General features: G+C 39.5%; 1 protein-coding gene across 1 annotated transcript; it reads right to left on the minus strand.

Moving 5' to 3' along the window:
* Window positions 1-19,979: 19,979 nt before the first annotated feature.
* On the minus strand, window positions 19,980-53,517 carry LOC149244934 (disease resistance protein RML1A-like). The gene is made up of 5 exons (XM_089457624.1): window positions 52,777-53,517; window positions 23,063-24,239; window positions 22,517-22,795; window positions 21,038-22,366; window positions 19,980-20,667 (listed from the first exon to the last, which is right to left on the minus strand). The coding sequence occupies exons 1-5, from the start codon at window positions 53,265-53,267 to the stop codon at window positions 20,170-20,172; spliced, it is 3,774 nt and encodes a 1,257-aa protein (XP_089313750.1). The 5' UTR covers window positions 53,268-53,517; the 3' UTR covers window positions 19,980-20,169.
* Between the last annotated feature and the right edge of the window lie 18,572 nt (window positions 53,518-72,089).

The raw sequence follows: 72,089 nt of genomic DNA on the forward strand, positions 1-72,089 counted from the left end.
GTTGACCTGGTTATTGATGGTCATAAATGGAAGTCCTTTTCTGAGATTTTAGGATGATGATATTTGGAAATCTATGGTTTTGCAGCTAAACCCTAGTAGTATTGAAATTATATAGTATGTGTGATATAACAATCTAAGATCTATTGAGATTGTGAAAATGAAAATTCTAGGGTGTTGAAATTGAACCTTAGTAGAAGTAAAAATCTTTGATGTATGATGACAATATGATAATTTGAGATTTGTGTAAGATTTTTGAAATCTGAGTTTTGGTTGGGATTGATTGTTGATCGTAAATCTAGGGTTTGCAACTAATCATAGTGGAAGTTGGTCATGTTAATAACTAAGTTGTGATTGGTTTTGACTTGTTCCTTTGTATGAAATCTAGGATTTGTATGAAACCCTAATGAGAAGTTTAACATATGAATTTGGAAAAGTTGTTGGATGCTTTATATTTTTCTGAATTGTTTCTAGGTTTTCTATATGTTGTAATAATGTATGTTATACCTTTGGAAGAAACATTGAAACCCTAGATGTAATGAAAGTTGATTATGATGTAGTCTAGGGCTTATGACAAAGTCCCTAGCAATATGTTGAAGAATATATGTCTCTTGTTTGCAATTAAGTCTAGGTACCTGATATGTATAAAGTTGAAATGATTTTGTGATTCTGATATGGCTAACTTCATGCTTCTATAGATTTGGTTGTACTTTCTATCTAAGTTGCGCAGGTACACAATATTAAATATGGTGAAGATGCTCGTTGATGTGATAAGCATGATGAGGATAATGATAACTCTGATGAAATGGTTGGAAGCCACGAAAGATTATCTGATGACAAAAAGAAGAAGTTGATCTCCCTGAGGAAGCCTGAATAGAGGAGATCTCCCTAAAATTAAGAGGGAGTTCAGATAAAGAGATGCTTCTTGGTTGAGAGAAAGGGCATAACTTGGTTTTGATTAATGAATTTTGGAGTATATGTTGTTGCATGGGAAGTATAAAAGGAAAGTATATGATTGAGGAATCTACTATCAAATATTTGGTTGATAGTCCTACTGAGTTGAGAAGCAACATCTAGAACAACCCTAGATATTTGTATTTGATTATGTACATGTGAAAGTATATTATTGATTGGGGTTGTGTTTTTCCACGTAAATATCTCGAAGGTTTTTGATAGTATGTTGGATACAAATCAGTTTGATCGGGAATATTTATGGTCCTTTGTCTGTTGGATCAAGGGGTGTTGAGGCTTCGTGAGTGAAGAATTTCCTAGGAGGACATATGGCCATCACTTTGTGTTGATAACTAGGTCCCAAAGTTGGAAAGGTGGCATTGGTTATTGAGCTTTGACACACACCTAGATTTATGGGTTGATGGTTAGCAAGTAAGCTTGATGGTACCTAGAGAGGTTGAAATCTTGAGTCCATCTTAGCCCCACTCAGATAGGTTTCCCTGGTTAGGAATCTAGTCCATGGCATTGCGGTGTCTAAACTTCTTCATAGATGATGTGGTTTGAGATATTCCATGTACCTCTTTGGTTATATGTAAATATGAATACCTCCCTAGTTAAGACACAGTTTTGGAAAATGTAACTAGGTTTGGTCTTCATAATTGTACTTGAAATCTAAATGTAATATATTTGTCAAAAGAATTCTATTATTATTCAAATTGACTTATTAAAGCATGGGTTTCATGCTCGGGTCATTTGTATTAGTTCAAGCCTCCATTGTAGGCTTTAGGTTATTTTTCAAAGTCATTTATTGTTTGACTCCTCCATCAAGTCATCCCCTTCAGCAAAGTAATCTACTCGGCCTCTTCAAAGTTCTCAAGAAAGTCTTCATCAAAGTCTTCAAGTCGGCCTCAAAAGAATTATTAGCAAAATAACTCATGTCGGCTCAATTAAAGGACTCATCTCTTCATAATACATGTCATATCATTTTAGGATGGACAAACCACTATATATACCCGCCTAGGATCTTCACATTTCACCAATTTCAGAGCTCTCAATCACAGAGAAATTCTGGTGATCATAGAGAGAAAGTTTCAATATATCTCAAAGGGAGTTTCACTAAAATCTCAGAGACAATTTCGGTGTTGATTACAGTGAGAAGTTCAAGTCTCAGCGAGACATACCCTCATTGTTGTCACAACTAACGGAATGTGGATTGTCCAATCTACCATAGTTCGGTGCCTTGGCGTAACTACAATATGGTGGGATCGGTGCCACCACAAAATTAAAGTCTATCATTGTAGAAAATCCTATAGATTCACAAGCTCATGCAATGTACTAAAGAAAAAGACAAGAATATACTTCTACTTTCAACCAGCGGAAGCCAATAGATCGATGAAAACAATATGAACCAGAAGAAGGTAAATCAATGGCACATAACACAAGATGTATCTCGGGAAATCCACTGCTCAAAACCCCGCTATTTTTATTTCATATATCAAAAATATGAGTGAAGATACAAAGCTTGTTCTTTCTAGAACAATTCCGCACAAGTAAGCTCAACGCTTTCAGCTCACTAGCTATCTCTTGGCCAAAACTTAGCCAATTCTGTAGCTCTCCAAACCCCTAATCTCTTGCGTAATTCCTAGGATGAATATCTCGTATTTAAAGGGAAATCATGCTTCCAAAACTGCGCAATCCAAAAATATGATCAATCTCTGATGCATGCATGATATTTACACTCCAATAAATAATACCATTGATAGTACATTGTCCCTACACTCTAGTCTCAACTGGGTCTTTCTCTAAACTGACATGCATGAGTTTCTCATGAGGGAATCTTTTGTTAACTAGAGTAGCACTAGTGGATGAATTAGTGCACCAATTGACTATTAGTCCTTTATTAGTTCCAAAAACAATTTAGAACTAATTTAACTGAACTTAACTCACTAACCTGGGTGATCTAATTTCCAACTCAATTTAAACACATACTGGGCCCCTAAAATTTAGGGAGAAAATATACATGACTACAGAAAGACTTCCAACTCGAAATTCATAAGCTAATTAAGTTAATTAAACTTAATTAACTATTTACAAGTTGCTATGAGAATAGAATTCGATTTTAATTCACATTTTAATTTAAGGACAAATTAAACTGGAATTTCTTGTTGTCATTTCTCAACACTCCCTCTCAATAAGAAATGGATTATTAGCTACCGCGATCCTATCTCTGTGAAACTCGAATTTACATCTTGAAAATGCCTTTGTCAAAATGTCAACATCTTGCTCCTTCGTGGAAATGTACTCTAACAACATAATCCACATCAATACACAATCTCTAAGATGATGATATCGGATATCAATATGCTTGGACCGATCATGAAAAATTGTATTTTCAAAGAGTTTGATACAACTCTGATTATCGCATTAAATCATAGTTGGATCCATCTACTAACCAAACAAACCAACCAGGATCTTCCTCATCCAGATGGCCTCGCATGCTGCTTGACTTGCAGCGATGTACTCTGCCTCTGCCAAATTGAGTGCAACCAATCTCTATTTCCTATTGTACCAAGAAATTGTCGTTGACCTAATACTAAAGATCCCTCCTAATGTGCTCTTCCTGTCGGATGGACTCCCTGCCCAATCTGCATTGGTGAAGCCTTGAAGCTTCACTTCCTCTGTCTGTTTGTACCATAATCCATATTGAGGAGTGCCCCCGAGGTATCTTAACACATGCTTTGCCACCTTCAAATACAACTTGGTAGGCCTAACCATCGCTTGACTAAGTTGGTTAACTGCATAGCACATATCCGGTTGTGTGTTCACCAAGTACATGAGTGAATCCACAAGCTATCGGTAAACAATATCTTCCACTACTTATCTCGAAGTAGCATCCTCCTTCCTCCAATTACTTGTTAGAGGAGTCTCCATGGGTTTGCTGCTCTCCATGCGGAATCTCCTGAGTATCTCGTTGGCATACTTTCCCTGAGACACAAACAACTCCCCATCTCCCTGCCATACCTCCTGTTTGGTCAATTTAGTGTGTTCTAAATTGCTATTTAAAATGTCAAACCGGGGTTCGTAAACTGACGAAGTGAAGTGTGCTATATGTACTAGATAACCATTTCCTTAGTCTTTTGTCGCTTTTTAGTTTTTTAGTTTGTTTTTGGATTTATCTTTCCCTAATGTGTGATGGTGAAAATGAAAGTTAAGTATGGATGGTGATGGTGATTTCTACAGTGATTTTCCCAAACTTAAAAGTGCTCAAAAAGAAAGCTTTAAAACAATTGTAATGAAATCAATTCTTAAGAGGAAGTAAATGTATTAAACAGTGAACTAATGACAATGGCCCAGTATCCTTGCTGCTGAATGAAAAAGAAAGTAAAAACTGAACTTAAAGCAACTCAAACTAAAAACAAAGCAACTAATTCACACTACTTCAACTCTTCAGATCCTTTACCCTTCAGCTCAATCTACCTTGTGGGAAGCAATCATAAACAAGTCAAGCAATATGATATCTAGATGGCAAGAAATTAAATTGCAGAAAGGAAACTAATCATACTACTTCAACTCTTCTGATCCTTTACCCTTCAGCTCAATCTACCTTATGGGAAGCAATCATGAATGAGTTTAAGCAATATGATAACTAAATCACACTACAATAAGTAATATTCTGATTTCTTACTAATAGAGTCACTTGACTATAGAAAGAAACCATAAACTGATGAGTAGTCTGATGTCCAAGTAACAGAAAAATAAATAAGCAAATCACAACTTGAAAAAGAACATTGCTGGAATTAAACTTCAGAAAATGAAAGTTAGCAGGAAGGACAAGATGATCTCATATGTCAATAGTTATCAAAAAGATGAAAATTTGTCCGGACTGCCTAAGAAAACCTGCAGAAAAGCGTTGATCAGCTGACAGCTATAAAAAACGGAAGTGAGCATGTAAACAGTGAATTTAAAAACATCTAAACAGCATGTTATATACAAGTTAATGATTATGAAGACAGAAACATAATGAAATCAAATGACAACTATACATGGCTTTAGTGCGCAGGGGCCCTCTGCCACCTCAGCCAGTCAACAAACAGTCACAAGAACGAGCTCAGCAAAGTAGTCTTCTCATGTATTAAAGCAACAACAACATATATAAAACAAAGTACAGTGGGGTGCTAATAAAAATAGTTCCAAAAATTACATCGCAAAAGCTTCTACACAGCGTTCATCAACGCATTATTTATAATGAAAAAGTGCTGAAACTAACTAACTGAATCCTATGCTATTAACTGCGTTGCCAAGGACACGTAGATCTCCTCAGCCGAGATCTAGCGTAACTGTCATCATGTCTATTAAATCTTCGGAGTGGTAGCTGTTGGATTCAGGTTACGGGGATGATCTCCAGGTGTGCCGGTGTCTTCGTGGGCTGAGGACTGTGCCACGTAAATGTTCACGTGCTCAAAACAGAGACGTGCCACTGCTAAATTCCTTGGTTGGCTTTGCCTTTGACCCTTGTTGACCGTGACCTTCTATGGATGATTTGGCTGATTTGAAGGGACACGTTCCATGTACCCGTCACCTATAGCTTGCCCATGTGGCTCATTTCTTCATAGGACACCTGTAGCATAGCTTTTAACAAAATAGCTGCGGAATCCTGTGTTGGCTGCGGAAACCTGTGTTGGCTACGGAAACTGACAAGTTTCCGCAGCTGCCTGAACAAAATTCTAAACCAAACAACAGTCATAAGCATAGTCAGAAAACCATGTAAAAAGCTCTTTTTAGACTATAATGCAATGATTTAACAACTTGGTGGATGAAGTAAGTGGAAAAATAAGGCTGAGAGGGTGTATAGGAAGGTGCAGGTTTGAGGCTCAACACCTCCATGCCAAGAAAGTAATGCATGAGCCCCATGTCCTTCATCTCAAACTCTCTTGTAATATCCTCCTTGCAAGACTTGATCCACTGATCATCACCTATCAATATGATATCGTCAACATAAAGTACAATGATCAACAGTTTACCTTCCACCACTATGTGGTATAGGTTCGCATCCGCTTCACTCTTTGTGAAGCCCAGCCCAGTAAAGTAGCTATCTATCATGGTGTACCAAGCACCGGGTGCTTGCTTCAGCCCATACAATGCTCTCTTGAGTCGGCATACATGCAACTCATGGTCAAAGGTCTCAAAACCTTCAGGTTGCTCTATGTACACATCTTCCTTAATCATGCCATTAAGGAAGGTTGTCTTTACATCTATCTGATGTATCTTCCAACCCATCTTTGCTGATAGTGCCGATATAGATCTTATCGACGAGTACCTTGCAACAAGAGCAAAGGTCTCATCATAGTCAATCCTCTCTACTGTGAAAATCCACGGGCCACAAATCTAGCCTTATGCTTCTCCACACTACCATCTGCAACTTTCTTTACCTTGTAAATCCAACAGGATCTCACCACTGACTTGTCCTCTGGTCTCGGGACCACATCCCAAACATTGTTACGAACTATGGAGTCATACTCCTCCACCATGGCATCAACCCAAACCGGTTGTTGCACTACTTCCTTAAAGGAAGATGGCTCTGTCACAACACATTTTCCCATAAGAGCCATGTATCCAATGTACCTCTCAGGTGACCTCCTCTGCCTGCGCTGAGAAGTGGGTGCTCCCACATTCTCCTGTGCATCATCCAACAATATGTCAGCCTCTCTGGTGTGCTTTCTTCCCTCTCTGGAAGACTCTACCTGAGTGGATGTCTCCACTCCCAGATCCTTTACATGTGGCTGCTCCACATCAATCTGAGGCTCCTCAACCTTAGGATCTAAAATCTCCTCATCTACATGTAGCTCAAGCTCCCTCTCAAGGGAAACTCACATGGCCTTCTCCTCATCAAATCTAACATCCCTATGAACCACTGTCATCCTGTTGGTCAACAAGTACACCCGATAGTTGTGAGGTGTATCAGTGTACCCCACAAATATCCCCATCTTTGTTGTAGGCTCAAGCTTCTTCCATGCATCTTTTGTCACATGGCAATATATCGATGACCCAAAAATCCTAAAGTGACCAACATTTGGCCTCTTACCGGAATAAGCCTCCTCTGGTGTCTTCATCTCAATTATATGATGTGGGCTACAGTTCTGAAAATAAATCGTTGTGTTGCATGCCTCAGCCCACAAGTGTAGTGGTAGGCCCTGATCATGCAACATCGCCCTCGTTGCCCCTACTATGCTTATGTTCTTCCTCTCGGCCACCCCATTTTGTTGAGGGTTATGGGTGTCGTCAACTCCCGTTTAATCCCTTTCGCTGCATAGAAGTTCTTAAACTCGTTTGAGACATACTCACCACCGTTATCACTCTATAGAGCTTTAACCTTCTTGCCTGACTCTTTCTCCACCAATGCTTTAAACTCACAAAAATTTGTGAAAGTTTGATCCTTTTTCTGCATGAAAAATATCCAACATTTACGAGAATAGTCATCAACAAATATAACATAATACTTGTGTTTGGTCATGGATGTTGTCAAGAATGATCCACACACATTTGAATGGACTCGCTCTAGAATAACCTTTGCTAGACTGTCTCTGCCGTGAAAGGAAGACTTGGTGTATTTTCCCAAAGTACACCCCATGCATGTATCAACTTGCTCAAGCATACCTTTGGGAAGACTGGTAGGGATCTGCTACAATATCTTCAAAGCCCCATGATGCAAGTGGCCCAATCACCTTGTTAACACTCAGGTTGTTCCCTTTGACTCCTAAGGGAATACGGCCGAGGTAACCACAAACCAATCTTTGGATCACAGGTTCTAGCCTACCTGTAATCAGAGAGGGCTCTCTCTTTAGAATTTAGCTTTGTTTTGTAATGTTTTAGGCTAACTATGATGCACTGGATTTTGTTTAAAGTTTGGTTGAATGATATCTTCTAACAACTGAGATGCGATTTTAGTTGGTTTTAGTCCATTGGGCATTGGAGTCTGTGATTATGTGTTGCTTGAGGTATTTAGTGAGAATGATGATATTTCAGGGCCAGATGGGCACTCATGAAACAATCTTCAAATTTGGGAATATGGACTGTTACCAGCCAGTGAGAGGCAACTAAGAATCTTTCACTATGTTGGTGATATGGAGAAATGAAAATATTACTCAGGAGCAACTCAGAATTCCTGAACTGTATTTACTATGAAAGATTCAGTGTAAATGTGAGCAATTAAGAATTCCACATTCATAACTAATTCTGAAGAAGACATAATTAACAGCAGAGATTGAGTTTAGGGTGTTCAATGAACAAATCCTGAACTATTCTTTTTCTCTAATGCTAAGACTAAGAAATATACAGCATAGGCGGATTATGTAAGAGAAGAGAACATAATGACACGGTTCAGAAAACTTATTGTAACATGAAATAACGCAGGAATCCTGCAGCAGCAAGCAAACTCATCACAACACTTCAAACAACGCAGAACTTCAGAAATTCCATCAGCTTCTTGTATTGAAAGTCTGAAATTACAGTATAGCTCTTCAGAAGAGAAATCAACAACCCCAACAAGTTATGTGTGGGGATATATATACAACTGTTTTACAAAAATATCTTAACGATGAGTCATTTGCTTAATAACTTTCTTTACCAACTCTCAAAAATAGTAGATGCAATAGTTATTGCTACATTAAATGAACAATCAATGGTTGTTCACTTCTGTCAGAAATCCTTTGACTTTTGGAGGCAACCGGGGTCGGTCGAGTGCTTTGCATTGATTTTGAGAAATCTGCCTTTTACTGCCTTGTCATGGTGTGGCTGCCTTAGCCCCGTCATCTACATTTACAGGTCCTGCTTTGGTCGCCAAATTCGATTGCTGAGTTGGCCTTTTCCGCTCCTTTCCCAGTCAGAGCAACTTGTATCAATATTTTGAAAATGTTGACTTGTGATCGATACACAAAAACCTGGTAAATAAACCTGTTTCTTCACAGCAAAGTCTGTATCATGCCCATCCACCACTCCTGCGTAGGCAATTGGTGTCTCAAGATCTTACCTAAGGTCTCATCTGCCTCAGTGTATTTGTAATAGTTTGGAGGCACTTCAAAAAGATGTTTAATCTCATTCATAATAAAGAATAAATTTTCTAGCTTGTCATAGAGACTCTGCCCAGATGGAGGCCCTGTTTCCTCTGGGGCACTTGCTGATGCAGTGATCTGGTTTGTGGCATAGCTATTGACCCTTTTGGCATAGTGCTCATGTGATAGTAACCTTCCTGCACTAGTTACCAAGCTGGGAAGACCTCTGTTATGCAATGCTGTGATTTTTTCAATAAATTTATTCACATCTGCCTGCATTTCTTGACACCTTCTGTCCAATGTCTGCACATAATTTCTTAAGGTAAGCACCCTCTTTATTAGTAAAATAGTATCAGTTCTACTGGTGATACCCATTCCTGCCAGCTGGGGGCCAGTGCGATTGTTAAGGACATTAATCATTCTGTTGGCTATTTCAGGCATATTCCCTAGAGATGCCCTGGCTCTCTGATTTTCTGATTGGGCCCTGCCTATGAGATCCATATGCTCATGGATAGTTTCAATATACTGCCATTGGTCTGTAATGGATTGACCAATGTTGGCCCATAGGATTTTCTTAACTTCAATTATAACCTTATCAAGAGAAAGCTCCTTTTCTAGTTCCTTTATTCTTTTTTCAAGAGCCCTTACCTCTCTTGTTCTTTCAGCTATGCTCCGCTTTGATTTATCATATTTCTCTTCAATAGCAGCCAATTTTTCTTTAGTCTCATTCAGTTCAGCCATCTGTGCTTCTAGTGCTTCAAGCTCCTTCATCATATTCTGCATGCTGAGGCTGGGCACCTGTTCTGATGTTGTTGTTGGTGTTGTCACTTCTGTAGGTGGTGCTGAGCCTGAAGGGCCTGCCTCTTATGTTTGTCCTGTGGGAGGACCTGTTGCAGTAGTTGCAAGTGGCACACCTTCAGTGGATGCAGATGTCCGTGCTGGCTGAGTTGGTACTTCACCTTGTTTTGTTCTTGGTGCTACTTCTAATGCACCCTCTGTCTCCATCAATCTCTTATATAAACTCAGGAGTAAAGCAACCACATCCTGATCCTTCTTTTGTTCTGCAACCTCTCCAGTCTGAGGGTGAAGGGTAGCTGGTAGCTTGATATGCTTTCTCAGAGCTGCTATGTCTTCATCTCTTTTCTTCAATCGTGCCTGCACACCCCTAGGGTCCTTTGGATCATGTCCCAGCTCTATAATAATTTCTTCCAAGGACTTGATTCTGTTGTCCTTGGCTTGAGATGATGCATTTTCTAATTCTAGCTGAGCAGTAGTATTGTGTAGAGAATTTTGAAATTGGTGTGCTAATAGGGTTTTATCAGCCAGTGTGGAATAGAGCATCTCCCTTGTTTGCCTGTGTAGCTCGATCTGGTCCATGGGGTGGATGTCTTTGGCAAAAATTTCCAAATTGGTTCTGATATAATCAGCAGCTAATTGAGGTTGTTGCATAGTAGGCCTAAAATGACTGAGAGTCATTTTTTGTTCTTGAATATCATAAGCAGACATTAGCCTCTGCTGATTAGTTGGTGCCATCTTTAAGAGTTGATTGTAGATCTGGTATTTGAGAGGCTCATTTCTTTTCTTGATGTCTATGAACTGCTTCTTGATGCTAGAGTCCGCCTTGGATCGCTGCCTTGAAGAACTTACCTCTGCCCCATGTGGCATCTCTTGTTCTCGCTGCAAGGAGGTGGCCGATGTTTCAATGCTCGAAGGGAGCATAGTATCGCTTGGTCTCTCAGGCATTTCTTCTTCAGAGAAGGGATTTAGCCTTTGCCTCTTCTCACCTTGCTGATCCGTTGAAGTGGTAAGAGGAGTATCCTCTTGCATATCTCTCTTCCTCATTCTTTCCTCATTAGCTGGTGTTTGTAAAACTGTAGACTCAACTGTTACCTCCTGCCTTGGAGGATTTTCTCTTGTGTTTGCTGCTCTTTGGAGGCAGGTGCCTTAGCCATGCCTTCTTGTTGTTCTAAATTAGGAGATGACTCCTCTTGTTGTACTGCTTTGCCTTTAGCCATGTTTGTTGCTTGATCAGTTGCTTTGGCAGACTGCTGGGGAATAGTGGACGATGAGGCAGTTTCTCCAAGATGCTGAGGGGCTGAAGACCAAACCTGTCCAAAATATTCCAAGTCAACTGCTTTTTCTAGATTCTTAATGGCTCTTTCTGCTAATTCTTCTTCAGAATAATCCCCCACTAATGTGCCTTCTCTCCACTCTAGTTGGTTAGCATGTTTTTCAATTTCTGGAATGCTAAAGTGATCATAGGTAGCAAGCCTATACTTGATTCTTCTGAGGCTTATGAAATGGTTAGGATCATAAGGTGCCCAATAGAAGCTTGTCTTGAGAAGGAGGCCTTTTAGGATTTTGTCTGCCTCTTCCCAAGCTTCTTCCCTCTTGTTAAAGATAAATGGACCCAACTGGTGCTTAATTTTCAGTTGTGCTTTCTTATTTTTGCTATGGAAGTGGATCATGTCTGCATTGCCAAACTACCGGAAGTATTCTAATGCAAAAAGTCTCATGGGAACGTACTTTGGCAGTCTGTATGGGGCTAGCTCACAGCCATATATTCTGATCACTGTGTGGTCTTGGTAGAAGTACCAATCTCCAATGCTATAGTTCTTTGAAAGCTGGAGGATTCTCTGCATATCATCGGTGAGTCTAGGAGGAGGGGAACTCTGTAGCAGGGACAAGGCTGGATGAATGAACAGGTCAATGAACTCACAGTAGTTGTATGGTGAGTAATGAATATGGTGACAGACTGATGTCCAGAACATTACAGATCTTCTGTTTCCCTTTGCATCTAACTTCTTAAGGAAAACAGGAAAGCTATCAGGTTGATTGTACAATAGCAGATGATATATATAGGAGGTGTATTTGAATACCCTCTCTCTCTCCATGTTTATGAACTGTTCATGAATCTTGTCGGCTATAAATGTAGCATAGTCATACTGGACAGCAGGGGGCTGTCCTGGAGTGAACATGGATAGCATTACCAAGGTTGTCTCATCCACAAACTCATTGGTTTTGAATCCTAAGATGGAGGATATCATATCTACTAGCAATCTCCCTATGTCATTGAACCAGACATGTAGATAAGGGGGAGGCTGTCGGGGCTGGTAATCTGGGAGCATGAACAATTGGCCAATTCTTGTAATTTGTGAGTTGGACAGCTTGGCACCTTGCTCCAGCAAAAGTTGCATAGAAAGAGGAGTCAGTGGCCTTGTGGATTGAAACTGTAGCATTTGGTTGATGGCTTCAGGAGTAATATGGAATAATACAGAGCTTGAAGGACTCAGAACAGCCCTTTGGTTGGGGTCATAACTTGTGCAGCATTGGTGAATCAAATCAGGGAAATCATTCACCTGAGGGAGATAATAGATTGGTAAGTGGGACTTCCAGATTCCCAAGAGGTCAGTACCATCTCTGTGTTTTTTCTTTAGCTCACAAACGGTTTCTATGTGGTATTTGTTACATAGTTCAACTGTTTCTTTCATTTGATAATCTCTGTCAGCAAGGGCCAACCATTCTAGGTCTTTATGTGGGGCATTCAGAGGTGCAATATTCAATGCTACAGGGGTCTCCATTGTTAACTGTTATTTGGAGTTGTATTGAACTTGACTTTCTGAAAAAGGTAACACAGAGCAGTGAATTTCAATGGATAAGGCAATTTGCAGAGAGAAAACAGGTAAATTGGGGTGAAACAGAGTTAAAAGGCTGCTGAGAGAGGTCAAAAGAGCCAATGTTGGGACTGAGTGTTGTTTTTACAGTGGAATTTGTCTGGTAATGGCTTTAAGTCGCAAATGCGCAAGAAACTGTGGAAGCTTGGTAAATTTGAACAATGGGAGCCCCTATAGGTGAATTTGAGGCTTAAAGTGGGATATGGAGGTTCTTCCTGCTTAGGAATTTTTAGCAGTTCTTATACTTTTCCCTTTTCTCTCGTTTAATACAGTGAACTTGGAAGGACCCGGGTATGCAGAGGGAATTGATAAATACCTGGGGACTGTGTGGCCGATGGTGTTGAAGGTCGATTGAACACACGGCGCCGGCAGCTAGGGAGCAAGCTTTGGAGTTGGCGGACAAGCGACGTAAACGGCATGCAGGAAATACAGTGCGTGTTTGGTGAAAAAAATGGGAAAAAATGATTTTTGCGCGATAATATAGGAAAATTGGTATTTGGCGCCTTTTTTATGGATGACGTCAGCATGACATCATTGGTCCGGTCAGGTACAGAGGAATGACGTGTCAACTGGTGATTGGGTTGACATGGACGAGCTACGTGGCGGACAGGTCGGAGAAATGGCGGAGGGGAGGGTGACGTAACGCTGATGCAGCGACGACGTGGCGCGGAAAGAGAGAGCGGTAACAAAGGGTGGTTGGCGGTATTATCGGACCGCTTAAGGTACGGGCCCGGTAATGGTCAGAGGCCGCCCGCTCCAGTAACAAATGGGCACGCGTCCCAGGCCCTACGTCACCCTCTGACAGATTTCGGGCGGTAAAGGACGGACGGAGGGGGTGGTCCGAAATTGTTGTGGACCGTCGGATGGGAGGGCCCGGATCCGACGGATGACGGGCCGCGAACATGTCAGCATGATACGGCGGGACCCGACGGGTATTTTTTAATATTTTCTGCTTTTTGGTGAGGCGCGCCGAAATATAAACATTGGGAAAACGGCTTAAAGTGGGTTTTCTTCAAAAATTCACATGATGGGCGGGGAGAATACGACATTGCAGTTTATAAGGTGGATAAGGGTTATTAAACCAACCAAATGTTAATTTAATCCCCAATTAGAGTATGAATTGAAGACATGAAAGCCTTTGATTTTGTAATGTTTGCCGAATTTTAAATATATGGCTATAATGCCCAAGGGAGGGGTATTTACATATTTTTTGGTTTTTTCATAAAATGCTATAATAGTAGGGGAAGAGGAGGACTTAGGGAGTTAGATAATAGGGTTAGAAGTCAATGTGAATTGGGGATGTGAAAGAGGAACAACAAGCTAAGTTTTAAGGAGTAAACTTAGATTTAGAAGTGGATGAGAGTGAGGAATGATTTTACACAAGAAATGTGGCTTCTTTTCGGAGAAGAAGGTCAAAACTTGTCATGAATTTCTCCAAGGAAAAATGCAAGAAGGACTATTTAGAGAAGTCCTAAAGTCCTCAAGGGGATGTTAGAAAGAGAGTCTCTGGGGAAAACAGGGGAAGTTAGACATGCTTCCATACTTTGTCATCAAAATGCTGCATAGATACCTCTGCAAATGCTAATATGTGCCTTCTTGATCAAGGCCAAAACTGAATAGAATCAGGCTTCTGCAACTTCTGGCTACCTACCCAGCTTAGTACCTAGCATTTTTTGTTACTTCAGGGAGGGTGCACTTAGACTTGCAAACCCTCATATGCTCTTTTCTTTTTGCTGCCCTCCTATCTAAATCTACCCTTATATCTTCCAAGGGCCCAGATTAAGCTGATGGGCTCCTTCCTTTCTCTATCCAGCTACTCATTTGTCAAGCTTGAACTGTTTGAACAGGTACTCATTCTCTAGTCTAGAACAGGCAATTTAAAACATGGCATGGCCCAGTTTGAACTGTTGAGCCATCCATCAGGAAAGCAGTGGCATTTGGGTTGGCCACTTTCCTGGTCTTTCTTTGGGGTTCATTTCAATTATTTTTTCTAACCAATTCATTTTCTTGCCTTTTGATTATTCTTTTAAGGCATACCCTCTTTACATGTTTTAACTGTTTGTTTCTTTCACAAAAATGGAACCTTTGTATCATCAAAGATGAACATTTTTTGCACTCCTACTGTCAATCATGAAAAATGAAACCCTATTGGTATAGGAGGATAACACACCTGTGCCACAACTCAACAAAGTCTCAGCTCTGCACCCTTTCTACTTTTGTGCTCAGAGCAGCACACTCCTCTGCCTCCAACTTATAAAGATTCTTCACATGAATCCCTATCTTCTTTACTTGACCCATCTATGTGTCGAAGTTATTCTTAAGTCGGGCACTACATAACATTCTTCAAGGTGAGTGGAGCCCCATGCTCCCTTTGAAAAGTAATCGTGCCCAATCCAATAACACTATACTTCCCGTCGTCACCCATCTCGATAGCATCTGGAGATCCTTCTCCTCCAGGTCACTAAATAAATCTTTGTCGTCAGTCATGTGGAATGAAGCTCCACTATCTAAGTACCATACACTTCCCATCATTGATGACACCATGCATGCAATCAAGGAAAAGTCCAATTCGAATTGAAAGGCGAAATCATTACCCATCGCTCCTCCTGAGGACTTCTTGAGTGGATAATTTGTAGCAAAATGGCCCAACTCATGACAATAAAAGCACTTAACTTTCGCCGTGTCTTTCTTCTTACCTCCATGATAAGAATATGATTTGGAATGGGAAGCTTTCCCTTTTCCCTTCTTCGCCTTAATCACTAAGGCACAATTCTCTTCATCATCAGTATTTGATGAAGAGCCACCCCTCGTGTTCCTCTTGATCTCCTCTTGCATCAAATCTGACCACAGTCGTTTCCAATCCAACAACTTCTCCCGACCATTGACAGAGTCCTGATAACTATGCCAACTCTTTGAGTCCTAGAAGATAAAGACTCACCATATCATCCTCGGAAACCGTGATTCCAACACTTCCAAGTTCATCACGACATTGAGTGAACTTGGTCAAGTATTTTGGAATAGTTTTGTTTTTCACCATTTTGATTTTTCGAAGTTTGTCCTTCAGTGCCAATTTCCTTTGGTCACTACTATTCTGATACAAGTTCGTCAATGTTTTCCACATATAATACAGAGTTTCATTACCATGGAGACTCGAGACAATGTGGTCTCGAACTCCCTCAAGGATTATCGGCCTCGCCTTCGCCACACACTTCTTCCATTATGCCAAATTTTGTGCATTCGATGTTGTTGGCTGAGGAATTTCTTGATCAACGAATCCCTTCAATCCATTATCCTCTAGAACAACCTCCATTCTTCCCCTTCAGGCTATAAAATGTGAGCTTCCTTCCAAGGCATACTCGAGCCGCAAACCATAAAACACCATTTGTCGATCCTAAAGTCTGTGTTGCAAATTTGAATTTCACCTGTAACCCAAAACTCAAAACTTCGAAATCTCCTCTAGTATATTGTTCTCAGTTCTGATACCATGTAGAAAATATCGTAGATTCACAAGCTCATGCAATGTACTAAAGCAAAAGACAAGAATATACTTCTACTTTCAACCAGCGAAAACAAATAGATCGATGAAAACAATACGAACAAGAAGAAGATAAATCAATGGCACATAACACAAGAAAGCCACTGCTTAAAACCCCGGTATTTTTATTGCATATATCATAAATATGGGTGAAGATACAAAGCTTGTTCTCACTAGAAAAATTTTGCACAAGTATGCTCAACTCTTTCAACTCACAACCTAGCTCTTGGCCAACACTTATCCAATTCTGTAGCTTTCCAAGCCCTTAATCTCTTGCGCAATTCCTAAGATGAATAGCCCGTATTTAAAGGGAATTCATGCTTCCAAAACTGCACATAGTACATTGTCCCTGCACTCTAGTCTCAATTGGGTCTTTTTCTAAACTGACATGCATGAGTTTCTCATCAGGGAATCTTTAGTTAACTGGAATAGCACTAGTGGATGCATTAGTGCACCAACTCACTGTTAGTTCTCTATTAGTTCCAAAAACAATTTAGAACTAATTTAACTTAACTCAATAAACTAAGTGATCTAATTTCCAACTCAATTTAAACTCATATTCGACCCCTAAAATTTAGGGAGAACATATACATGACTACATAAAGGCTTCCAAATCGAAATTCCTAAGCTAATTAAATTAATTAAACTTAATTAACTATTTACAAGTTGCTATGAGAATAGAATTCGATTTTAATTCACAATTTAATTCAAAGACAAATTAAACTGGAATTTCTTGTTGCCATTTCTCAACAATCGTTGCTATGACCTCAGAGATATTACAATGATGATGCATTCGATGGTAACACAATGAAAGGAAGAAAGGTGAATTGATGGAAGTATTCTCGAATGTAAGGGTCTTGGTCGTCTCATCTTTGAATCTACTGAAGGAAGAATTTGTGACTGGGTTTTCCACTTGAGGGGGGTTTTTCCCTCACAACGTGCCTATATCTTGTGTTCTCTTCTTTTGTTGTTAGGCATTAATCTTGATGAAAAGAAAAGATAATTAAAAAATCTAACACTAATAATGAAAACGTCACAAGTTAATGCCATAATAAGGGAAAATCGTTTTCACTGCCAACCTATGGATTTTCCAACAGTGCCTACATAATTCAATGTAAATTGAATTTGGTGCTTGCATTTACACTAAAATTAAAAGAAGATTTATGGTTTTTGACCATATGGGTTTCCAAGTAAAAATCATGTGTCTAATTCTTTATGTGATTGATTCACTATTGTATTATTGAATGTTTTTAACTGGCTAGATAATTGTTTAATATTTACATAATATTGATTCACCCCCCTCTCAATATTATTCTAGTTTCCAACAATGTACTCATTGATAGCTCAATGAGGGTAGATAGTCATAGATTTTAAATCTTGTTTATAGTTAACACTAGATAGTTATAATTTAAAGCTTGTAATCCTTAAGTTATGAATGAAATAAAGATTGATTATTTCTTCTAAAAATTTCAAGGAAGAAATGCACTGGTCCTCTTTAGGTAGGGCCTACATGGAGAGGTCATTGGTGAATGAAACATTATGTTTGTTTTGTTTTGCATTGCATATGTATTTCATGGTGTTAATTTCAATTCTATAGCTAGAATAATTTTGTCAGTATGATTATTCCTTCACTAGCATACCATGAACCCATGGTTAATAGGGGAATTATCCCTGTAATTAGTGCACCATATACCAGGTTTACTTAAGTATTGGATTTATCTTCTTGTAAAATTTATGTTTCATATTTAACATTAGCATAGTTGTTTAATTCTGAAAGAGATGTACAGTTCAATAGCACCAACTAATACACCATAAGACATTTGATGCCTAGAAGGCTTCTGCTACAAAACGCTATAACTCAACTTTAGATAGAATGCACACAAGTAATGTAATTTTAATTCCTTAAAAAGAAGATGATACAAGACCTATTCCATAACGTCTTTCTACACTATAGGATTGCATAAATTTTGCATAGCACTTCATAAGTTTATGATTTCCCAAGTTGATGATTTAAGCATGATCCCTTGAGATTCAATAACACTTATTGTTGTAGTACTTCAAATCGCTAGTAGTACAATGTAATCCCCCATGACATTAAATAAATGATTATAGAAATAATATAAAGAAAGACATGAAAGAGCAATTGGACCACAATGATCCCAAACTCCAAAACCAAATAGAGAATGAAAGAAAGAATGGGTTTGATGAAAAAATGGAGAAGGGAATGAATTTTTTTGTCACTTACAGAATATGGAGGCATATTATACTTCAAAAAAATCATTCTTTTATTGTTGGGATTTGATATATAGTTGTTAGATTCCATTGAGATATTTCAACAAATACCTTTCCCTAAATATATTTGTAGGGTATTAGTCTTGGCCTAGATTAATAATTGAGACGAGTTGATTGACAAAATTATTTATGAAATCCTCTTGCGACTAATGATTGTCTCAACTTTAATTGCAACCTCGAGCAATTCCTCATTAGCCTCACATAGCTAGTGTTTTTTTCAAAATATATATCATTTATGCCAACAAGAGGGCTCTCTCAACAATAACACAAACATACATCAACAAGTTTGTCCTATCATCTGAATTACCTACAATGGTTTTCATACACCTGTAATTAGTTATTTTGTAGCTTGGTCATCACCAATGACTTGGATACATAGGGGTTAAGGAAATAAGTGTTCTAGACTCTCGATATTTTCCAATTGATTATCTCTTCTCTTCAACCTCTCTATTTCCACATTGTGTTCTTCAATAACGTACTCAAGTAAATCTCGTGTGCCTTGTGAATTTTCACAACCCCAACTACCTCGAGCTATTAACCTTAAAACCCATGCTCTCTTTCTCCATAATTCTCTTAACCTTTACCTTTGTCTTTGACATTTGCAATTTCTTTTTCTTTAGATAACCATTGCGATATAATGTAAGAGAATTGTCATAAAAAGTAAGAAGATCTTGCATCAATGCCTCACTTAATCTCTACTCTAGAATTGGGCAATGGTATACAAGGAAATTCTAGCAACATCAACATCACCTTTGTCATAATAAAACTTCATAACCTTAAAGTTTGATTTGTATTTGTCCCATGTTGACCCACTTGGTCTTGGTATGGTTGTGAAGATTGATGCATTTGCTGCATGACATAGGTCTAAAACTCCTTCCATTAAGAAGCAAGGTGCCCTATAACCCAAGTGAGGGGAGATTTTTGTGAGAATTAGTATAATAAAATAAAATGAAAAAATGACTTTTTTTTATCTCTAATTATCACCACATAAAAAAATAATAATAATAATAATTAACATATTATCTATATTATAATATTTAAACTACCACCATAAATCATTACCAAACCTTAATGTTTATTAATAATATTTTTTTTTGTAAGTTTGGCAAGACTACATCTTCATCATGTCCAATATATCACCCCAATCGGGGCGGCGAATTGAACCAATGACTTCACATCAAAGAATGTCTTAACAAAGCACCCGATCACCATCTATCCAAGACTCCGTAAGCAATATTTATTAATAATATTAAAATAATAAAAAAACTTTAAAATTTACATCTTAAACTTTTTTTAATCTCTCTTAATATTTAATCAATTTCATATCAAAATGGATATTGTATATATATTAATGCTTCTCACCAAAATTATAAATTCTGGTTTCACATAAATGTGTTATTATTTCTCTCCCATAAAACCATTAAGAATATTAACATTGACATGATGAGTACACATAATAGCATTGTCCCTCTTGATGTAATTAAAAAAAAGGTAAATGAATCATGCACAATGGATCTTACTTGAACTTTTGATGGTAATTATGAGAAAATGTCACAAATAAAAACGTACCTTTTAACTTTAGATTCCTAAAGTAAAGCAAATATGAACAACCCTATAAAAGGAGAAGTTAAAGTTGCGAAATTATTCGCATGAGAAACAATATTTACATTTCTCAATTGTCATCTTCATCTTCATTATAGGTTTCCATCAGCAAAGTTATTTCTATCCCCAGTCTCCTCAATATTAAATCTTCTGTTCTGCCATCTTCTCCTTTATAGAACAGCTGCAGCCCACCACTTCTGATAAGTTTCCGTTCCTCGTCTCCTTCTGCTTTGGCATGAACCACGTCTCCACTCTGCAACATCATTACCAGAGGATGATTTTTCCTTAATATATGCACAATAACACGATCTCCCACAACATCTTTAGAGTGGTTGGGAAGCTTGGTGTTGAAAATCTCTTTGCCATCTCTCAGAATGCTCGTTTCTATATTCACGGAGGTTATGCAATTGTTAAACCTTATCATAAAGCACAATATAACTCCTGTACATAGCTCATTGATCTCCAATTTAACATTCAACAAATCATCTCCACTGGCTTGCATTTTATGTTGTAAGCTCTCTGGAACCCTATTTGCACAAAAGCTGAATAACTCTAGACAAATTGTTTCCTGTAGTTCAAATTGCAGTGCATAATGATCAGTGTTACTGTTTCGTAGAAATTTGAGAAAAGCTAAGTTACAATAGTTGCTACTGCTCATTTAAATGTACAGAAAAAAATGATTTCAGGGAAAATTTGAAAACAAAGTAATTTTTTTTTACCCCTTGACAATTAGATATACAAGAAGTTTTATGTTTGCACCGTGTTTTTATTTAAGAGTGGTATCCGAAACTAGGATAGCTCTTATTAAATTATTGTTAGTTGGATCTTTTCTTCTTTATCTAATTAATACAGAAATGTCCAAACATTGTCATTACACCACTGAGTGATGCCAAATAATAAATAAATATTAACCCCAAGAGGATAATTAGGGGCATTACCTTGATTAATTGGAGAGGTATCAATACAGAGGTACTGCAACCTGCCACTTGCAACTTTCTCAGTGATTTCAGCCCTTCCACACCTGCAATACGTTTAACATTCCTGCATTTTGATATTGAAAGGTCTTGCAAGGCTTGCAATGATGCAAGGTCAGGTAACACAACAAGTTCTCTGCAGTTATGTATTCTCAACAGCTTCAATTTCTTCATATGTGACAAACTTGAGATTTTCCTTAGTCCCAAACAGTCTTGGATACACAGCTGAAGCAGGTTTTTTGGAAGAGCTGGTAATTCTATAAGTTCTGTGCAGTGGCGAAGGTAAAGCTTATTTAATCGAGGAAGCCTGCTAAAACTTCCAGGCAAGAAGGAAATTTTGTAAGATTTCAGATATAGAACTTCTAATGATGAAAAATTTCCAATATTTTGTGGAAGACCACACCCACCTGATTTTAGATGTTTTAATGAAGAAAGTCTAGAAAAACTGGGTGGAAGTGATGATAAACTGTAGTTTTCTTCCATTTCTAGATGTTTTAGCTTTGAAAGATTTCCAATGCTCTGAGGAAGTTCACACAAATTGTAGCAATTATTCAGCAACAAATCTTCTAAACAAACTAGATTTCCTATTTCATCTGGGAGCCGAAATAAGGAATCACAGTTGCTCATATTCAGATGCCTTAAACAATTGAGTCGGCCAATTGATGTAGACAAGCTCCTAATTGTAGGACAGTTGCTTAGAATCAATCTTTCCATGCCAACAAGGTTGCCTAATTGTTCCCTTAGGTCAATCCTTTGGCAATCGGTTATATCCAAATGGCGCAGATTTTTGAGTTCATAAATTGAATCAGGCAATGCCCTTAAACTAGAACAACCATGTATGTCCAAATAACGCAAGCAATTCAGTTCACCAATTGACAGAGGTAAACTTCTTAATTCACGGCAGCCATGAAGAGTCAGCTTCTCCAAGCAGGACAGCCATCTAAAGGTTTGAGGCAGCTCCTTTAAGGGCATTCCATTCAATCTGATCTTTTTCAGAACTTTGAGATCTCCAAATGAATCTGGCAACCTCCTGATGTTATGACAGTTGGATAAGAAGAATACCTCCAGGGAACTCAGGTTAGTTATGGTGTCTGGGAGATGGGTTAAGTTGTAGCAATTTGACAAATCTAAGTGCTTAAGCTTTCTTAAAAATCCAACAGATTTTGGCAATTCCTTCAACTCCGTGCAACCACAGAGCTCCAGCCTAATAAGTGATGCATGATTTCTTAAATCTGGAAGAACTCGAAGATTTTTGCAGTAATTCAGCTTAAGTACTTTCAGATTTTTGGGCCCCTGCAAAAGCATTGTCCGTCCGCTCATTTGGTAAGTATTTTGCTTTATTTATTTTTGGTAATATGAAATCTTTTATAAATATTTGAATCAGAAATTACAGACAACTAATTCAAGCTTTACTCTGTATTTACATTTTATTTTGCTAATTACCTCTTCATCAGAAAATGGTGCCCAGACTACCTCAATGTCTTTGCTGAAGCTCAAATCCAGCACAGCTAGATGCTTCATATTCCATTCACATGGAAGGCATTTCAGTGGGCAGTTTTCCCATCTCAACCATTTCATTTCTGGAGGCATTTGAGCGAAGTCCCCCTCAATGGAAGCCCCATCCAGCCAAAGCAATTGCAAATTGCTCATTTTTTGCAAATTATTGGTTTGCAAAGTAACTTCTTGCTGAAGGTACGTAAGACATCTTACTTTTTGTGTTCCCTGAACATTACCACAATTCATTCAATTTCATTTGTGTGAATTCTGACTTACTATGCCACAGCTATTTACAAACAACAAGCTGCCTGTATGGCATACCAAAAACCATCCCGGGATTGAATATACAAAATATGCAATAGAAACTAGGTGGGAGATAAAGAATACTTCTGAGATATCCTTTCTACCACAATATGAACTCCATAATACATATACACGATACAAAAATATGTTTGTCAAAAATTGGAGACAGAATAAACTTCAAAGCCTCACCTTTCCTTCCATCACAACTAGTTCAGCCTCCTGGAGCTTCCATAATCTGCTGCGTTCCCCTGGCTCTTCAGATTCCTCTGCCACTCTGGCTCTCCCCATGTCTCTCAGCTTGCTGTGCATTGCAAATCTATCATCTTCATCAAGACTGATAAGCGATTTCAGAATCATATCCATAAGTCCCTTATTAGGATCACAATGACTAGCTTCCCAGAAGCTAATTACACTCTCCCTCTTCCTTCCTATGAATAAACAAGCCATGTCCAGAAACATCTCCTTCTGCTCAAAATTCAGGGCATCATAACAAAGCCTGAGAATTGCATACTTATCATGGTGGACTAAGTTTTCTAGTAATTTACAAGCTTCAACCCAATAACTTATGTTCTTATTATACAAATGTGCACCCAGAACTTCCAGTAAAAATGGAAGCCCATTACATATATTTACAGCTCTTCGTGAGAGTTCTTCATAGACTTCATCAGGCTTATCTCTCATGAAAGCATGCCAGCTGAAGGGCTGAAGAGCATGATCCCTATCCAGTCCCTGCATTTCATAAACAAAATCAACCTGCCCATCAATTAGTAGTTGGGAATCAAGTGTTATGACAAGAACTCTGCTGCCTGGCCCATACCAGTCACCTCGAAGAGCCTCCAACTGCTTGCTATCACCCACATATTCGAGAATCACAAGTGCCTTGATGGATCTTAACTGGTCCCTCATTAGGCTTTTCCCATGAGCTTCATCATTCACTTTGTCTTTGAACTTAACAAGGTCTTTCAATATCTGGCGCTGCATCTTAGCTATTCCATTTGTGTGTTGGGCTTTGTGACGAACATCATACACAAAGCAAGCTGCCTCAAATTTGTGATAGATATGGTTATGAACAGCCCTTGCCAGAGAGGTCTTGCCCACACCTGCCATTCCACAAATGGCAACAGTTATCAAGTTATCCTCTGAATCTAATTTTAGCAAGTTGATCACCTTGTCCATGCGCTCTTCCATCCCAAAGACTGATTTTGAGATTCTCAGAGGTTCGTTTCTGATTTCTAAGGGGATTGCTTCAAGGGGAATTTCGTCTGCCTCATCTAGGGGATTATCTGGACCATCTTCTTCTGGGATCACATTCTGTAATGTTTTGAACACATCCTGCACCACCAGTTTAACGAGTCCTGCCTCAAATCTGCAAGATTTCCAAAGTGGAAAATAAGAGATTGTCCAGTTCTGTATAGGTATAAACTTATTTTTTGATAACAGACAATAAAACGAAACCCCAAGGCAATAACCATGAACAACTGAGTATTCAAAGTCCTTGGGAATTTTACAATGTCTGATAACCAAAAACTGTTCTCTTCAACATCTATTAACAACTGAAAAATCCAAAATCTACTATGCCTGGTCTAAACAACACGAGCAATAAATGTAAGATAATTGACAACAGATTTATTTTCTAACAATTGCAAAAGGTAATTACCCGGGGAATTCTACAATGGGTCTTCGTATATGATGACCTAAACAATAAATTAGGGACAGAAAACTCAGTTACAATGAGAACATATTTCTTCATTTTGAAAAATGGGCACTCTCTCCCACAAGATGCACAATCTGCCTGATATGGGCAGAAAACAGCAGTACGAAAATCCCTTTCACAGAAGAAGGGAATCAAACAGCAAGAAAATAACAAGGAGATTGCACTCTATATTCTATTAGCTATTTAAACAAGTAAAAAATTGGTGGAGAATTACCAATTATCATCCTTGATCTGTTGAAAGATGTAACTACGTTCGGTCTTCATAAATGTCTTATGTACTCTTGATTTTTGTATTTGATGTAAAAGAGAAAGAAAATTATTATTATTACTTTTATAGCATGGGTTTCATCCTCAAGGTCATTTTATTTACGGGTCAAAGCACCCATTGTGTGCTTCTAGGATTTGTCATAGAGTCAAATAAGTCAATGATTCATTGTCATATTCAAAGGACCCTATTGGGCATCTTGTATCAAGTCAAAAGAATTTATTGTGAGTCAAAAGTGCCAAAAGCCTCCCTCCAAGACCAAGTCGGCCTGCAAGAGGACAAGTCAACCTACAGAAGATAAGTTGGCCTCATTAGGGCTATTCGAGCCTCACAAGAAACCTCTATATAAGATGGAACTCGGCCTCATTTAAAGATGATCAAGAAGTTTGATCTCAAGGAGAAAAGAAAGAAAAGGGAGTGAAGAAGAAGGGGAACGAAAAAAGGAAAATCGAAGTTTGAAATCTGAATTTTTGGGTCAAATTCTCTCACACGTGTGAAGGAATAGGGCATCATTTTGTTGCAGCAAGACCGGATTGCAGTTATCTTAAGTAGCCGAAGTTTGGTGTCAAGACGATCAATTTGGAAGCCAAGTTATCAAGGAAAAGGAACCACCCTAAGCGAAGGAGAGAGAAGGTCTAATTTACCCTCTATCACCCACACGTGCAAAAATTACAGCTGCTGCAGGAGGTCCAAAAAGTTGCAGTCCTGAAATAGAGGCCGAAATCTGAAGTTGAAAGCTATTTGACTTGGGTTAACTTTGTGAAGGAGAAGCTCATCAAAGGAAAGGTTGACTTGGTCTTGGAGGGGCCTTTGTCTTGGGCCTAAAAGGTCTTGGTATTCGTAATTTGAAGATTCTATAAGAAGAGAAGAATTCTAATGGGTTATCATCTCTAGTAGAGGTTTTGGCCCTGGCTAGTAGCCTATATCTTGTGTCCTCTTGTTCTATTGTTCTTCAGAGTTTGGTAGTTGTTTGATGAGAAGAACTTTATAATAATCAAAAGAAGAAGAAGCTAATTACAAGTACATCAAGTTTAAGTAAAAAAACATGACAAACAGTTATCAAGTATAGAGAAATCACCCTAATCCAACTGCCATAGATTTCTCAACATGGTATCAAAGCTAAGGTGACAAGAAGAGGCAGCTTGAAGATCACTCAATTGAAGAAAGATACATAAGGGCCAAACACAAGAAGAAGAACATCAAGGAGGACTAGTCAACACATCACGAAGACTCTATCATCTTTGAAGGAAGAAGAACATCTCTTCTTATATTGAAGAAGAAGCATTGTCATTCTTGAAGAAGGAAGATCATCATCAAGAAGACATCTAGTGGAAGACATCATCAAGGAGGCGTCTTCATTTATCAAGTACTTTATATTTATGTCTCAATCTACACACCAAATGACTTCTTTCTGCAAGGAGAACAATAAATTTGTTGGTATATCAAACTACTCTTGCATGGAAGAAGATAATAGATTTAATCCTCATAGAAAATGAAGTTATTGAATATGTCAAGGGCTCAATCTCCAAACCTCCACAAGAGCAATCTCAAGCATTATCAAAGTATATGAAAGAAGAAATAAGGGCTCAAAGAATCCTCATTGAATCGATCAAGGATTCTCTCATCCCCTATGTAGCAAAGTTGAAGACATCGAAATAAATCTATGACAAGTTGGTGGAATTGTTCTCTGTAAGTACAACAGGAGAAATAATATCATTAAGAACTGAATTATACAAGATGAAAGTTTCAAAGGAAGAAGGGGTAGCTTCATATCTCATGAAGGTATCTCAAATAAGAGATCAACTACAAGAGCTAGGAGAAACTATGTCAGATCTAGAGATGACCACTCTTGTACTCAATGCACTACCAGATGAATGGGGCAACTTTGTATCAAGCATCTATGGAAAGAAGGAAGCCACTCCATTCAGTGATCTATGGTCATTATGTAAGATTGAAGAAACCAGATTAAAGGCAAAGAATGATGTTGGATCAAATGAGCAAACACAAGCATATGCAGCTATGACAAGGAGGAAAGGGAAGTTTGGAAAGTTTGAGCCTCGAAAGAAATTTCAAAAGAAAATTGACATGTCTTCAATGCTATGAATGTAATGAATATGGGCACTTCAAGAGAAATTGTCCCAAACTCAAGAAGGGCAACAAGAAAAGAAAGGAAAGAAGTGAATCCCACGTGACCGATGAAGTAGAAGAACCGGAAGAGAAGAAGTAAAAGAACTCTACTATTAAAAGGTCCCTCTTATACATCTAGTTTATTTTCGGTATATAGAAGTTTGCAAGTCATGGTAGGAAGCATTATAGTCGTGATAAGATACATCATAGGGAAATTGAGATGGCATCATTCTAGAAGCATGGAAGGATAGCCGAAGTAGCAGTTTGTATGGTTGAAGCAAGTCTTCTAGCAAGATATAAAGAAAAGTCTATCATCACACCTCATCACCATTAGAAAGAAGCATTTGCAAAATAAGGATCATCAAGATCCTCCATTGGAATCTTTGTTAAAAGATTCACCTCTACTTAGAAGAAGCGTCACATTCCACCTAATGTGGGATCCATAATTTAGAAGGGTGAAAGTATGGTGACAGAGAAGTGAAGCATAGCAATTCAGTGGAATCATTTTCATCTTCAAGCAAAGAAAAGGGAAGTTGCTAAAGGAAGCTTAGATGATCCCATGAAGGAAGAGGCATGCATATATTTGTTAACTTTGATAGATGGATAAAAGCCATGTCATCACTTAATTGCAGATAGAATGGTTAGAATGCTCTATCTCATGAGCATGATTGAAGAAGAAGGGACTCTTCCTTATGAATGATACATGAAGGCATAAATACAATATGCCTTGAACTCTTCTACATGATGACAAGATGGAATCAACATTACATATGCAATGGTTGGCAACTATTGTTCCTATGATGAAGGAACTATGTATTGAGATGCCAAGGAAACAATATATGAAGCTGAAAGAAGAGTTCATAAAGATGTACATATAGCCACTTGAGATAAGATGAGTAATCAACATCTAATAACAATTAGAAGGATTAGCTATGACATCTCTATGGAGAAGATACGAAGACCCTAATATGTATGATGAAGAAGGAGAACCTTGATAGTAAATGTCTTGGAGATGGATTTGTAATATGCAGGATGTTGATGTTGCAGAATTTGATATGACGAAGGGCCATCATAAAGAGGTAATTTTGATTTAATGATTCACTTTTGATTTTGAAAGCAAGCACCTGGTTGGGTTGGAAACAGGGCTACCGAAAGAGGGTTGTAGAAATTCACCTACAACTAGTACACATAGGCTTGAATGGAAAACTCGAGAAGGAACACGACTTGGAAAAAGGTGGCAGTATGAAGGATAGTCAAATGAAGACGAAGAAGGTCACTTCCCGATGAAGAGAAGGATGACATGACTATTGGTTCAACATTATGTTTCATTGAAGGGAAGTGATGTAAAAGATGGTCGAAGCCCTACAAAGAAGTCATGAAAATTGGCTCCATAATGAAGAAGTTGAAATTCATCCATGACCTGATGATGCAGAAAGGAGGAGCCCTACAAGCAGTTGATAGTACCATGATCTTCACCGAAGAGCAGATAATTGTTATTGGATACAAATCCCTAAGTAAGAGGGAGCTTGGGTATATTCCTTTTATAGGAATGAGTAGATCCTCCCTAGTTGAGAGGGAGAGATAGACACATCATTCTTGTCTTCACATTGTGAAGAAAGAATGGAGGATTGGGTAAGCATCTAAATTTCAATACTCTTTGAGGATGAGGTAGGGCATCCAATAGGTAAGAGTAGTCGAAGAGGAAATTCCTTGAGGATGTGTAAATCCAAGACATGAATGGTCCTAAAAGGACATACCTTGTGAACATCCGGATGGGGTATGTGCCTTGAGAGACAATGATGAAGGTGTCTATAAATCATTTGTCTCCACAACATTGTGCTCTAATCTAGTGGAGAGGTAGAGTTGTTAGTCAAGGCCTTGCTATATGACAATGTTGATTGATATGATGAGATGCACTGATATAAGCTGAATGGATAGCTTATGAGATAACTTACCAATCTGACTCTTATGAGAATTCTTCAGTATGAGAATGTCCATGTACCATGTATGTATTATGAATACCTCCCTAGTTAAGAGGGAGTGTTGAAATATGTAATTAGGTTTGGTCTTCATAAATGTCGTATGTACTCTTGATTTTTGTATTTGATGTAAAAGAGAAATAAAATTATTATTATTATTTTTATAGCATGGATTTCATGCTCAAAGTCAATTTATTTATAGGTCAAAGCACCCATTGTGTGCTTCTAGGATTTGTCATAGAGTCAAAGAAGTCAAAGAGTCATTGCTATATGTAAAAGACCCTATTGAGCATCTTGTATCAAGTCAAAAGAATTTATTGTGAGTCAAAAGTGTCAAAAGTTTCCCTCCAAGACCAAGTTGGCCTACAAGAAGACAAGTCAACCTACAAAAGATAAGTCGACCTCATTAGGGCTATTTGGGCCTCAAAAGAAGCCTATATATAAGATAGAACTCGACCTCATTTGAAGAAAATCAAGATGTTCGATCTCAAGGAGAAAAGAAAGAAAAGGGAGTGAAGAAGAAGGAGAACAAAAGAAGGAAAATCGAAATTTGAAATCTAAATTTTTGGGTCAAATTCTCTCACACGTGTGAAGGAATTAGGGCATCATTTTGTTGCAGCAAGACCGAATTGCAGTCATCTCAAGGAGTCGAAGTTTGGTGTCAAGAGGATCAATTTGGAATCGAGTTATCAAGGAGAAATAACCACCGTAAGTGATGTAGAAATTTCTGTTTTCCCACCCCGTTTTTCAGTTTCACCTTATTTCTCCCATATAGTTAAATGCCCATTCCCATATCCATACATTTAACACTGGAAAAATAATTTTTTGCTGAAAACACAAATTCTGGAAATTTTACAGAATGCTGGAAAATGCAGAAATAAAATTCAGCAGTTACAAACATCCATTAAAACACATTTAAACACAGAGATTTTTGGTCAAGGTGACCCTGGAAAAACCCCCTACAACTCTTGGGGAAAACCAGTTCGAGAGCTCTTCTTTATTTCTAAAAATTGCCTTTTTATAGTGAGAAATATTCAGCTAAAAAAATCAGCAAGCAAATTTACAACTTATCTCTTTTCCCGTGCCTCACAGCAATCTGGAAATTACAGCAAACAGGACAGCAATAAATGTTGTACGGCCTCCTCGACTTTCGTGCCCACTTTCAGCATTAAATGTTGTTGTACGGCCAGCATTAAATGCATTGTACGGACTGCAATAAATGTGTTGTACGGCCTGCAATAAATGCGTTGTGCGGCCCTTGTTTTGCGTGCATAAAAACCAGCAAACTACTCGATTTTTGTGCAAACCACTCTTCAAAAATCGTGCCAAAATCTTCCTTTCACTGTGTTGAATCAGCTGTACAAATATGCTCAACTGCTGCCTTGAAATGTGTGCCAAGCTGTTGTCTCCTTCTCCTCCCTGCTCAGAAATCTCTCTTGCTCTCTTGCTTTCCTTCTCCCAATCTGCTCAAGAAAGAATGAATGACCTTTTCCTCATTTTCCTCCTTTAATCTAACCCTAAGTGACTTTTGGGTGATCCCTAAATCCAATGGCTGAAATAGATTGAGATCTATGGCTGAAATTAAATGCTCATTTAAATCTCACTTTCTATTTTTTAATTCACCCCACTTTAATAAAGAAGTCATTTATTTCCAAAGTCACTTTTCCTTTCTAATTTTTCATTGACTTTATAAAGTCACTTTAAAATTAGACTTTAGTAACTTGATCACTTAAAGTCACTTTTAAATTAGATTTGACTTTATAAAAATTATAAAGTCACTTTAGGAGAAAAATCAAATTCTTTTGGACACTTTTCCCTAGGCCAAAGATCAAAGCCTAAGGGAACCACCTGTCGTCTGGTACCAAATTTCAACACTCCCTCTTACCGAGGAAGGTGTTCCTCACCACACCCATCTTGTCTCTGAAGTAGTCATGCTTGCCCCGTGGTAAGGCTTTAGTAAGAATATCTGCAACCTGCTCATCAGTGGGAATATACTCAAGCTTCACAGCGCCCTTTCTGAACACAGTCTCTGATGAAATGATATTTGATCCCGATATGCTTTGACCTATCATGAAATACTGGATTCTCCATGAGTTTAATGCAACTCTGATTATCACAGTAAATCGTTGAAGGTCTCAACGGCTGACCAAATAAGCCAAACAACATCTTGCGAAGCCAGATGGCCTCACAACTAGCTAGACTGGCTGCCATATACTCTGCTTCCGCTGAATTCAGTGCTACTGACTGCTGCTTCCGGCTGAACCATGACACTACTGCCAAACCCAACCCAAAACAGCACCCTGAAGTGCTCTTCCTATCAGAAGCACAACCTGCCCAATCAAAATCAGTGTAACCTGCCAATCTCACTCCATCCCCCTGCCTGTAGTCCAGACCATAATCCATTGTTCCCTACAAGTACCGCAAAATGTGTTTTGCAGCCACCCAGTGAACCTTCCTAGGCTCACACATAAACTGACTCATCGTGTTGACTGCAAAACAAATATCTGGTCTAATGTTGACCAAATACATCAAGGAACCAATCAGCTGCCTGTACAATGTGGGATCCACCAACTCAGAATCCGAAGCATGAAGCTTCTTCCAGTTGGTGATCATCGGTGTCGACATGGGTCTACAATCCTCCATGTGGAATCTGCCAAGGATGTCCACAATATACTTCCCCTGCCCCAGGAAGAAATGCCCCTCCTCCTGCCACACCTCCAAACCCAAAAAGTAATGCATCAAGCCGATGTCCTTCATCTCAAACTCCGCCGCAAGATCTCTCTTGCAGTGCTCTATGAGTCTCTCTGCACCTGTAATGACCAAGTCATCCACATACAGCACCAGAATGAGAGGCTCCTCACCTATCACAATAAAGTAAAGGTTCGGATCTGCCTCACTCTTTGTGAAACCCAACCCCTGCAAGTATGTATCTATCCTGGAGTACCAATCTCTGGGAGCTTGCTTCAGGCCATAGAGGGCCTTCTTCAATCTACACACATGGGACTCCTTCCCATGCACCTCAAAGCCCTGTGGCTGCTCAATGTACACCTCCTCCTGTATGAAGCCATTGAGAAATGCAGTCTTCACATCCATCTGGTGGATCTTCCAACCCATCTCTGCTGCTATCGATATAATGGAGCGGATCGAAGTATATCGAGCCACGGGAGCGAAGGTATCCTCATAATCAACTCCCTCTACCTGGGAGAACCCTCTAGCCACAAACCTCGCTTTGAATTTCTCAATGCTGCCATCTGCAGCATGCTTTACCTTGTAAAGCCATCTGGAAGTAACCACGGATTTGCCCTCAGGCCTCGGCACCACCTCCCAAACATCATTCTTCATGATAGAAGAATACTCCTCCTGCATGGCCTCTCTCCAGACCTGCTGGCTAGCTGCCTCCTCATAGCTAGAAGGCTCAGAGTCAAGGATGCTGGTAACCATTGCCATATAGCTACAAAACCTCTCAGGTGGTCTACTCTCTCTGACCAGCCTCTTCGGCTCAGCAACAGATGTGGCATCTCTCAAGGTGTCCTGAAGCCACTTGGGCTTCCTCTTCCCTGAGTGCACTTCTCCCATAGGAGAATGAAACTCCTCCTCCCCATCATCATCAGGAGCCTGAACTCCTGACTGTCTGTCTGTTGTCCTCCTGCCTGCACCTGAACCTGTAGAAGCTGAGGTACCGTGTGAACTGTCCATCAGTGGACTCCCTAGTGAACTGCTCTGCATGCTGCCCGGAGCACCACCCCTCTGGCTCGGTGAGCCATTGCTCACTGACGGACCTGACATCCTCATAGATGTACCTCCAGATCCTCCTGATCCCTGTGACTGACTCAACTGTTGCTGAGGGTCTGGCTGATCCAGATACTCTAACTCTCGTGATCTCCTAAAGGCCCTGTCCTACTCGAACTTCACATCCCGCCTAACAACAACTCTCCTCTGTGCAGGAATGTAAATCCGAAAGGCCTTTGAGGTCTCACTGTAGCCCACAAAGATACCCTTCTCTGCGGTGGGCTCTAGTTTGGTCCTCTTCTCCTTGGGTATGTAGGAGTATGTAATGCATCCAAAGATACGAAGATGACCAATATCAGGCTTCTTCCCAGAAAAAGCCTCTTCTGGAGTCATGTGCCCCAAGGCACGATGCGGACTCCTGTTCTGCAAATAAACAGCAGTGTTGCAGCCCTCTGCCCACAAGAACAATGGCAACCCCTGATCATGTAACATGGCTTTGGCAGCCCCTACGATGGATCTGTTCTTCCTCTCCGCAACCCTGTTCTGCTGGGGGTTGTAAGGAACAGTGAACTCCCTCCTAATGCCTGCCTCCGCACAATAGTCAACAAACTCTCCAAGGGTGTACTCTCCTCCATTGTCCGACCTCAGGGACTTGATCTTCCGACCTGTCTGTGTCTCCACAAGAGCTCTAAACTCCTGAAACCGCTTGAAGACCTCACTCTTGGTCTTCAAGAAATAAATCCAGGTCCTCCTGGAGTGATCATCAATGAATAAAACATAGTACTCATATCCACTCAAGGAAACATGAGACATCCGACCGCTCACATCAGAATGAATCAAATCAAGTATCCCAGTCGCTCTGTTGTCACTACTGGGAAAAGGGGATTTGGCAAACTTGCCCATCGCACATCCTCTGCAAGTATCAAAGTGATCAGTACTGAAATCTGGCACACCTATAGTGATCTGCCGCAATGTCCTCAAGGCTCCATGATACATATGTCCCATCCTGCGGTGCCAAATCTCACACAGCTCAGAACTGCTAGCTCTGTTGTCGGTACTACTGCTCAATGCCACAAGGGACTGGAATGCAAACTTGTACACCTTTGCATGGCGTACACCTATCACTCTAGCTGAATCAGCTGGAGTGCCCCTGGGATACATCAACACCTGTCCTCCCCTGAACAGTACCTCATATCCTCTGTCCTCCAAAGTTGAGACGGATATGAGGTTCTTCCTCATCCTGGCACATAAAGAACATCTGACACCTTCAAGGGAGGTTTGGACTCCCTCTGAAATGTCAGAGTCCCCACACCTACTGCTCTAACAACTCTATCATCACCGAGTACTACCTCTATATCAGTACCACTCTCTGAAAGCTCTGAGAAGTACTCTCGGACTCCTGTCATGTGACATGAAGCCCCACTATCCACATACCAGATACCTGAAGATGCTCCGCTAATCGAGGAAAAAGCATGCTCCCTCTGAACCTGTGTGGTAGGTGATCCTGCACTAGAGGACTCATACGCAGTGAACCCAAACTCCCGGTCAAAACGAACTGCAAAGTCCTCAACCTCTGCTGAAGCTGCCACGTTTTGGTTCTTCCCCTTCTTCTTCTTCTCCGGACACACAACTGCATAGTGTCTCATCTATTGACAATTCCAACACTTCACCTTGGAATAGTCCTTCTGTGTGTCACCCTGTTTACCTTTACCTTTGCCTTTGCCCCCACCATTGCTTGTGGAAGCCTGCTTCTTCCCTTTGCCTTTCTTGCCTCCTGCTGACAGTGCTACATCCTCATCCTGCTCAACTGGCTTGGCTGCCCCAAGCTGACCTTTCCTGATCTCTGTCTGAATACAATCATCCCAAAACCTCTCCCATGTGAGAAGGGTCTCACGTGCACAAACCCCATCAACAAAGTTCATCCATGAACGGGGGAGGCCATTCACTGCAATCCGCACCAACTCAGTGGGTTGAATGGCCTCTCCAATTGCTGCCAACTCATCTCTCACATTAGTAATCTTTGTGAGATATCCAGCTGCACTATCATTACCCATTTTAATGTTCTTTAGCTTTTCCTTCAAGACCATTTTCCGGTTCTCATTGGTACTCTGGTAGAGATTGGACAATGTTGTCCACATCTCATGGGCATTTCTCTTTCCTCTCACATGAGGAATGCAATGGTCTTTGACTCCATCTAGAATCAGCCTCTTACCCTTGTTGTTCTTTTTATTATACTCAGCCCACTGAGTAGCATCATTAGGCACAACACCAGGGTTCTGTGTGGTATGCACCATGATATCCCAGACTTCTGTCTCCTCAAAGATACTCTACATTCTCTCATTCCAAACGCTGTAATTTGTATGCCCATCCAACCTATCATCCACCCTCAATCCCAATGACATCCTGCTATCTTATAACTGAAAAATAGCACTGCTGTAGTAAAGATAAAACTGTTGTTTGTGAAAAATCAGCTTGCTGGAATTTTCTGAGTGAAAAATCAGCAGCTGTAATTTTTTCTCCTTGCTGTCCCAAACTGCACTTTAGCACTCAAGCTCTGATACCATGTAGAAATTTATGTTTTCCCACCCCGCTTTCAGTTTCACCTTATTTCTCCCATATAGTTAAATGCTCATTCCCATATCCATACATTTAACACTGAAAAAATAAATTTTTGCTGAAAACACAAATTTTGGAAATTTTACAGAATGTTGGAAAATGCAGAAATAAAATTCAGCAGTTACAAACAGCCATTAAAACACATTTAAACACAGAGATTTTTGGTCAAGGTGACCCTGGAAAAACCCCCTACAACTCTTGGGGAAAACCAGTTCGAGAGCTCTTCTTTATTTCTGAAAATTGCCTTTTTACAGTGAGAAATATTAAGCTAAAAAAATCAGCAAGCAAATTTACAACTTATCTCTTTTCCCGTGCCTCACAGCAATCTGGAAATTACAGCAAACAAGACAGCAATAAATGTTGTACAACCTCCTCGACTTTCGTACCCACTTTCAACGTTAAATGTTGTTGTACGACCAGCATTAAATGCGTTGTACAAACTGCAATAAATGTGTTGTATGGCCCTCGTTTTGCGTGCAGAAAAACCAGCAAACTGCTCCTCGATTTTTGTGCAAACCACTCCTCGAAAATCGTGCCAAAATCTGTCTTTCACTGTGCTGAATCAGTTGTACAAATCTGCTCAACTGCTGCCTTGGAATGTGTGCCAAGCTGCTGTCTCCTTCTCCTCCCTACTCAGAAATCTCTCTTGCTCTCCTTCTCCCAATCTGCTCATGAAAGAATGAATGACATTTTCCTCCTTTAATCTAACCCTAAGTGACTTTTGGGTGATCCCTAAATCCAATGGCTGAAATAGATTGAGATCTATGGCTGAGATTAAATGCTCATTTAAATCTCACTTTTTTTATTCACCCCACTTTAATAAAGACCCACTTAGTCATTTATTTCCAAAGTCACTTTTCCTTTCTAATTTTTCATTGACTTTATAAAAGTCACTTTAAAATTAAACTTTAGTAACTTTATCACTTAAAGTCACTTTTAAATTAGATTTGACTTTATAAAAATTATAAAGTCACTTTAGGAGAAAAATTAAATTCTTTTGGACACTTTTCCCTAGGCCAAAGATCAAAGCCTAAGGGAACCACCTGTCCTCCGGTACAAAATTTCAACAAGTGAAGGGGAGAGAAGGGCTAATTTACCCTCTATCACCCATACGTGCGAAAATTACAGCTATTGTAGGAGGGCCGAAAAGTTGCAGTCCTGAAACAGAGGCCAAAATCTGAACTTGAAAGCTATTTGACTTGGGTTGACTTTGTGAAGGATAAGCTCATCAAAGGAGAGGTTGACTTGGTTTTGGAGGGGTCTTTGTCTTGGGTCTAAAAGGTCTTGGTATTCGTCATTTAAAGATTATATAAGAAGAGAAGAATTCTAGGAGAGGTTTTGGCCCTGGCTAGCAACCTATATCTTGTGCCCTCTTGTTCTATTGGTCTTAATAGTTTGGCAGTTGTTTGATGATAAGAACTTTATAATAATCAAGAGAAGAAGAAGCTAATTACAAGTACATCAAGTTTAAGTAAAAGAACATCACAAACAGTGATCAAGTATAGAGAAATCACCCTAATCCAGCTGCCATAGATTTCTCAACATGATCAAGTATCCTAGGGTCACAATAAAATATACATATTTAGGTGAATGACCATGTTTGACCAAGTCACTTATGAATTATTTACAATGTGATACGAAAAACAAAAGATAAAGTACATTTATTATACATAGTCAAACTAAGTCCACTAGGAACTTAGGGACTAAGTCTCATCAATTCCTCTTTGCTGAGAATGAATTGTCCCCAATTTATGTGGATGGTACATGCTTTCCAGCATAAAACGACATGGTTTTTCAGAGGTAGGTATTGGTTGGATTTTCCAATAGGGAGAGGAGAATATCTGTTGAAATCTGATTTTATGCAATTGTTAGAATTCAGTTGCAGTGATTGGAAGAAGAAATGTCCTACCTAGGGTGAAGAATTGTGCCAACCCTGGGTTGTTGAGCCACATGTGCAAAAATGATGATCCTATTTTTAGGGTGGGAGGAACCAAGAATAGAGAGTTCATGGGAAGGATGTAATGAAATTCCCTACATAACTATAAAGTATAGCATGAGTTGAATCAAGATGAGTGTTAGGATTTTGACTTGGTGCTTAGAGTGTTAGACTAAGAGTCCCTAGACAATAAAAAAAGTATGAGATTACCTCTTTATGAATTGTCATCCTTATCTTTGACGAGTTGTTTGTGTGTTGGATGATTTAGGTACTAAGTATTACAACCATCATCTTGGTTCGAATCCATTTTGGATCAGTAACTAAGGGTATACGATCCTACATCAAGGCTCCCTCTTGTATCTCCAAAAAATGTACTTCCCTTGGCCAAAGAAGACGTTTTGTATACCTTGCCAAAGCTACAATCCTAGAAAATAACACAATAGACCAATATCCTTCATGTCAAATTGACTAGAGTACACACACCCACACACATATATATAACTTAATGATGGTTCTTACAATGGAAGGGCCCCTAGCTTAAATACAACCTCGAGTGCCTTTACATGAGGGGGCGTGATCTTTTGATCATGCCCCTTCTTCCTAATTAAAATACTAAAACATATTTAATTTTTTTTACATAGCATTGCCTTCCTCTTGAAAAAAATGCTTTGTCCTCAAAGCATAGGTAACGAAGGGTGTTGTTGACGAAATGCTTCAATCTCCCAAGAGGCTTCTTCTTCTGGTAGGTTCTTCCACTTAATCAGATATTCTTTGATTACTCGTGATTACAACTTCTTTTCCCTGGTGGTGATGATTCCTTCTGGTTCTAAAATGATCTTCCCTTCGTCATCTAAGTCAGAACTATTGTTTGTGCCACTTGGTGTTTTCCAAGTGCTTTTTTAAGGCAAGATACATGGAAGACGTTGTGAACACGACTTTTATCAGGAAGGATTACATTGTATGCTACTTGGCTACTCTTTTTGTTAAGCTGGTATGGTCCATAGAACCTTGGTGCCAATTTTTTTTTTACCTTCTGTTTTAAGGACAATTGCTTGTAAGGTTGAAGTTTAATAAATACCTATTCTCCAACCTCAAATTTTCTCTTTGTTTTGTTTTGGTCAGCCATCTGCTATTTCTTGCAATATTTAGATTTTCCTTTAGTGTTTGGAAGACTTTTTGGGTTTCTTCTAACTGATCCTTAACTGTTGGAATTTTGTTTCGATAATGGCAAAGTCCTTCCATTTAGGAGGCTCATAACCGTACAAAACTTGAAATGGGGTCATTTTCGTTGAAGTGTGATAAGTGGAATTGTACCACCATTCAACAATGTGTAACCATTGAGGCCACTTATTTTGTTTGTCCGTTGCATAACAGCGAAGGTAATCTTATAAACATTTATTGACAACTTTTGTTTGACCGTCTGTTTGAGGGTGGTATGTTGAACTCATGTTGAGGTATGTTCCAATATGTTTGAAAATTTCCTTCAAGAAATTCCCCTTAAATTTGGCGTCTCTATATGACCTTGGGAAACTCATGTAGTTTGTAGACATTCTTGCAAAATATCTCAGCGATTTGTTTTGTTGAGTTTGATTTCTTCATTCCTATGAAGTGTGCATACTTGGTGAGTCTATTGACTACTACGAGGATTTTGTCTTTTCCATCCAACACGGGTAGCCCTTTGATAAAGTCCATCAATATTTCTTCCCACTTTTGGTTTGGAATATTTAAGGATGGAGCAGTCTGAGGGTCATAATGTTCTCATTTTTATATTTTTGGCATTGATCACACTCTGCTACATATTTTTGAATAGCGTTATTCATTCATTTACAGAAAAATTATTGGCGTGCGTTATAGTAGGTTTTAAAGAAACCTACATGTCCTACTGATAGTGAATCATGGGAGTCCTTGAGAACCTTGGACTTAAATTTGGAATTTGGGCTTAGGTAAATTCTTCCTTTATACCAAACAATATCGTTTTTTCATTCGAACTTTGAATTATGAGCATGATTATGTTGAAGTTTCTAAGTCTACTAGTTAGAAACCCTCCATGCACTTTACAGATTTATTCCTAACTACTTGTTATGTTACTTAACAAGTTATTTGCCATGTAAATACTAAAAATAAACACTAGTGTATGTTCAACATATTACAGATCATCAACTGAAGGAAACAGAAACAAGCACACAAAATGACACCGTTATTTTCGGACCAATGTCCCCGGAAAAACCCAATGCAGGAAAACTGGTGCAGCTATCTGAGGATTTTCTTATTAAGCAGTTTCAGAGTACAATCTCGGTGCCAAATCCATCTTACCCAACAGAGAATGCCCTTGGCAGTAGTACCTCTCAGTCTGAGACAAATGTCCCAGATAAACCCTCTGGCAGCTCCTCAGCTCCAATCTGCCCCAGAAACCCTAGCGTCTGCCTCTCTAGAATGCGTCTGCCTCTCTCTGCCCAGAGTTGGCCCTGCATCACCCTGAATAGGCATGCGTCAGCCTTCTGGCCCTCTGCGTCAGCTACGCTGGCCTCTCTGAAGCACTGCGCAACTCCTGGCTGCCTCTGCATGGCCCTGCGTGAGCCCTGGCTGCTATTGCGTCACTCTCTCTGGCTCCTACGTTGATCTCCTAGCACTCTCTCTGTCTCCCTGTACTCACTGCCCCTCAGCTACAACTTCGATCACTGATTCTATCTCTCTTAGCAAACCCCGCTCTAGAGAATAGAATGACTGATCATCTGGTGTAAGTGACCCTCAAGCCCCCTCTTATACTTTTCTCGTTGACATATCAACGATCGAGATTAAGTCCCTAATCAACATCTAAGATTAGATATGGCTTGATACATGACTTTTGGACCATTCTAACACAGTTTTATATTAATTCACATTAATATTTTAATTTCCCCAAGTTTAGACTTAGGGACTCCATTAAAAATATTAATTATTTTAAGATCTCCCAACTATTTAGAATCTGCCCAAAACCCTTTCTGGGTATTGGAGGTCTCATGTGCCCCAACCTTTCCACCAAATTTCGTGGCTAGAGCACATCCGATGCTACCCCAAATCAACACTCCCTCTTAGCGAGGAGTGTGCTCTAGTAATACTCCTCACTGAGTATCACCCTGATCATCCGGCATCGATCCTTGTGTTGATGCTAGGCATGCCGCCCATCATCTCTGCACTACTGCATCCTGTACTGCTACCCATGGCTCTACCACTGCCACTGCTGCATCTGCACTACATCTCCTCTCATCATGTTGCATCATGCTGCCCATTGTTGCACTGCAACTCAGTTACTGAGAAGTAAGTAACCGATCTCCCAACTCTGACCTCTCTGTTGGGCTAGAGACCCTCCTGATGCTGAAGCTCCTCTTTCACTGACAAGTGCTCCCTCTCTGACCTCTGCGCTGCTGCAACAACTCCCTGCATCTCGCACTATTGCACACCTCTCTGTGCCATCCTGCACTGGTGCAACACTCCCGTGCCTCTTGCACTGCTACGGCTTGCTAACCTTGCGCTATCCTGGGAATCCTGCACTATAGCTCTCTCTGCCGCTTCATCCGCATCCATCTCTACCCACATCCGCCAGTCCTCCTACTCCTCTTCGGGGCTCCCGTAGCAAGGTTTAATCCAAGAGGGAGGTACCTCGAGGATCCTGCCCCTCATCACCTGTAGTCCATCTAACTACAGCTTGATGTCTCCCCACTTTTGCTCAAGTGGTGCATGAGCACTCATGGCACAATCATCATCTATCTCCATTTCCTTCTCTGCCCTTGTTGGCGCTGCCTTAGTCTCGGAAGACTCTCCCTTACTCTTCTTCCTTGGGCACTGGATCGCATAATGATCCAACGCCCAACAATGGAAGCACTTGATCTTGGAGAGATCGTTCTTCCGTTTTTCTTGCTTTCCCTCAGATGTTAGGGCAACATCTTCCTCCTCCTCCTTTTTGACTCTGATCCCCTTACTGCTGCTTCCTGCCTTTGTCTACCGTCTAATCTCTTCTTGACGAAGACCCGCCCACATCTCCTCCCAAGGTGGAAGGGTCCCTCTGCCTAGTATACTCTGGACAAATACCTCCCAGTCTTCTTAGACTGCATTCAGAGCTGTCCTTACCATCAATTCTTGATCTTGCGTGGCTCTTATGGAAGTCAACTGATCTCGGATCTCATTCAATCCTCCGAGGAAGGTGTCGATCGGTTCTCCCTTCTTCATCTAATATGACCTCATTTGATTTTCTAGTAACATCCTTCTCTGCACAGAAGTATGTTGGTACAATTTCTTTAGGGCCTCCCACATCTCATTTGTTGTTTCCTTCCCAGTAATGTGTGGTACTACATGGTTCTTGACCCCGTCAAGGATGATGCTCTTGGCCCTCGCCATTGCCTCCTCGTACTTGTCGTTATCAACTGGGTCAACTGAGATCGCTATCGTCCTCAAGGCGAAGTGCTTGACACGATTTCTGTCAAGTACGGATAAGATTCTGGCCTTTCAGACTGCAAGTTTGAGACTCCGTCTAGTCTGACCTGGTCTCTTACTCCGTGTAATGCCATGCTGCTCTTCTACTTCCCTCCTGGAAGTTCTCGATGTGACTCCCTTTGAGTCTCGATTTCCCTCTTGGAATCCTTCTACTAATGTCGAGATGCCCCCTACTCTGATTGTCTGTGCAACTGCACCACTGATCCGGATTTCTTGGCTAGAAACTCTCGGTAACAACTCCCTCCTCCTTGGCCTTGCCCTGTTGGGTCCTGTTCTGACTACAGTACCCTACCAGCTCCACTCTGCAACTTTCCCACAGCCTCCTAAACCCCAGCAACCAATGTTTTAAAACTCTGAATCGAACTTCGACTCAGCCGAGGGTCGACTCCGTATCGACTCGGTCGGCTCGATTTCAATGACTCGATCATTGTAAAAAATACATTAAATATTTAATTTCTTTATAAAAAAACATAATTTTAAAGATTCTCGTTCATGTTTCCAAACACACAGCATCAGAATATAGATAGAAGACAACATATGATCAAAGTAGGCTCATGAATATATCCATTATATCAAAATGGCACCCAGTTCATTGTCCAATACATACATCATGATGATATAGAGATCAAAACAAAAACACATAACCAAGGAGGCTAGAAATGGCCTCTACAACAAAAGTAAATTGTGACCAGTACTACTGGCTACTGCTAAAGGAGCCAAGATCATCTGGATCAATCTCTGGATTAGAGTCAGACGGGGGCCCCATGGCTCCTTCTCATCATCATCTCCAACTGCAATTGTAGAAGTAGTAGCACTAGCAGGCTGTGCAGTAGCTGCAAGCTGAGATAGACGAGATATGCGCTTCTGTCATGGCTGAGCAGAGGAAGAGCCTGCAACTGGAGGACTTGTTGGCTCTGAAGCTGAGGCTGGTACAAGTGGATTAGGATCTGCATTCAACTGAACATGTTGTTTGAGTGATGCTATCGTCTGTAATTCATAATCAATATCCTCATCAAAAGCAAACTCCGCTGGATGACTCTCCACTACCCAATCTAATGTTGGATCAATGTCTCCCAACACAATGGGATCTGAATCAGGTTTTTGTTCAGCAATTGGTTACCTCTGAGCCGAAGGTTGTATTGGACATAGACTAGATCAATAACCATTTTTTATCCAAACGGTTTTTCTTCTTTGTGTGGATCCTCTCAAAGACAGACCAATTGCGCTCAAACCCAGTAGCACTGCAAGTTTGACTCAAAATACAAATTGCAAACTTCTGCAATTCAGGACAATGGCTACCAAAAGCCTCTCACCATTGTGTTGCAAAAAACATAGGAGTGTGTTGGGCATGGAATCCCCCCAAGGCATATTTTGGGGCTCAAAGCCCAAGTTTTGACCCAATCTTGTTGTAAAGCTCCACGAATTACGGGCGCAAGGCGCGAAAAGTATGATAGAGTCACAGGGTTGTTGTCCGCCCTAGCTTTGTAATGTAATGTTAGCTGGATAGACCTACCCATGGTCCGCGGACCATGGGATTGTATAAATAGAGCGAGGCTCTAAGTGAAAAGAGAGAGAGGTAAAGAGATAGGAAGAGAGGCTAAGGAAGTAAGTTGAAGTGTATCTTTGGGTCGTAGAGTAGGAGAAGGCTCTGCAGCTGAGTGCGCAGAGGCCTAGTAGTCCGCAGCTGAGTGCGCGAACCCTTGTAGCTGAGTGCACAGAGCAGAGTCGAGTCTGTAACCAAGGAAGGACTTAATAAAGAGAAGTTTTATCATAATTCTATGTATTTGTTCTTGGATTAATGCATGTTTGATATAATTTGCAAGTACATTGTTTATTTACTGCATGCACCTATATGAATGGTTTATATTGTTAAGTATACTTAAAGCACTCAAGTAGGCAAAGATAAGTAACTAACATTGGAATACTAGTAAGTTTTTGGGTAATAACGCAGAAGCGCAGCGTTCAACCCCTGAGTAGGGTTGCGCGAAGGCAGTTTATCAGGTTGCAAGGTACAGGAAAGTGCGCGAAGCGACTTGCGCGCAGGGTCAAACCACGAACCACTTGAACTCATCAGACATCTCCAGGGTGCGAAAACCTGGTTCTAGCACCCTCCCATACTACTTCGGGTGAGACTTCAGTCCGCACTCCGCGAACTGTTGCCGAAAGGGCCAGTAGTACCGGGATTTGTTTGGCTAACTTAACTCTGAACCTGGGTCAAGCCCCAATAAGCCAACAGAGTGTAATGAGTTGGCTCAACAAAATTACAAATTATATCCAACTTTCAAATTATAAACAATTTAACAAAATAAGTATTAAGAATTTGAAAATTGAAATTTTTGTTTACCTGGCTCATCTGCTTCCCTTGCAATCTTTGCTAGGTTCTTCCCAAAGGTACCTGAGGCATTGCTAAAGGTTGTGACCTGTCAGTGTATCTCCAGTTGATCACACTCCAATAGGATCATGCGATCAATGCAGTCAATCAATCCATCTCTAACCTCCCCCCTCAAAGCTCCTATCGCCTTAGCTTTATAATGATACCATGGTTCAAAAAATACCCAGCTACATGTATAGGGCCATGGATTTGATTGTTCCATCTTTCATCAATGATTGCCCAAATGGGCCCATACTTAGACACTTTACCCTTGTATGCCCTCTTTATTTGCTCCTTTGCTTGATCCATAGCCTCATAAATGAAGTCCATAGCCAATCTTTCCCCATCCACCAACCACAACACCTTAACCAATGGCTCAGCAAGCTTCACAATCTCTGTTGCCTTTCTCCAAAATATTTCTTCTTAACTTTCTTTTTCAATTCTTTGCCTTCCAGTTTGTGAGACCACTAGCTTTGATTCCATTCTTCACTGGAAAAAATATTTTGCAAGTTTCTATGTTGTGAAAGCATAGATTGCAATGTTAAAAAATGAGTAGCAAATCTAGTGATGGCAGGCCTAATAATATCCCTGCCCCCTATGTGTTTCCTCATTAGGCTCATAATCCATGAATGATTGTAGATAAATTTTGTTATGCTTTTGGCATGATCTACAATGTTTTTGACCTAATCTAATTTGCCAATATCCTCAAGCATGAGGTCTATGCAATGTGCAGCACATGGGGTCCAAAAGATGGTTCTCTGTTTTTCCTCTAATAGTTTACCAGATTTGCACATAAAATTTAATAAGCAAAAACAAACTTTTACAAGTGAAAAAAAAAACCTCCAGGCACAAACTGCCTCCTCAAGGTTGCTCCAAGAAACCAACTCCTCAATGGCAAATGCTGCTCCAAATGGCTGCCCAAGAAGCTCCTCACTCCAGCTACAATGCTTGCCCAAGACTCCTCACTGCTGCTCCAAAAGCAAACTCAACAACTCCTCACAAACTCTCACTCAAATTCTCACTCAAATGCATGAGATGGTTGTGAGGAAATGAGAGGGCTTGGGTGGGTTAAATAGGGTTTAGGAGAGGGGAATGGACCCCAAAGACAAAATAAACAAAAAAAAAACGGTTTGGAGTCCCCCAAAAGAATCATTTAAAAAAAAATCGTTGTTTTTACGGGTTATTGGGTCGTTGTTTCCAACCCGGCCGAGTTAATACGGACTCAGCCGAGCCGGCCGGGTTAATACCGAGCCGACCGAGTTGTTAGACAACCTGGCCAGCCGAACCATTTCCTAGGCCGAGTCATAGGTGGAGGGTCTGGCTCGAACCAACTCGGCCGAGTCGACCGTTTCTGAAAACACTACTAGCAACCTAAAGGTGAGAGCTCCTAGGCTCTGCGCAATCCCGGCACCAACAACTCGACCTCCTCAGCCAACTGCGTCAGCCCTCCTAGCTTCTGCGTGGCTCTACGTGAGCCTCCCTTTGCCTCCCTTAGCCTTTGTGCTGCCTCTTCCTGGCTCACCCTTGATGACACAGGCACTGCGTCACCCTTCCCTTGTTGTTGCTCTGCTAGGAACAGCTTCTGTCACTCGGGACAGCTGTTTTTTGTTGCTATTGCTCCGCTCGGCTGATGTCCTCAATTCTCCTGTGATCTGCAACCACGCTCTGATACCATGTTGAAGTTTCTAAGTCTACTAGTTAGAAACCCTCCATGCACTTTACTGATTTATTCCTACCTACTTGTTCTGTTACTTAACAAGTTATTTACCATGTAAATACTGAAAATAAACACTAGTGCATGCTCAACATATTACAGATCATCAACTGAAGGAAATAGAAACAAGCACGCAAAATGACATCATTATTTTTGGACCAATGTCCACGGAAAAACCCAATGCGGGAAAACCGGTGCAGTTATCTGAGGGTTTTCTTATTAAGCAGTTTCAGAGTACAGTCTGGGTGCCAAATCTGGCTTACCTAACAGAGAATACCCTTGGCAGTAGTACCTCTCAGTCTGAGACAAATGTCCCAGCTGAAACCCCGGATAAACCCTCCAGCAACTCCTCAGCTCCAATCCGCCCCAGAAACCCCACCGTCTGCCTCTCTGGACTGCGTCAGACTCTCTCTGCCCAGCACTGGCCCTGCATCACCCTGAATAGGCCTACGTCAAACTCTCTCTACCCAGTACTGGCCCTGCATCACCCTGAATAGGCCTGCGTCAGCCTTCTGGCCCTCTGCGCCAGCTACGCTGGCCTCTCTGAAGCACTGCGCAGCTCCTGGCTGCCTCTGCATGGCCCTGCGTGAGACCTGGCTACTACTATGTCACTCTCTCTGGCTCTTGCGCTGATCTCCCGACACTCTCTCCGCCTCTCTATTCTTTGTACTCACTGCCCCTCAACTGCAACTCCGATCACGGATTCTATCTCTTTTAGCAAACCCCACTCTAGAGAATAGAATGACTGATCATCTGGTGTAATCTCCAAGTGACCCTCAAACCCGCTCTTATACTTTTCTCGTTGACATAGCAACGGTCGAGATTAAGTCCCTAATCAATGGTTAAGATTAGATCTGGCTTGATCCATGACTTTTGGACCATTCTAACACAGTTTTATATTAATTCACATTAATATTTTAATTTCCCTAAGTTTAGACTTAGGGACTCCCTTAAAAATATTAAATATTTTAATATCTCCCAAAACTATTTAGAATCTGCCCAAACCCTTTCTGGGTATTGGAGATCTCATGTACCCCAACCTCTCCACCAAATTTCGTGGCTAGAGCACATCTGATGCTACCCCAAATCAACAGATTATTGATTATAGCACATGTTACCAGACCTTTTGCATACTCACTTCGAATTTTGTTAAGCCATTCTGGGACTACAACCGAAATTACAAGTAATGACGACTCTTCATCTTTTCTGAACAAAGCATCTGCTACTACGTTGTCTTTCCCTTTCTTATGTAATATTTCCACGTCAAAGGCAACAATTTTTTTGATCCATTTTTGTTGTTTTGTAGAAAGTGTTTTCTGTTGGAGGAGGTGTTGAAGACTATTATGGTATGTTCATATTAAAAACTTACTTCCCAAAAGATATTGTCTCCACTTGGCTAGTGCATGCATAATGGCGAGCATTTCCTTGTTGTATGTAGACTTTAGACATTCCCTTTTATTGAGCTTCCTACTTTCAAATGTTATTGGATGGTCATCCTGCATCAACACTACTCCTATTCCAAAACCTAAAGTGTCACATTCAATTACAAAAGGCCTTGAAAATTCTGGAGTTGCTAATATAGGTGCATTGGACATAATTTCCTTTAAGGCTTCAAAACACTTTTTTGCCTTATCATCCCATTGAAATGAGTTTTTCTTTAGAAGGTTTGTTAAATGTGCGGTTATATGAGCATATTTTCAAATAAACCTTCAATAGTATCTAGTCAACCCTAAGAACCCTCTTAATTTGGTGATGTTAGTTGGTTTGGGCCATTCTTTTATAGCCTTGATCTTATTAGGATCTACTTTTACTCTTTCCTTGGATATTATGTGTCTGAGGTACTCTACTTCTTCCTTCCCAAAAGTGCATTTGCACATCTTTGCATAACACTATTGTTTTTCTAATATAGTGAGAACTTTCCTCAAATGTTGTAGATGCTCCTTCCATGTTTGACCATAGACTAGAATTTCATCAAAGAAAACTAGCACAAACTTCCTTAGATATGGTCGAAATACGTCATTCATGGTGGCCTAGAAGGTTGTTGGAGCATTAGTTAACCCAAAAGGCATTACCTTAAACTCATAATGACCTTCATGAGTTCGAAAGGCGATATTTGCTATGTCTTCTAACCTTATTCTGATTTGGTAGTATCCGGATGGCAAGCCCAATTTTGAAAAATACTTGGCTCCAAGAAGTTCATCTAGCATTTTGTCTATAAGGGGAATAGGGAACTTGTTCTTAATCATTATCTTGTTCAATCCTCTATAATCTATGCATAGTCTAAATGGCCCATCCTTCTTTCGGGCTAGAACCACCAAAGCAACATAAAGGCTTCTACTTTTTGTGATGATACCACATATTAAAAGATCCTGGACTAATCTTTCAATTTCAGTTTTTTGATGATGTGGATATCTATATGGCTTGATGTTGACAAAATTTGATCCCAGTTTGACTTCAATTATGTGTTCAATTTCTCTTTCAGGTGGCATCTATAGTGGAAGATCTTGGAATACCTTCTAGTGCTTTTGAATTAATCTTGAACTTCAGGTGGTTCTTTGCTAATCAATTTCGAAGCCAACATTTCAATTTTATGACACTGCACTATATAAATTGGTGCTCCTTTTTGAATCAACTTCATCATTCTGAGGTGATGCAGGAGCAAAACCACCCCAAGTCAAAATTGAAATTCGTGAACCTTCCAGAACGTCAGCGTGGCATGAGAACCAGATTTGCCCATGAATTTGTTAATTGTTTATTAATGAAATTACTATTTTAAGAGATTGTGAGTGATTTTAGGAATTTGTTACGAGATCCTAAGAGAAAAAATGGATCTGAAATGATCCATTCGATGTATTGCATTCGTTATAAAATATAGCCTTTGTGCATTTGTAGGGGGGCCAGACACCATGTAACATAAAGAGCAAGAGAGCGATCTAGCTCATGGAAGCGTGTTGTAAATCAAGCTCGAAACATTAATAAAATCTGTGTATTTTATGTACTCTGGATCATGCGTTATTTGTGTGCGTTTTTAGTAAGATTAAGGTTTAAATTTGTCCGAAATCCTGTGGTTGTGATCCTCTGAATTCTTCAATGCTAGTAATCTGTTAATGGCGTGGAGATGGTTTGAGATCTTGTTACAGAAAACGCAGCAGAAATTAAAACAAATTCCGTAGGCCCATAACCCACAGGCTGTGCGTGTGGAAGAAAGTTGCAGCTTTGCTGCGCATTAGAGAAGAAGGCGGTTTTTCCATCATCAAAGTGGTATCAGAGCAGAAGAAGATTCTGCGGAAGGAGGTGCAAATTTAAAAAGTTATGGTCTTTATATTTTTGTGCAGGTAACAGCAGAGGAAAGTGAGAAGATTGCAATAGCCTAAGAGCAAGGAGTGCTCAAGAGAAGCTGAGAACAACTTCCAACTGCAGTTGGGTAGAAGTTGTTGAGGCAGCTCCACAGTTGCGATTGTGGATAGAGTTGTCTTAGAGATAACAATTCCAGCAAAAGAAGTGTTGGGTAGAATTGTTAGTCAGCAAGAGGTTCGAGGAAAGAACCATAGAGCTTGCCAAAAGACCAAGTCCAAAGAAGAGCTTGGTGAGGTAAATGGCAGCAAGGAGGACTTGCTGTTGCAGAGGCTGATTGCAGATCACAAGTTAAGTTGTTACGAAGGCCAGAAGCATATGACCAAGAGGTCAAAAAAAAAGATTTACCTTGGGAGTCTGATGCACGAGCAAAACCACCCCAAGTCAAAACTGAAATTCGTGAACCTTCCAGAACGTCAGCGTGGCATGAGAACCAGATTTGCTCATGAATTTGTTAATTGTTTATTAATGAAATTACTATTTTAAGAGATTGTGAGTGATTTTAGGAATTTGTTACAAGATCCTAAGAGAAAAGAATGGATCTGAAATGATCCATTTGATGTATTGTATTCGTTATAAAATATAGTCTTCGTGCATTTGTAGGGGGGGCCAGACACCATGTAACATCAAGAGCGAGAGAGCGATCTGGCTCATGGAAGCGTGTTGTAATTCGAGCTCGAAACATTAATGAAATCTGTGTATTTTATGTACTCTGGATCATGCGTATTTGTGTGCATTTTTAAAAAGATTAAGGTTTAAATTCGTCCGAAATCCTGTGGTTGTGATCCTCTGAATTCTTCAATACTAGTAAAATCTGTTAATGGCGTGGAGATGGTTTGAGATCTTGTTACAGAAAGCGCAGCAGAAATTAAAACAAATTCCGTAGGCCCATAACCCACAGGTCGTGCGTGTGGAAGAAAGTCGCAGCTTTGCTGCGCATTAGAGAAGAAGGCGGTTTTTCCGTCATCATGAGGTCAGCGAAGAATGATAGCATTCTGTAGAGAAGGGCCAGAGTTTTGAAAAGAAAATAAAGGGCTTTGTGAAGGATGAATTACTCTCCAAGATGCAGAACCAAACTCTTTGTGACCATTGAAGACTGAACCCTTTGTATGGCACCTCTTGGAATGACCAAATCTCTGATGAAGGAAGAAATCCTTGTGCTAGACCGAACTTCTGCGAAGAGACCTAATTTCTGAGGAAGGATCGAGTTCTGTGAAAGGCAGAAGGAAGTATCTTAAACAGACCTAATCAGTGGGCAGACCTATGACTTGAGTAGGAGGATGGACCAGGTTTGACCTAGTTGTTGACTTAGATGTATTTCTGTTGGATTGAAGAATTGTCTACTGAAAGGGTTGCTGGGTTTTTCCCCATGTGGGTTTTCCTAGGGTAAATCTCCTGTGTTCTTGTGTGGCTGTCTCTTTATGATTTTCTGGCATATTGTTACTGTTGATGTCTTCTGTGTAATTTGCTTAATGATGAAATCATGGATAAGATTGTGTAAAAGAATTAAATCATCAAGATAAATTGTCAGTATAGAAGACAGTATAAAATTCAACAGTCACATGAAACAACTGAAGCATGGTGTAAGCACTTTTGGAGTGATACCGAAAGACAATTGGCTGGCTACCAAGCAGTGGACATGGAGGAGGAAAAGTTTTCATCTATGCTAGGTATTCCTGTTGAAGGAACTAAAGGTTGGGAGGGGAGCTTGGCCAACTCATCAACCCCCTATCCTTGGAATAATTATGATTTTACATGTAATGCTGATGTTAGAGATTCCAATACATCAAGGAGATGGTTCGATCCTCGAGGCAGTGTCATCATCCCACCCACCTGCATTAAGTTTACACTACTTTGTGAAAGTCTCATTGTTCATTCCCCATCTAGCAGAAGCAGAGATATGAGACTGAGAAGCACAATTAATGTCAGCCTCTCATCCATATTGCAAGGGAAAATTGCAGAAGGCAATCACTCTTACTTTGGAACAACTCTAGGATGAAAATATGGCTCTGTGGTACAATGTTGGGCTGTGGTTGGCTGCAGCAGAGAAGGCATAAAAAATCAACAGCAATGAAATCAAGTGGAAGATGGAACTGAATATCTGGAAGTGGGACCAAGCTTTCATGGTACTCCAAAATATTAAATTCAAACTAGAAATCCTGAGTAATGTCCAGAAAGGTGATACAAATGAAGCAAAGAAACAGGTTGAGCATCTGAAGGGTAAATTAACCGCAAAGGTGAATACCTGCAGAATTTATACAAGTCAGAGCATCGATAGCACCATCTTTAGGAAGCTCCAGAGGCCAAAAGTGTTTGCGGGAGGGAGATCATCAGGGTAAAGGCATGTAGCATTGGGTGATGAGAGGAGAAGGGGCTGATGGAGATGGAAGCGTAACTCAGAGTTGCAGAGGAGCAAACACCCCTGGTTCCAGGTAAATGTCATTTATCTTATGCTCTATTTGCGTACTGTGATAGGAGAAGGCCAGTATATGCATACAAATAGGGCTTTAATCTGTAACAGAACTCTGACATCTTTTTTAATTTTTAAATATATCCTTTTATTATGAATATACATATTTGAAAGTGTGTATATGATATACTTTTTCTTGGTTCCGCACGGTCTACAGTGCAATTAATATGTATGGAACGAAGCATATGGCAAAAGCATCTTACAAAAATCAAATTTCAGGGACATTTGGCTTTAGAAGTACAGGTGGCTGTCAAATTCTAAACTTAAGACAATAAAATCAGTTCTCGATCCAGGGAAACCAAATGACTTATGAGATCTGAAATTCCTTTGTCCCTAACTACAAGTTGGTGAGAAACTTCAACACCACCTCTCTAAAACAGTTGAGGACATAGCGAGAAGTTTCAAACTAGTAACAACAGGCTTCGGATTGTTGTACCCCAACACAGAACAGCTATATTACTGCAGTGATCTGGTAGCCTATTCAAGCACTATAAATTAAATGACTTGGGAAAATTATTGGCATATTCATTTTTGTAGAGAAGCGAGAAGCATTCCTCAGTCAGGTGTAGGAAGTGGGGCCAATCCATCAACTCCTGCAGATGCATTGGCTGCAGTGAATGTGGGCACTAGCACAGGCCTGCTAACCTGCACCGTGACATTGCAAAGTTATGTACCAAGTCCACCTTTGCAAGCTCATTGCAGTGGCAGAGGCAAGGTGTATTCTACATTCTGGGTGGGAAGGGTGTGCGTTCAACGGTTCACCAATGCATTCGGTGCACCCGGACGTTGCCAAGAGATACGCAACCTGGATGTTTGCAAAGGGATATGTAACCTTAACGTTTGAAATCTCTAGATGATTGAGCTTATATGGATTTATGCTACTACACTCCCTCAAAGCAGTAAACAATCTTTCTTGATCCAATATTTCAATTCAGAAAGCTAATAAGAAAAACCCAAAAGTAAAATTGAACATCACAAAAAGCCCAAAAGAAAACATTAATTCATTGTACAAAGTAGAGCAGGAGGCTTATACATACCCGAATGTGTTATCCTTGGACCAGCCATAGAAAAACCCAAAAGTAAAATCGAACTTCACGAAAGACCCAAAAAGAGAACTTTAATTCATTGTACAGAACATAGCAGGAGGCTTATACATACCCGAAGGTGTCATCTTTGGACCAGCCAGAGAAGGAGGCAACTTTAGTCAGAGACTTCTTCCATTCGTCAATTTTTGCCTTGGGGTACCTGGCTTTCTTGTGCTGGAAGGCCTTGGCGAAGGCGCCTCTGTCGGGATACCGGACTTCTGTAGGGGAAACGTCATAAAATAGAGGTATTATGAGCCCACCTGACTTGCACATTCGAGACACCTCCTCGAGACACCAATAGGATTCGGCATAGTTCTTCGAGAATATGGGTATGAGTATCGCACTGTCCTCAATTGCCTTTATTATCGTCGAGCCGATCGCGTCGCCTCTCTTCAGCATCTCGCTGTCCAGAAAGGTATTAACTTCTGCATTCTTGAGTGAAGCGTAGAGATGATCTACAAATGTTTTCCTAATGTCGCCCCCTCTGAAACTCAGGAAAACATGGTATTTCCTGCTAGCAGGAGACAGAATTCGCTGCGAGGGATTGTATCTCGTGAAAGACATGATAATGAAAATCAAGATATCTATTTTCTCAACCGCTCTTACCACACCCTTGTGCTGCAGAAAACAAATTCCCAAGCGTAAGCCATACAAAATTGGAAAGCTGTGCGGCTTAAACGAAGATATATAAATGGGACACCGGTGTTAAATGTTTCCCTTGCAGGTTTTGCAGGCGAAGTCGGAGTTACAGGTTCTGCAGGCCTTCGTTTCAGTAGGCGCTTTTTACAGTTTAGAATTAGACATAAGGGAGTTGTGTAGTATAATAAATAGAGTTGCCTTGCTATTTTTAAAAAAAAATGAAAGTTAATTATAAATAAAATAATAAAATATTTCAAGAATTAGACATAAAGGAATTGTGTAGCATAATAAATGGAGTTGACTTTTAATATTTTAAAAAATGAATGTTAATTATAAATAAAATAATAAAATATTTCAAAAATCATCTAAAATAACGCATTGCATAATGAATATCAGTATAAGACATAAAGGAGATGTGTAGTATAATAATATTAAGGCTTGATTTACGATATTAAAAAAATTTATTCTGTTTCAATTATAAATAAAATAAAACATTTCAAAAATCATTTCAGTTTTAATAATATATTTTTTTTTTTGGTAAGCAAAGGTGAGATTCTTCATTTCTATTACCATAAAATAGGAAACATAAACATAAACATATGGGCCGGTCTCAACCCGCTCCAAAGGGAAACCGGGTTTCTTGACCCCCTGAGGTTCTTAACAGCCATCCAAAAATAAAATACCATCAGTCTTTCTACCCATGCTATATATCCCGTTATCCAAAAATAGAAACCCATCAGTGTTTTTTCCCATATTACATATCCATCTACCTTTCCTACAGTGAAACAGAATATGATTTTAGTCATGCAAAACTAGTATATCTACAGCAAACTAAAAGCAAAAAACCTCTTTTCAGCGGCTCCATCTGCTACTAGGTCCGAGTCTCCAGATTTGTCTCATTCTCTGTCTTAACACCCATACCACTGGCTTGAAGAAAAAAGAAATATATAATTAAAATACCTACGTTAAATCCAGAATTAAGAATAGGATTAAATCTTAATTTATGAATTAATTCTATGGAATGTAATTACTAAAATTTGGATAAAATTATAGTAATAGTTTAACAATGTGATTTTTATTTTCAATCTATACTTAAAATACCTACATTAAATTCAGAATTAAAAATAAAATTAAATCTTAATTTATGAATTAATTCTATAGAATGTAATTATTAAAATTTGAATAAAATTAAAATTATAGTAATAGTTTAATAACGTGATTTTTATTTTCAAATTAATTTTATCTAAAATGAATTAAAACTTAGGAAAATCACAGTTTAAATTTAGGGAAATCACAGTTTAAATTGAATTGATTTAATTTTATATTTTAGGAATTTTCTAAGATATTGAATTTGTTTTTGTATTGAAAAGAATATACTTTAAATATTAGTAAATATTTTGTTATCAAATTTATGTATCACAAAAATAGAGAGTTATCTAATTTTAATAAAAGATAAAAAAAATCACTTTTAAACCATCTTGGACTATATCTAAATGATCAAAATTTTAAAAATACCACTTTGCACTATGTCTAAATGATCAGAATTTTAAAAATACCACTTTGCACTATATCTTTCCACTTTGCACTATATCTTTTTTTTTTTTCAGAGAGAAAATCACCATGTATATTATATTAAGAAAATATAATAAGCTGAAACATGAAGGGCCGTATTAGACCAGCCGAAAATACTGTTCCTGAATGACAATGAAGGCGTTGCCTTTGAGCCTAATATGAGAAGGATACTGAAACCAAAAGAGGTCACAGATCATAACAAAAAATCTTAAACATGTTCACAATGTCCATCCAAAATTATACCAAAAAGAAGAAAACCACATAGATTTAAGCAGGACCGAAATAGAAGAAAAAACATGTCAGTCCGAAGCAGCCAGTGCAGATATGGAGACCAGCACTGAATCAATTGGAGCGTTTGACTCCTGGAAAATGCGTGCATTTCTCCACTTCCAGAGAAACCAGCAGGTAAGGATAAATATCGATCTCCAAGCTGGAACCTGATCACTCCACCACTTGAAAGCGTCCTGTACAGAGGAGAAAATTTGATGAGGAAAACCATAAGATAATGAAAGTTCATACCATATTTTGGTCGATGCCGGACATTGAAAAAACATATGGATGTTTGTTTCCGGCGCTTGACAGCGCATGACACATCTGCCAGGACCCGTCCAACCTTTTCTTTGCAGAACCTCCCATGAAAGGTTCCTATTGGAAAAAGCCAACCAGGAAAATAAAATAGCCTTGAGCGGGCATGAAGATTTCCAGAACTTCGAAGGAAACAAGGGCATAGGGAGCGGCTGTAGAGTAGACGAAGCAGCGGCATATAGATCTTTTACAGAGACCGGCAGAGAGGAGCGTGAGTTCAACCATACCAAAACATCATTGGTCCCAGTTTGCTTAATTCCTTTTTCATCAAAACTCTTTACCGCCGATACCCATAGATGACACAGAGCGGGAGGCAAATTGAGATCATCAGCAGCCTTCCAGATAGGCGTCGATGAGGACCATGCATGAATCAGCTTGTTCCATGTGAATAGACCCCGTGAGTGCAGGAAGGAAATGAGGTCAGGAGCGAGAGAATCTTCCAATCCGAGAACAGTCGGTTCCAGGCCAATAAGAATACTGGAGCCTGTGTTAAAGCGCCATCTAAGGAAATCAAAAAAGAGCTTCTGAATCTTTCTGTATCCGAGCCATATAGCACTATATCTAAATGATCAGAATTTCAAAAATAGGATTACAACTACTAAAATCTAAAATCTAGATGAAATGTTTCAATGAAAGGTAAAAAAAATCATTTTGAACTATGTCTAAATGATTAGAATTTTAAAAATAGGAGTGCAATCACTATAATTTAGATGAAATGATAAGAGTTTTAAAAATATTCTGCTCTATAGGAGTAACAGGAGCTATGTACAAAATTAATTTGGTTTCCAATAGAAATTATGGCATTATTTTTTTTTAATTTGGGTTGCTGATGTCAAGCTTTAGGATTTTGGGTGCCCCATGAGTTCTTGACAGTGTTGAATACAGTTTAGCCAAAAAAATCAGATTTAAACACTTTGTTCACGCGATTGACCTTGTTAAACAACACCTCTTAGAAATTTCCAAAAACATTTCATCCAATATAAATTATATTCCACCAAATTTTCATAATAAAAACACGAAACATAATATAAGAGTACCCTCAAAATTAAAAATAAAAATAAAAAAAATAAAAATATATTAACATCCTTAACACATAAATCATCATTTTTAAAACTATAAAATATATTAATAATAATAATAAAATTCCAACCATAAAAATTCATCTATACAAATTCATTAAGGCACAATATTGCCCATACTCAAATCCTGAAAACTGTTGAATGTGCTGAATTCCGAATTCCATACGAAATTCCAAAGTCTCCCTATAAAATTTGATAAAAATAAAATCCACTATGAAACAAACAATTAATTGTTTTAATATTAAAAATTTAAATTAAATTAAAAAGATAATACTACCATTAATTACTTAAGTAATAGAGCCCTTAGAACGCTATCTCCTATTTTTGTTGGACAAAATATCTAAAGCAATCCCTAGAAGTCCACTAGAGAAATGTTTCATGTGTTTCCTGGATAATCATGAAGCGTTTTTTAATAGAATTCTCCGTGGATTCGGTGAAATGATATTATTTTTTTCCAAATTGCTGGGAACAATACGTTCCTGACGAAAGCATGTGCACACTGTTGGACCCATGGATAGTTTAATAATTGGAGGCCAATTTCTAGCAACCTTCATGCTACTTGACGTTGCCCAACACTTTGACTGAATGTCTCTTTTTCATCACAAGGACAAGGTTCATGCTGCTTGCTGGAGCCCCGGAGGTTAGCTTTAAAATGTTTTTTAAATTAAAAATTTATGGAAAAATATGTCCTTTGAAATTGACGTGAGTATTCTGCACTCTTACGGTAAAGCATTGGATTAATATATACAGGAGATATACAGCATGCCCTCGTCGAAATTGTTTTGAATTGTTTTGAATTTTATTTTATTTCATAATGTAGGTCATTAGTAAATGTATTTATTTGAAGTTCCACACATTGGATTATTTAAAACAACATTTCTCTGAAGAGCCCCACAAATTATTTGGATGGATAGAATCCATATATCAATTTAAATTAGAATGTTCTCCTAATAGGGATATTCAAATTATTTTGGATATTCTAAATTTATATATATCAAATTTTAAGGTATCTTTGAGTGATATTATAAGGAGTTAACACTATAACAATGATATTTATTTTTAAGAATATTTTTATAACAATGATATTTTTTTTGGATTGATAAATATTTTAATTCTTCTTGTTCAATTAAAAATAATTTTATTAACTTAAAATTCTAATTTTAATAATGGATTACATAACATGAAAAAATTTAACATTATTTCCTAAATATTTTTAGTAAAAAAACAATAATTTTATTTAATTTAAGATTTTAATTTCAACAAAGATTCATCTTGGTTTGAAGATGAACCACATTGGATTGTTTGAAACGTGTCTACCAAAATCTTCAATGTGATTTCTTTCAAAATATTTTATGTAAAAAGATTATCTAATTAAATTTCAATGATAAATATTATAATACATAAAATGTTTAATTTTTTCCCCAAATACTTTTGAGTATGCAAAATTGAGCATTCAACTTTGTATATCTAAATATATACACTATTAAATGTCTATAATTCATGGTTGGAAGGTAATGCATGAGTGTGCAGGTCAATCATCGCAGTAGGGTTAGTGATTCATGTGGTCTCTATTTCTCTACTGTATGTGGTTAGAGTGCCGATCTTCTCGTGTTTCCCATCATTTTTTCCATTCTTTCCTCAACATTTTTATTTTTGTCTTCATCTCTCTGACCTATGTATGTCTTGAGGTTTTATTGTCGGTTTCTACTAGAAAAGGTTTGTTTATAGGTGGCTCTTTGCTGGGGTTTGTTATATTTGACATGGCAAAGATGTGTCCCCCAACAATGGCGGACATGGAACCTCTCAATTATGATTAGGATATGTTAGATTTTTAGGGCATATGGGCCCAACTGCCTCAATTAGGTCGGGAGATTCATGGAGGGCGTATCATATGCTCGGTTGGAGTGTTTTTTCCTGCCCCATTTATTTCCATCGAGCCTCAAAGTCTAGGGTTTCTCGCATTTGGAGGTAAGGTGCTTTCCTCTTGCGCATCTCTATCCCTTGCTAGGGCTTGGGTGTCAGGTAATGTCTTGTTGATGCTATTAACTTCAAATGTTTTTCATCCATCCCCTGGGTCTTTAGGTTTAACAACCCCAACCATGTCTCTCCAACAATTTTCTGAGTCTTGGGATTTAGGGTTCAATTCTCATCTTTCTGTGGCTTATGACGGTTTCTTTGTGGGTCAAGGTTTTAGTGTGGGTTTCCTCCTCCCTAGGGTCTCTTCATCCATTTCTCTACCTTCTATCCCTCCAGATTTTCCCCTGAGGAGTTTTCTTTTGAGGGATCTAGTTTCTCAGGTAGCGGGCGGAAGGTCATTCATCGTGGTCAAGAAGTGTTGTCTGCTAGCAAGGAGGATTCTTTTGTGCCTGAAGGAGATTTTCCAAGTAAGGAAAAGTGTGGCATTTAGGATAAAAGGGAGAAAAAACACTTTATTAAACATATCGAGAATGTGTTGATGTCCTTATCCTTGGGTGCAGATGTGGCCATTTAGTAGGGAGAGGCCTTATGTTGGATGTTGCTGGTTAGCAGGATGTAGAGTTGGAAATCTAGTTTTTCCTTTCTTACATAATGGGTGGAGTCAATAGTGCATCCATTGTTAAAAAACCCTATGTTTGTTAGGGTTTTGGCTAAGGGTTGGGTGCACCTCATCTTCTAGAGTGAAGAGGACATGGAGTAGGTAACATGCAAGGTCTTGAAGATTGACCCTTCACTTATTGTATTTAAACCCTGGTCCCCTCTTTTTGATGCAAGATGTGATTAGACAAACATTGTTCCTCTTTGGGTGAGAATTCTTGGTCTTTCTGGCCATTTTGGCACGAGATCGTATTTTTAGATATTGGCAATATGTTGGGGGCTTACTTGGAACATGACTCTTCTTATCTTACCTGTAGTGATATGTCCATGACTTGTATCCTCATTGGTGTGGACCTTTGGGGTGGGCTCCCGGGTGCAATTGACGTGGGATCCGAGGTTGCTCCTCTTGATTTGGACTACAAAGGAGTCCCCTTCAAATGCAGGAGGTGCCATAAACACGAGCAATTTGCAAAATATTGTGTGCTCCCTCTACATAAGAAGGTGAATAGAATTAGGGATTTTGCTTAGGTCGACAAAAATGTACATGGGGTCCAATCTCAGGAGACACTAGTATCTACATCTTGCATGAATTATGTTGGCTTTGATGATGATGTTCAAGTTGCTTTGTAGTCGACTTAGTGATCTCAACCAAATGTCCATCATGTTAAACACACACGTGGAATGGATAGGCAAGAGATAAGATAAGCATGAGATGCATTTTCTATTCACAATGATATACCTTTATAATACATTCTTATAATCGTTGGCTTCTTATTCCAAGGTCTCTTGGACTCCAGTGATTGTTCACATTCCACCACACCAACCTTTAGCAGATTAGGTGTCCAACACTCCCCTCTGAATCCAAAGGGTTATATATGAGTGCAAGATAGCTATAATAAAAAATACAATAATGCATGATAGCAACAGGCTAAATGTGCTCTCTCAAATGAAGATATAAGGTGGGAGAACTTGAGGTCTCAACTAACAATGGATTAAGGATGACTGCCAACACTGGAATGCTTAGTGTTGTTCTTGGAACTCATCCAAATCTGGCAAGAAGTTGAAATATTCTACTAGAGGAAGTGCTCCATGATGATTTGTGTAGCTTGGGAGGTACTCCAAGCCCTATGGTTCAGGGTTTGGAAGACAAAGCACCACAAGGGCAGCTTGTGGGCTTGGAACCCAAATGTGGGGTTTTGCACCCATCATGATTTGGGCCAAAACTGTGATGGAGGTATGACATGTGTTGGATGAGGATGATAGTGCTCGACGATACGATTCCAACGCATCGAGAATCATTTGAATCCAAGTTGTCATTAGAGAGAAATGAATTTTTGAAGTTGAAAAGGTAATTATTGGTTACCAAGTCATGTAGGCTTGGTGTAAAAATAGTCCAATAGATGTAGTTCTTTGAAATTCATGGAGCCCCTTATATGTCTATAAATTAAGGGAGATTTGGAGTCATTTGAGCATCCAATTTTGGGCAATACACACCAAAGGTAGCTCTGAAATTTTGTGAAGGCTAAGCCACAATAAAAGGAGCCAAGGGACAACAAAAGGAGGTTGAGGTACAGTTGTAGATGATCGAGTGTTGTAGGTGACAGTGAGGGTGGTTTTAGGTTGTTTGAGGCATGTTTTAGGGTTGTTCTTGGGTGTGTTTGCAGGGCAGAAAGGCTGCAGTCTAGAGGAGTGTGAGACTATTGTTTTAAGGCAGACTAGGGCATGTTTTGGAGGGGACCGAAGCTATAGTCTGCTGCTGGGCTAGGCCACAGGCCATAGCCAGCAGTTGGAGGCCCTTAAGGGTTGCGTCTAGGTGGACAAAGCAATAAAGGGATAATGTGGCACAAGGAGGCTTCTTCTAGGGTGAATCGCAACCTTTAGAGGCTTGTATAGGTGACTATGTGTTGGGTGGAGGCAGCATGGTGTGCCCTAACCAGTGGTGCAGCAAGGTGAAACAACAGTGTTTGGAGATGTGTATTGGGTCAAGTTCGTGACTAGATTGGATCATGTTTATTGTAACATGTTGATGACATGTGTATGACATTCCAAGGTGGTGAATTATCATACTAGGAGCGGATTCAACAGTGAGTGGATTGGGTGTCATAGGTCTATTGGAGGGCAGTGTGTTGGCTACCCAAAGTAGCCCTAGAGTAGCAGACAAGAAGGACGTTGTTGGTGCATGATTGGGTGAAGTATTCTAGCCTTATGTGTAGCTCTTTGATCAACAAAAGAGGCTACTAGAAGGCAAATTGGAGCTCGGGAATTAGACCTACCTAGAGAGCAGTTTGATTAGCCCATGTTCATTGTAGCAAACATGACTTCCTGCTTTTTATTTCCGTTGTGCAAAGGACTTTATGGTTGAGATTCTTGGTTCGGTAGCGTCAGTGATTTTAAGACTCTAACCTAGACCCAAGGTCATAGAAATTCAACATGGTATCAGAGCGTATATGAGCTACTTTGAGGGATAGTGCATCAGAGTGTGCACAACGAAGTACGTGAGAGGGAGTTGGTCACATTATAAGTGAAGGGCTTACTACAATGTCGAAGTTGTAGGCAGGTCTCTGGTATGGGGACAGGTTGGAAGGATTGTCCAACTATAGTCCTTGGAAGGAAAGGATCAAGTTGGTCTTACAGATTTGTTATCACTCCAAAATTTCTCTAGAGTTGTTATTAAAGAAATGATAGAGGTAACCACAAACCTACCTTGGAGATTAGGATCTAGCCTTCCTAATGCTCAGAGAGGGCTCTCTCTTTATGATTTAACTTTGTTTTAGTTATTTGATTTTAGGCTAGTTATGATTGTACTTGGGTTTTGATTTGGATTTGGTGGTGGAATCCTTGACTTAGATGGATAGAGGGATGTCTTTAACCATTGGGCTATGGGGTCAAGTGTCAAGCAAACAGGACTGGATCAAGTTCTAAAAATAGTGTCTATAGGGCAAGGTAGTTGAGTAATTTCAAATTGTAAGGGTGGATGATGAAGTTGGTTTCAATAAGATCCAAGGAACAATTAAGGGTTCCTTAGACCGGATTATGAAGGAAGTGAAAGAGGTCAACCTAGATGGGAGAGAAATTAAGAATTCTCAGATCTGGATATCAGAGGAAAACATTAAAATGATTAACTGTTCAAGACAGAGTGTACTTAAACAAATTTTGAAATAAGTTTCCAATTAATTCATTCACTTTAGATAACATGTAAGTTTGTGAAATACATATGAGAATAACAATTTGACAAAAGAAAATACTTCACTGTAATAGCTCAACACATGAATCCTGTAATGCAATCTCTTTATTACTCAGTCCAGTCTGCTGACTTGAAAAAATTTGGTACAATGAACCCTCAGGTTACAGATTAATACAACTCTACAAATGTCTAGCAATCCACCCTCAATATTTTGAATTATGAAGTATTTATACAGAATTAATTTACAAAATATACCAAACTGTCTTAGGAATTAATCTAGGAAAAAGAAATATCTTCATGCAAGAAGATAGAGACAGATGTTCAATTGTTGTATGTTGTCCATGTTTATTTGGTTGTATTGTCTTTATGCTTTGATATTTTGTTGTTTATTCTCTGCCTTGTTGTTGGTCTTCTACGTTGGTTGTTCTTTTTACTTTTCCCTTTCAACTGATACACTTTCACATGCTACTCCTTCATCTGGTTGATCTATTATTCTTCTTTCATTGTGTTGTTTTCACTTCTACTGTGCATTTTTACAGGAGGCCATTTAACTTTTCCAATGTGTCTGCATCTAGTAATTGAATATTTACCATCCTCTTGTAGATTTCATCTGCTTGTGTGTACTTGGAAAAAGTGGGTTTGTTCACAAAAAGGTGTTTTACCTCATGCTGGAGGTAGAATAGGTTCTCAAAAGTTTGGTACAGAACCTTTCCTATAGGCATCCCATTCATAGAGGAATTGTTTGCTTGATCTCTTGCCACCTCTCTGATTCTCCTATTGTAGTCTTCCTGTGGCATCAATTTGTCATTTATCACCAAGGGAATTGGCAAACCTTTCTTCCTTAGAGCATCAAACTTTACCATGAACCTGTATATAGCTAGTTGTATGGTCAGGCATTTGTCTTCAAGGTTCATCATTAAATTCCTCTTGGTGAGCACCTTTTTCACCTCTAGTATGGTTCTAGTCCTGTCAGGTATGTCCATCTCCTACAAATCATATCTGTTTTTAGAGTTAAGGAAATGGATTATTCTAGTGGCTTCTTCTAGTATGTCTCCCAGTTCAGCCTTAACCCTCTGAATTGCATCTGTAGACTCTTTGACTAAATCATTTTGTTCAAAGATGACTTGAATGGATGGCCAAATATCATTGACAAAGTCAATGATATTGGCCCATAACTGTTCTTTAGCTTGGTCATTGGCTCCTTTAATGTCAATTATTTTTCCAATCTCTTCATTCTTTCAGTCAACCTGGTTGACTTTTGAACTTCTTCCTTGTGCATAATCTGTGTAAGCTTATTCTCGTTTTCTAAACTTGTTTTCTTTTCTTTAAGCTTTTTTATCTCTGTGGTCTGAATGGACATGTCCTCCATTGCTTTGGCCAAATTGCTTGCCTCATCACTTGGTTGGGCTGCTGCTGATGTCAAACCTGTTGTTGATGTAGATGTTGTGGCAATTGGTAGTGCTGTAGCCAGTGGAGCTGTAGGAGCCAATGAAGCTACCAAGGTGGATGGTACTGTTGTAGTGACTATTGGAATGGAAGTGGCAATGGCAATCTCAAGGCTGGCCTATTTTAACTGTATTAAGTTGTCCAACTCCTTTTCCATTTCTTTCAACTGATCATTCAATTGCAAAATGAGGTCCATCATCTCCTCTTGCTGAGTTTGGCTTTTAAGGACCTCCTTGGTCTTTGGATGCTCTAAATTAGGTAGCTTAATTGTTTCTTCAAAGCAGCAATATCCTCATTTTTTTCTTTATTAATTTATCTGCAGATTTAACATCATTGGGATTATACCCAAGCTCAATCACCAAGTCTTCTAGTGACTTGATTATGTTGTCCTTGGCCTGTGAGGAGGCCTTTTCCAGCTTGTATTGTGCAATGATATTATCTAAGGAGCTTTGGAGTTTGTGGGTAGTCATAGCTTTATTTGTCGTGGTGGAATAGATCATCTCACCTGCCTGTTGTGAAACTCAATTTGGTCAATGGGGTGAACATCCCTGGCCAAAACTTCAAAATCTGTTTTCTTATAATCTATTGATGATCTTGGCTGATGGACTGTAGGTTGCATGAATGTCATTTTCATCTTCCTAGTCTTAATGTCAAAGGCTGATATTAACCTATTTTGATGGCAGGTGTTTGCTTGAAGTACTAGCCGTAAGTCTCAGCCTTCAATGCCTCATTCCTCAACTTAATTTCTTTGTACTTCTCCTCAATATCTTTCCCTTTATCCACAGGCTTGCTGGATGAAGAGACTTCAATGCTGAGTTGTTTCTCAATAAGTTGGCTGTTTGAGGTAGAAGGTTGGTGTGTTTCTTCTGAAGTTGCTGGCCCTTTATTCCTTCCAACCATTGCTTCCGTGTTAGTGATTTCCACTGTGTCAATGGTGTTTTCTTGTTCAGTTATCGGATTAAGCTTGGGCCTTTTCCTGTAACTGATCTCAAATTGATCATCTGTGGTTTCCATGGTTGAACTACTACCTTCTTCCCTGGTTCCTTTTGCATTTCTGTCTTCATTTGCTGGAGTCTGTAAAAGAGGAGGAATATTCATTGGTTCTTGTAGTTCTAGAACCTGCATAAAGGAACTAGTATCAATCTGCTTTTCCACATCAATTAATGTATTCTCCACATCTACTACAGTACTATCCATATCTATCAAAGTGTTTTCCAACCATCATGATTGGTTGGCAAATCTCTCAATGTCTGGCCTAGGATGATGTATGAAAGGACCCAATTTGACCTTGAGCCTTAGTTTATTTATGACTCCATGAGGGTCATATTGGCACATAAAACTATTCTTGAAATTCATGTTCTGTAAAATCTTATCTTCCTTTGGTCCAACTTCTCCAGTATTGCAAATAAAAAGGCCCAATTGATTTTTCATTTTGAACTGGGTCTTCTTCCTAGCTGATAGGAAATTGACTTCATCAGAGTTTATAATTTGCCTAAAGTATTCTAATGCAAATATCCTCATGGGGAGGTATTTAGGCAGTTTTTAGGGAGCTAGTTGGCATCCATATATCCTCATCTCTGTGTGGTTCTGGTATAAATACTAGTCTCCCACTCTATTGTTCTTTGTCAATTGTAAAACCCTTTTATGTTCCTGACTGATCCTGGGCTGATAGCTACTGGTTAGCATGTTTATAAGAGTATGCACAAATGAATCAATGAAGTCTTTGTAAGTAAATATAGTGGAATACATTTGGATCAATGGTGTCCAATAGATGACTGATCTTGGATTGCCTTTGGTGTCTAACTTTTGAATGTTGATTGGAAACTTGTCTGACTGATAATATAAGAACATGTGAAACAATACAGATGAGTATTTGAATACTCTCTCATTTGGTAGTCTGATGAATTGTTCATGAATTCTGTCTACTATGAACTAAGCATAGTTATAAATTATAGCAGGAGGATTGCCTGGGCAAAAGATAGAAAGGAAAGCCATGAAAACCTCATCCATATGTTCATTTGTGGTGTACCCTAAAATACAGGAGAGCATGGTTATGATTTGTCTGCCTCTCTCAAAAAAAATGGTGGCAGCATAAGGAGGACTATCAGTAGGAGTATGAGACTCCTCTATGATGAAAGTTTGAAAAATCTGGGCCATCTTGGGCAGGTTTAGCTTGGTATAGAGGTTAAGCAAGCCTTTAATTGAAAGTGGGGTCTCATTTTGGATTGGCTAGATTTGCAACGTTTGATTAATGGATTCTGCAGTAATGGTAAATAAAACTTGTTGGTCAGGGGTGACTATTTCTCTTTGACTGGGAATGTAGCAAGCTTGGTAGAAGTGGATGATTTCTGGGAATGGGTGTACCTGTGGGAAACAGTACTTGCGAAAATCTAACTCCCAAAGGTGAATGTCATCATTCTAGTTTAAAAACTTATCTTTACTCCAGCAGTGGAGTTTCAGTAGGTAGGCAAGGGAAGCAATATCTTTAATTTGAAAGTCTCTATCGGCTAATGCAAGGTGGTCAATATCCAGGTGAGAGGTTTGCATAGGTCTTACATCCAGAGAGGTTTGGGAAGCCATAATTAGGTTTAATGAATTGAATTATACTTTATGTGGCTTTTGGGAGTAAGGTTTAGGAGCTTCTGAATAGTGGAAGGGTAATTTCAATTTGTAAAAAAGGGTTTAGGATGTACGGTAGGTTTCTCTTCAATTCAGGAAGGTTTTTTAGTTAATTTAATTAATTAACCATTCAATAATTACTATGCTTTTTTCAAATTCACAGGGTCATTCTGGTTTTTCCAAGAATACCTGGAAATTGGTGATTTGGTGTGCAGATGAGGTTTTGTGGTAGCTGCAGAGGGTACTGAGGCTTGAACTGGATATTTTTTGCTTCAATTTGGTGTCTGCAATGTCTTCAGGTGGCAATTGGTGGCTAAATTGGTCACTCAGAGGTTCTGGGTGTCACAATTGGCTTACAGCGGTTTGCAGTGAAAATGAGCGAAAAGAGCAATTTGGGGCATTTTCGGCCTTTTAACCGATAACAGTTACATTTTGGCGTGGAATTTATTGGATGAACAATGGGTATTTTTGGTTTAGGCGGGGAGGTGGTTTTGTTTGAAATCACACTGCTTTTGGATGGTGGGCGGTATTTTTCGCGAGCATGTGAGATACCCTGGTGTCGCCACGTAGCAGAACAGTGCCCGACCAAAACCGGGAATCTTGCGTGCTCTCGGGCTGTTAACGGTTAGACGATGAATCCGCGCAATATGGTTGTGTGCCATTAGATCTGGGGGTGGGAGATCGGAGTGATATCGCGTAGTTGAGTTGCACGAATGGAATCGAGAAAGTGATGGCAGGGCCGAGGTTTAATTACAAAGAATTGTAATTAATTAACCAATAATGTTGGGATTTTTAATATAAGCCAATGGTTAATAAAGGTGGGACCATAGGTTATATGGCGGGGTTTTTTAACTGCACCAAGGGTTGGTGGGTTAAAAAGGGTGTCAGGGAATTTATAACGTGGGGGATTTATTTACATAATGCGGGGGCATAGTAAATAAAAACTAAAGGATAAAGGGTTTTGTGGGTTTTTAAGGGGAAAAGGGAAATTAATAAGGGGAAAAGTAATATTTGTAATGGGGAATGGGTTTCACACTAGGGAAAAGGGTTTTGGGAAGGGGGAACGATTTTTGAAGGGTAATATCTAGGGATATGTGTGAAATCAAGGGTTAAAGGTCAAAGTGAGGGGAAAATGTATTTATAAGAAATGAAGGGATAATGGGAAAATTAGCAAATAAGTATGTGGGGGTGTAGTGAAATGAGGGGAAATTAGTAAACAAACTTTGGTGAATATCCTTTCTTTTTCTCAACTCCTCCTGCACATGAAACATAGGATTAAGCATGATGAATGTACTTTTGACTTAGCAACCTTGTGCATTTGCAACTTTTCTTCTACCTACCCTTAATTTACCCTAACATTTTCTCTTCATTTCAATGGGTGCATTTGAGCTTGCTAACCCTTTATTTCATTTTCTTTTGATAAGCAAACTATCTAATTCTAACCTTATAACTTCCAATGGCTCAGATTAAACTGATGAGCTCATTATTATTCTCTACCTAACTACTGATCTTCCAAGTTTAAACAGTTTGGCTAGATCTTTATTCTCTATCTATCAACATGAAATTTAAAGCATGAATGAATCAAGATTAAACTATTTGACCATCATGGAGTGTGGCATTTTTTACAAGCTACACACAATCTTATTTTGCAAATTAAAGTAAAAGGAGCCGCATTTGAATTTGCACACTTTCATGATCTATATTTTAATCTCTTTTTGGGGTTCATATTTTTTACTTTTATGATCTTGTTTCTTTCTTTTTGTCCTTTGATTATTCTTTTAAGGCATACCCTCTTTACATTTTTTAATTTTTTAATATGGAAATAATTTTGCAGAAAGAAAAAGTATGTACAATATTACAAGACTAACCGTAGGCAATTCAAAATTATGAATCCTATTGCTATAGGACCCTAACAAGATCAACAAGCTCTCAGAGTTCACCGAGAAAGAGATCAAGAAGCCAACCGACCTTAAGGAGCTAGAAATATATGAAGATTTGGGTGAAAGGGTGAGATTGATCATCCTAGATGGTGTGAAGGATGCCCTAATACCTCATTTGTCCGGGAAGAACAATGCACATGAGATGTGGATGGATCGTCAAAATTGTCCCAGAATAAGAACGAGAACCGGGTACTGGTATTGGAGGATAATTTGAAGTACACCAAGATGGTAAAGGGTGAAAGCGTGACCTCGTATATGAAAAGATTATCTCATGTCAAATATGAGCTTGCTACCATCGGTGTGTCTACCTCAGATGGAGATATGGTAAGGATTACCTTCAAAGGGTTCATCGAGGATTGAAAGCCCTTCATCAAAGGAATCATTGCCAGGGAGAAGCTACCAGACTGGGATAGGTTGTGGGATGACTTCATTCAAGAAGAGTTGCGAGACGAGGATCTTCATCTGAAGAAGAAGGCTTCAGATGATGACATGGCACTTGTAGTGTGAATGAAGGGTAACCAAAAGAAGGACTTGAGTAAAGTCAAGTGTTTCAACTATGGTGAGATGGGTCATTATTCATCAAGATGTCTGATGAAGAAGATGGGAGATGATGAGAAAAGGAAAGGAAGCAGGCCGCCGGTGTTGCCACTTCAGCTGAGACAAATGATCTCTCCAAGAGATTGGAAGAGGAGGACTTTGCTATGATTTCTCATTTCTCGCAGGGTACTGTCACTGAGGATGGATGGTACGTGGATAGTGGTGTGACAAAGCATATGACAGGGTCACAGGAGGTTTTTGAGACTCTAGCTGAATGGGACTCGAAGTTTCACATGGTGTTGGGCGACAAGATTTAGTTGGAGGTCCGAGGATCGAGTGTTGTGCCACTCAAGATGGAGACAAGACGTGTGATGCAAGTCCAGGATGTAATGTTTGTACCAGGACTCAAATATAGCATGATTTTCATCTCGATGATCGAGATGAAAGGGTTTGAGGTCTTTTTCTAGGATGGGAAGGTAAGACTTAGGCCTAGAGGCTCTAAGTCTGATGGGATTGTACTCAGAATTAGAGAGCATTGTCTCTACAGGTTGACGGGCAAGCCTGTGGATCATGGAAAGAAGCAGGTGGAGCAGGTACAGGTTCCAAAGAAGGAGCATGTGCAAGTACAGGTTCCAGAGAAGGAGGAGAAGGTGCAGGTGGAGGCTTCAGAGGAGCAGGTATAGGTTCCTGAGAAGAAGGTACACCTTCCAGAGAAGAAGTTCTAGGTTCTACAGACTCAGAGGGACTCAAGTTTGAGAGGGAGCTTACAAATTCAGAGGGAGACTCTGCAGCCAAAGAAGACTGCATGGTTAGTGGGGAGTAAGGGTGCGCCTACCACTGCCAAGAAGGAATCATGGAGAGAGTGGAAGATGTTACAAGAAAAGAACAAGAAGTTGGGTGCTTCCAGCAATGATAACGACACTTCGGAGAAGGGCGTAGTTCACCGTACAAGGATTGCTGCGATTGTGAGTGCCAAGATTTGGGCAAGTGTTGCGAGCAATGATGATGATGACGAGATACTTCCTAGTCTTCGAAGTACCTCCCTCGCTAAGAGGGAGTGTTGATTTGTGTAGCTTGGGAGGTACTCCAAGCCCTAGGGTTCAGGGTTTGGAGGGAAAAGCACCACAAGGGCATCTTGTGGGCTTGGAACCCAAGTGTGGGGTTTTGCACCCATCGTGATTTGGGCCAAAACTGTGATGGAGGTACGACATATGATGGATGAGGGTGATAGTGCTCAGTGATATGATTCCAACACATCGAGAATCGTCTGAATTCGAGTTGTTGTTAGAGAAGTTACCAAGGTAATTATTGGTTACCAAGTCATGCAAGCTTGGTGTAAAAACAATCCAATAGATGTGTCTCTTTGAAATTCATGGAGTCCCTTATATGTCTATAAATTAAGGGAGATTTGGAGTCATTTGAGCATCCAAGTTTGAGCAATACACACCAAAGGTAGCTTTGAAATTTTCATGAATGCTAAGCCGCATCAAAAAGAGCCAAAGGATAGTAAAAGGAGGTTGAGGTACAACTGTAGATGACCGAGAGATGTAAGTGACATCGAGGGTGGTTTTAGGGTTGTTTGAGGCATGTTCTTAGGTGCAATTGCAGGGCAGGAAGGCCGCAACCTAGTGGAGTATGAGACTGTTGTTTTAAGGCAGATTGGGGCACGTTTTGGAGGGGACCAAAGCTACAGTCCACTGCTAGGTTAGGCCGCATGCCATAGCCAACAGTTGGAGGCCCTTAAGGGTTACGTCTAGGTGGACAAAGCAAGAAAGGGACAACATGGCACAAGGAGGCTTCTTCTAGGGTGAACCACAACCTTTAGAGGCTTGTATAGCTGACTGTGTGTTGGGTGGAGGATAGCGTGGTGTGCCCTAACTAGTGGTGCAACAGTGCAACAAGGTGAAACAACAATGTTGGAGATGTGTATTGGGTCAAGTTCGTGACCACATTGGATCATGTTTATTGCAACCTGTTGATGACATGTTAGGAAACCAGCTCACAAAAAGATAGAAAAGATAGATCAACGCCTTAGAATTTAGCCTCTTCGAGGGGGCAACCTCCTTTACATTACACAAGTGAACAATTCTTGGATGATACAAATGACTAAGCCTCCCTTCTATATATAGGAGTCTAAGAGGTCACAATATAACCAAGCCGACATAACAGTAATAACATAAGGGCAGAAAAATAACAATAGTGGATTTCTATGGGGCATACTAATAACAATATGGGGACAATATGGGCATAATAATAACAATAAGGGATACAATGACAATAGTAATGGGGGGATCACTAGTATTATAGGGGCCTAACATGACCCTCTCCTTCCGAAAAGCGTTGTCCTCAATGCTTGAGTAGTTTTGGATGCTTTTGTATAAAATTATCATCCTCCCATGTGGAATCTTCAGCGGATAAGTTCTTCCACTTGATGAGATGCTCCGAAATTGATTGATTTCGTAGTTGTCAAGTTCTTGTTTCTGTGACTACTTTCGGTTCCAATATGATTTTTCCTTCCTCGTCAAGTTTTGGCAATATTGTTTGAACTGGGAGCTTGTCACCTATAACCTTCTTTAAACATGAATCATGGAAAACTGGGTGCACTCAGGAAGCTACAAGAAGCTCCAATTTGTATGCCATAGTTCCAATCTTTCGCAACACCTTGTACAGACCATAATACTTTGGTGATAATTTATTATCCTTCTTAGCTTGCTTGAGGGAAATTTGTTTATATGGTTGTAGCCGTAGGAATACCCAGTCACCTACATCAAAACTTCTTTCGTTGTAATGTTGATTTGCCTGTTGTTTCATTCTATTCTGCACCAACGTGAGGTTATCCTTTAAGAGTTGGAGAACTTGTTGTTGATGCTCGATGTGATGTTCCACTGCTTGAACCTTAGAATTTTCTCTTAAATATGTGATGGATGGTGGATGATATCCATAAAGTGCCATAAATGGGGTCATTTTTGCTGGAGTATGGTAGGAAGTGTTATACCACCATTCAGCCAGAGGCAACCATTTGACCCATTGTGTTTATTTATCAGATACAATGCAACGAAGATATCCTTCCAAACATTTGTTTACTATCTCAGTTTGCCCATCAGATTGAGGATGATAAGATGAGCTATGAGCTAACTGAGTACCGAGACAAGAAAATAATTCTGTCAAAAAATTTCCAGTGAAAATGGGATCTTTGTCGCTTACAATAATC

The sequence above is a fragment of the Pinus tabuliformis genome, chromosome 7, assembly GCF_031772625.1.
Source record: "Pinus tabuliformis cultivar Carrire ecotype Pingquan chromosome 7, CPIR1, whole genome shotgun sequence".
In the NCBI taxonomy this organism is placed as follows: domain Eukaryota; kingdom Viridiplantae; phylum Streptophyta; class Pinopsida; order Pinales; family Pinaceae; genus Pinus; species Pinus tabuliformis.

Excerpts from the sequence above, each read along its gene's own strand:
- LOC149244934 (XM_089457624.1), bottom strand. The coding sequence starts at position 53,267 with ATGTCTTTCACGAGATACAATCCCTCGCAGCGAATTCTGTCTCCTGCT. Across the intron at positions 24,240-52,776 it reads TCCAAAGATGACACCTTCGG|ATTTGAGGCAGGACTCGTTA; the intron begins GTATGTATAAGC and ends GAAATCTTGCAG. Across the intron at positions 22,796-23,062 it reads TAGTTGTGATGGAAGGAAAG|GGAACACAAAAAGTAAGATG; the intron begins GTGAGGCTTTGA and ends GGTAATGTTCAG.